Source organism: Euprymna scolopes, chromosome 43 (genome assembly GCF_053919585.1).
Source record: "Euprymna scolopes isolate OS-2025 chromosome 43, ASM5391958v1, whole genome shotgun sequence".
Classification (NCBI taxonomy): domain Eukaryota; kingdom Metazoa; phylum Mollusca; class Cephalopoda; order Sepiida; family Sepiolidae; genus Euprymna; species Euprymna scolopes.
In genome coordinates, this window is record NC_136524.1 from 60,997,306 (window position 1) to 61,069,394 (window position 72,089).

General features: G+C 35.1%; 1 protein-coding gene and 1 long non-coding RNA gene across 2 annotated transcripts in view; both read left to right on the plus strand.

Annotated features, from left to right (window-relative positions):
* The first annotated feature begins 16,717 nt into the window (after positions 1-16,717).
* Positions 16,718-48,142, plus strand: LOC145268359 (uncharacterized). Its single transcript, XM_080123891.1, has 3 exons — positions 16,718-16,872; positions 23,610-23,669; positions 47,122-48,142. Exons 2-3 carry the CDS (start codon positions 23,627-23,629, stop codon positions 47,853-47,855), a joined length of 777 nt encoding a protein of 258 aa, XP_079980017.1. The 5' UTR covers positions 16,718-16,872; positions 23,610-23,626; the 3' UTR covers positions 47,856-48,142.
* Positions 48,143-69,780: 21,638 nt separating this feature from the next.
* The window catches only part of LOC145268360 (uncharacterized), a 3,418-nt gene continuing 1,109 nt past the window's right edge, over positions 69,781-72,089 (plus strand). Inside the window, exon 1 of the long non-coding RNA XR_013864885.1 lies at positions 69,781-69,920. This is a non-coding gene — a long non-coding RNA (uncharacterized LOC145268360). The remainder of the gene's footprint in view (positions 69,921-72,089) is intronic.

Sequence of the window (72,089 nt, forward strand, 5' to 3'; positions counted from 1 at the left end):
TGGTACATATAGATTTATTTGACAATGTATTTATTATCTCTACTCATTTATTCCTGAAATGGGTAGATACAATTACATCATAATACAAAGTATCTGTGATTTTCTTTTCTTTATTTGCCTCCTCAGGAGGGCAGAGTACGACATGAGCTCGGTTTTTAACATGGTGTGGGGGGGGGGAGACCAGCTCCCCTAAAAAGGCACTCTAGTTAATAACAAAAATAAAAAATTTATCAGTTGTGAAGGATATCTCCTCCATTAACCGAGATGAAAAAAGTGTAGTGCAGCATCTGAAGAACAGATACTACACTTTGAGAATCCATGCAATTATTATTGAGTTCTGAGTGATGAGTGTAGAAAGGGAACCCTGTGTTTACTTTGTATAGCCTCCTAATCTCACCCCTCCTCAATTTCTTTCTTTTAGTCTCACTCGGACAACTGTTTATATGGAAACAGCTTTCTATTATGACAAAATAAATAAATAAATAAAAAAAATAAGCAAGGGGGATAACTCTTTTTTTTTTAAATTGGAGAACACAAAAATAACTGTCTCCTTACAATTAAAATTTTGTTTCTATTTTTGAATAAGTTTTAAAAAAATAAAAAAAAATAAAATGAATAAATAAATAATAAAATAAAAATCAAATAAAAAAAAGTCAAATGATTTTGTTGGATCCAGTGAAATGTTCGCAATATGGAGAACAAAAAGTGAACATTGGGTTTACTTTGATCAGTTTTGTAACTATCGCCTTCCCCTATTTTTTTCTTTTAGTCCTCATATTTCACATGTGATGTTTCTGGCAAAGGGGTAGTGATTGCTGCTGTCTCAGTCAGTTGTTGTTTTGAGTGGGCTGTACAGGGAAATTTTCAATTCGCACATAGTATTCATCATCATTCGACTAACAATCTATCAATCTCATTAACCCATATCCTCGAATGGTTTGGGGCCTTCATAAGAAAGCACTCATTAGCATAAAAATCCTTCCATGATATTCTTCATCATTCTACTGACAATCTATCAATCCATATCCTTAAATTTTGTAGTTGCACCCAGAATGCTGGTAATATAGAAACAATTTTTTTAATTATGACCAAAACATATCTAAATCAGCAAGGGCAACAATCCATTCTATAAATTAAATAATATACAAAGAGTTGTGTCTCTTACAATTAAAATTTAATTTCTTTTTCAGTATTGTGCAAGGAAATAAAAACTGACCCCCCCCCCAAAAAAAAAAGAAAACTACATCGATTCTGTTGCATCCTGGGCAATGCTCATAGTATAAAAGTGGACCTTTGGCTTACTTTCAGCAATCTCATAATTCTTGCCTGCCACCCCTTATTTTTTTTTTTTTTCTTACCGTTCTCACATTCCAAAATAAGATGTGATTAAAAAATGGACACCGAATCAAAAAAAAAAAATTATTCAAACAAATAAGAAATAGATTTTAAAATTTCAACGACAAAAAAAGAAGAAAGATGTAATTAAAGAAAAACACTTTGTCAGCCACTCTGCAAAAAAAACAAAAAAAAAACAAAAAAAAAGCGCTGAAACTGCAGGAAAAATGTAACACGATAAATCAAGCTAGTTCAGTTTGTAACATCTGCTAAAGAAAGTTTTCAAATTTTACTGTTTTCCAATATATAATTTTATGTTCAGACATGATGCATATCAATTATATCTACATGGATACATAGAAATATAGCTGTCTGCATTGTTTTTGTGCTGCTTTTGTTATTATATGCCTTTCTGTTATTCTGTTGGGAGAAGCAATTTAAAAAGATGCATACCATGTTCAAACACATTTTCTCTATTCTTAAGTAAAATTTGATTAAGAGTATTCAATGCATAAACATAAACAATTATTTTGAAATATAAAACGTATTTTTAGAAGGCTAGAACAATGCCGGAATGTACAGTCGTTGTGAGGAGATAAATAAATAAATATATGAATAATAAATAATTCAATATTTTTATTTATTTCAAATAAAAAAATTTTTTTTTAAATATTCATATATTTATTTATTAATTGTTCTAGCCTTCTGAAAATACCTTTTATTCTCTAACAATGCTTCAAGCAAGCTACGCCATACTTTTTATTTTTAAATATATTTGTGAATATGTACAAAATATGTAGGCTTACAAGTTTCGAAGCCTCAGCTGAATCTAATAACCCACAATGATATCAAGGGGTTCACCATTAATCTACTATAAAATGGAAGGCAAAATCATTAGTGAAAATCAGTTAAATTTTATCAGACAGAAGTGAGTAGGTAAAAAGCAATTAGGAGGAAGTGAATAATAAGGAGTAAGAAGTAAAATGTTAATTTCCAAAGTTTACCCGACAAATTCGTTTGTGGAACAGAACATAACATTTCATTGTAGTTTATTTGTCACAGGTAAATTATTATACTACTACTAACTTCCATTTGTGCATTTAGTATTGTTGAAGTAAATACTGAAGCAAAAGATATATACATAATATATTATTTAATATATATATATATATATGTATATATTGTGGTCACAAAATAAAACTTACTCTAGGATAGTGATACAAAATAGCTTTAAAACTAACAATAACAATAGAAAACAAACAAATAAATAAATTAAATAAACATGAATATACATAAACGATCACACGCATATATGTATGGATATATATATATATATATATATATATATATATATATATATATATATATATATATATATATATATATATGTATATATATGTGCATTATTTGTGTACACATAGGTATATTTATATATATATAAAAAAAAAAAAAAAAGAAGCAGAACGGCCACCTAAAACCACTAACCTAGCTCTAAAACAGATCCTTTGTTTGATAAAATGCATGCCCATTGGCTGGTAGGAAGGGGCGCGGTGGATACTAGAAAGCTGATTGGCCAACTAGTAATCCTCAACATGCATAAAAACAAGAAGCAACGACAGAATTTGCGCATAAGCCTGACGAATCCTATAGTTGGATGAAACGCAGAATATTCAGTGTAGCTTAATCGCCATATATATTTTATAAATTACTATATATATATATATATATATATATATATATATATAAAACAATATATATATAAAACAATATATATATATATAAAACAATATATATATATATATTGTTTTAACAATATATATATTTAAGTTTTAAGTCAAAAAGAAATGACTTAAACTGTAAGCTACATTCATTCATTCATTCATTCATGTGCTGTCCTTCGTGTCCGAAGACGACTTCCTGTGAACCATCATTCTCCACTTGTCAAGGTCGCGACTGAGGGTCTGCCAGCTTCCAGTAGGGATCAACCTGTCCTTTAGATTTCGTTTGACGGTATCATGAAACCTGAGCTTAGGTCTGCCTATTCCTCGTACCCCATCCTCCAGTTGTGAAAACAGTATCTGTTTTGGTAGTCGGGAGTTCTCCATTCTGTTTACGTGCCCGGCCCATCACCGGTTTTTCCGGATGAGCAGGTCATACATGCTTGGGAGGTTGGCTTGTGATAGGATCTCCCTGTTGCTGACAAAGTCATAGCACTTGACATTTAAAATCTGCTGGAGGTGTCTCATCATATAGGTGTTGAGCTTGCAGGCTACCAGTTTATACACTGGCCAAGTTTCTGCACCGTATAAGAGTGACAAGAGGATGATGGCGCGGTACACCAAGCATTTAGTTCTGAAAGTCAGGTCTTTATTTTGCCAGACCTTCTGTTTCAGTTTTCCATAGGATATGGAGGCGTTAGCCATTCTTGTAGAAATCTCCTCGTCCATTTTGTTGTTGTTCACGACCCTGGTCCCTAGGTATTTGAATTTACTGACATTGTAAAGTTCCTGGTCTTGAATCTTAATTGGCTGGCTGGTGATCCAGGAGATCGTTGGTACATCATTTCAGTTGCCTTGATGTTAATCTTCAATCTGAAGACCTTGGCTGATCCTGTGAAGCGAGTTATTATGTCCTGAGCATCCTCGTGATTATACGCTACAAATGTGGTGTCATCAGCAAACAAGAGCTCCCGTACGAATATCTTTGTTGTTCAATTTGCGGATTTGTATGCATTGACATTGAAAAGGTCTGCTCCCGGCCTAGATCATATAAAATCACCCTTATCACAATTTCTAAAGGCATGCCAAAGCACAACTGACAGGTAGAGTGAGAAGAGGGTTGGAGCAAGGACACAGCCCTGTCTGACGCTATTCTGCATGTTGAACGGATCGGAGAGCTCGCCCTTCAGCTTAACTGTGGTTTTCATGCCTGAATGAAGGGCTCTGACAAAGCTGGTAAAGTGTGCAGGAAAGTCAAGCTTCAGCAAGACTTCTCAAAGAGTGCTTCGATCCACCGTGTTAAAAGCCTTTGTAAAATCCACAAAGATCATGTACAGCTCCATATTTTGCTCCACACACTTTTTTAGTAAGGTTTCAGTGTGCGCTGTAAAAAGCGAACACTTTTTTCCCCGGGACCGAGAGCAGTGATATACCCCTGCACTTATTGCACAGCCTGCGATCACCCTTTTTGAATATGCTCACTAGCTGTGCGTCTTTCCAATCTTGAGGGACAGTTGCAGTGGTTTAGGCACTCTGTATGATTGTGCAGAGAGTGCTAAGTAGTTTTTGTCCTCCTCGCTTGATGATCTCAGGGTATATGCCGTCAGACCCAGCTGATTTGCCATCCTGTAACATCAGCACTGCTTTGCAGATTTAATCTGAGGCAGAGCATCTGTCCATCCAGTGCTGTATCAAGAACTGCTCCAGGTTGATTATTGCTTGTTCGTCAATGTCTGGCGTCTCGTTTAGCAATGTTTTGAAATGCTCAATCCATCATTTTAGAAGCTTGCATTTGTCAGTGAGGAGAGTGGAATTGTCGCTTGCAAGTAGTTCAGCAGTTCTTAAGTTCCCTACATCTGCTCTGGAGCTTGTTGTTTGCCTTAGCGTACTTTGCTTTGATGGATCTAGTGTTCGTGAACAACATTGAACTTCTTGCAGCGTTTCTTTGGTTGATGAGTTGCTTGATTTCTTCGCAGTTCTCATCGAACCAGTCCTCATGGCGTTTCCCGACCAGCCCAAGCCACTCTTTGGATGTTTCATAAACAGTTTCTGTGAAGGGCAGCCAATCTGAGTTTACATCTCTGGTTGGTTCAGCAAGTCTCTCATTGAGAGCATTCACCAGCTCTTCTCTTACATTTTGAAGTTTCAAGCCGTTGACATCCAGCTTCTTAGGGGAGTGGTTCTTTATCTTTAAGCTACAAAATTATCATATTTCATAATTGAGCATTCATATATTGTTTTAACAAAATCAAGACATCAAGGAATAGATTGATAGCAACAAATATTGTATTTCATCATTAGTTACAATTGTTTCAAGACTATTCGGACAAATATTTTACCTACATCTCATACTTCCAAAGTTTTCTAAAACTTTGGAAGTATGAGATGTAGGTAAAATATTTTCCAATGTTTTTTTCATATAAGGAAAATGGATTCCATTCTATTCATTGTTAAAGTGTTTTTTATTCAATACGTCTGATGAAAGGCTGTTCTTGTGAAAATTTTAAAACGAAATAAGGTTTGAATTTGTCCGAATAGGCTTGAAAAAAATAGTGTAAATCACACCTGGATGCATTTTTTATATACAAAATGAATGAACTTTCTCTCTTTTTTTTTGGGGGGGGGGCGTTGACTTCTCAATTACACTTTCCGACCGTCTAAGTTCTTGCAGTGGAAGAGAAATACATACAAAATGAATGCACCTTGATTTTCATTTCAATATTGTTTTGTTTCTCGGTCTGATGAGGTGGGGCTCTCTGAATTGAGATTCCACTGAAACATATATGCACATATGTAACCAATAATGTTTTTACAATATATATATATATATGAGCTCGGCAGTGATCTGGTGTTATTATCAGGCTGTGGTAGGAGCAGCGGCGGCAGAAATGTGGCTTTGGTGTTCTGGTGTCTGGAATACAGGTGTGGTGGCACAGCTGTGGCAACGGAGACCAAGAAGTAACCTTAAAGGCTGATGTCTGGTAGCATGAGTGGGGTAGCGGCTGCGGTGACAGCAAGGGAGAAGTAATCTTCTGCTGTTGCTGATGAGGGGTTGATGGCTGCTGGCTGAGGATGGGACGAAGTTCACTGCATGGCACACTGGGCTGCTCTGCTTGCTTGTCAAAAAAGCGGTTATATTTATACCCATGTTGCGGATGTAGTTGTAGACAAAGGTGGCTTTCAGCGCTGGTTGTCTTTTTTGTTATTTTATTTTTGTTTAATACAATTTTCACGTTGGATCACCTTAAAATGATGTCCTTTTCTATGTTCCTTTAAAAATATTTTTAATTTTCAATATATGTGCTAAATTCAAAATGACGTAATTGTAAACATATTATAAGGTATTTACAGCTTCTCTTCCAATTTTCGGATTTTAATCATGTCAAATCACACTTTATTTCCTTTTGACGGATTGATTGTTGTTATTTCTTCTGATGAGTTAAGGGCAAAATAGATTCACTGATTGATATAATAATTATGTGATTGATCTTGTGCTACGAAATAGATACTGTTAAGAATTGTAAATGTCGCCTGAATTAAAGGAATAAATTATAAGATGGGCAACATCATGAACTTTGGAATATAGACTTTTGTCATTCATTCATTATATTGCTTTGTACGAGGGGCGTGCAATAAGTAATGCCCTTGACCCACTTCTCATAGCAGTAGAGCAACGAAAGTTGGCACAGTTATTAGTCTTTCTCTACATAGAAACCACCCAGAGTTATGTATTTCTTCTATCATTCGATGCAGCTCTGGAGATCGTTTTTGTAGAACACCCCAGGTTGGTCCTCCAAACACGATGTGACTTCAGGAATCAAGGCTGCATCATCTGGGAAACGCTTTTTTTTCAAAAACAACTTCATAGCTGAGAAGAGGTGAAAGTCAGAGGGTGCAAGGTCAGGAGAGTAGGGAGGATTGGGAAGGATTTCATGACCACACGCCCGTGCTTCTGATCTGGCGACATGCGAGTTGTGGACCGGAGCGTTGTCCTGCAGGAGGAGGGTACCTTTGCTGATCTTGCCCTGCCTCTTGATTTTGATAGCTTCCCTTAATTTCCTCAAAAGTGAAGCATAATAGGCTCCTGTAATTGTGGTACCTTTTGCCAAGAAATCTGTCATCACTACTCCATCCTGGTCCCAGAAGACTGTGAGCATGACCTTGCCAGCAGAGGAGTCTTCTTTGTCTTCTTTGGAGGTGATGAGTTCAAGTGCTTCCACTGCAATGACTGGGCTTTGCTCTTTCCAAAATGGCAGCCTCAACTTGACGGACAGATGCCTCATCAATGGCAGAAGCGGGGCGACCAGATCTGAGAGCTGCTTCCACAGACTTCCGGCCATGTTTGAATTCATGATGTCAGCGTTTTACACGGTCTAAAACCAAGTTTCTATCTTTACATCATCAACGTTCTGATCCCCATCTAGCATCAATTAAAATGAATGGTTCTCGCCTTGGGGAGGCCTCAAGTTTTGACAAGCTTAAGGGCTTGACCTTTACTCCTGATCCTAAATGGAATACGTACATCAAATCTGTTGCCAAGGCCGCTGGAAAAATAGTTGGATCCTTCTATCGATCCAGTAGATATCTCACTGCTGATGCAATTCTCTATCTATATAAGAGCCAGGTACGTCCAAGGATGGAATACTGTTGCTATATCTGGGCAGGGGTTGCTAGAAAAGACTTGTCCTGCCTTGATAGGGTTCAAAATAGACTTCGTGGCTTCGTGGGAGATGTCCTTTTCTCTTCGCTGCAACCTCTTTCTCACAGAAGAGATATTGCGAGTTTGTCTCTGCTTTATCGTTATTTTCATGGAAAGTGTTCGACTGAGCTTCAATCTATGATCCTCCCTTGCCAAACTTTCACAAGAAACACTCGTCTAGCTGAAAACACTATCAATAATTCCCCCCACTCTTTTCTGTGCCTAAATCTTAGAGTAGATTCCATGATCAAAGCTTCTTTCTTAGAACTGCACGCCTATGGAATTGTCTTCCGTTTTCCTGCTTTCCAGCTGTCTATAATATGGTTGTCTTCAAGTCCAACGTGAACAAGTTTCTGATGAGCCGTTACACTTAAGTTAACAAATTTACCAAACTTCCATTACTATCGATTACTATATTGTCCTTTTGACTACTGTACACTCTTTAACCCTTATCCTTGAGTGGCCTCTCGGCCTTGATAAGTGGTGACGCCTATGTAGAAAAAAAATGGTCATATGATAGGGCATTATCACCATAAGTTTCTTTCATTCCATCAAAAGTCTCCTGTGGTGTGCGTCCTTTCAAATACAAAAGAACGGATCACTGCTCGACATTAAATAGGCTCCATTTCACACCTGACTCAGTTCAAACACCTGTAAAACAGAAACCACAATTAGTTCAGAGCTGTAATTTGCCACATAACCCGTAGAGATATAAATCATTGCACATGCAAAATTTCAGCTAGATCAGACAAGTGGAAGTGGGCCAGGGGCATTACTTATTGCACGCCCCTCGTAATTACATTAAGCTTCTTAAATAAGGATTGGTATATATTATAAGGAAATAAAATATATTTACACACACACACACACACACACACACACACACACACACACACATACACATACATATATATTTCTGAAATTTTTAGATGAGGGTTGATTATTTGTATTATTTGGATGCTTCGAACTACTATTCTCATCTTGGGTGTCATTTTCACAACGTTTTGGCCAATCTAACCTCCGACCTTCTTCAGGTGTATCTTGTCAAACTCGGGATGCTTCTGTTAAACTCAGGAATTTGGACGAATTTTTTAATGGAACACTTTTATTTACTTCATGAGAGTAACATGCTCTTGTTCCATCAGCCATGACTTGATAGAGTTCCTAAGTAATTCACAATTGTATTTTTCGGTTGCCCACACTGAGAATTGAACCTTCAATCTTCAGGAGAATATCACTTTTACTTGAAGAAGCCCGAAGGTCACATCGACTGAAATGTTTGTGAAAATGACACTCAAGATGAGAATAGTTGTCCGAAGCATCCAAATAATATATATATATATATATATATATATATATATATATATATATATATATATATATATATATATTTATATATATATATATATATATATATATATATATATATATATATATATATATATATACATTACTTTTGAAATCACTTACTTTGCACTGGATAAAATATAATAATAGAGAATTTGCTCGATAATAGTAAATACTAAATGTGCATAAATTAAAATATCCTATCCAAGCGTATTTTGCATCCGGGCGACGCTGGGCGGCCTCCTAGTATCATAAAAAGTAAATAGGTATTAAAAAAGAAAAATTCCAATTGAAACGCGTTCAAGCAACGTGCTCCTCCTTATGCTCCTCCTCCTCCTCCGACTACTACTACTACTACTACTACTAGGATTACTACGACGACTACTTCACCTTTTTTAAAGCTTAATAAAATAAAGAAACATGACCATTTTTCCTAAAAACAAATAAACACTGATTGAATAAATTCCTCAGACTAAACAAATATTCCTTTATCAGAAAAATATAAAGAGCAAAATCGTCAAAAAAAAAAAAAAAAAAAAAAAAAAATAGGTAATGGCACCAGCTGACGATAAGTAGAAGGAAATGAAATGTAAGAAAATGAGTCTCTTCCAAAGATTATATATATATACTGGCATGGGTGCCCAGCGTTGCCCGGACCGACATGATGTATCGTTTGGAACACACCTGCTATACTAAGGATATTGATCACTTTCATTGTAGGCAACGTCGATATCCCCCCCCCCCCACAACAATTTCCAAAATAAAAGAACGGATATAAACATGTAAATGTAATCGCCCCAAAAAAGGAAGTACGAGATATTCTCTCCACTATTAATTTCGGCAGAAGGGATACAAAGAAAAGAAGCTATTCTCCAAATACTGAGCATTTTTTGTTGCCTGTATGCTGCCTTCCCCCACCCCTCACATAACATAATAAATGAATCAAAACTTTTCTTTCAATCGAAATAGCAGGGAGTGACCATGTGACCAAAACGAGAGAAAAAAAAAATGAACCGCAGTGTCCGGGCTTGAACGTGAAAGAGGGGAAAAAGACAAAAACTTAAGGACACACTATTTTGTCCATACAGCCATGAATGCTTATGACGTCATGACATAGCTTTTTAAACGCATGCGTGACTTGTGGAAAGTTTAAGTACAAAATGGAATTCCTTTCACTGGCTGGTTGGGGTTATTTTGTAAAGGCACTTTTTCACTGGCTTTTTTTTTCGTAAATAAAGGAAATTTTCGATTTTTTTTTTGTTGCTCTTTTTATTTCTAAGAATGTGGCTTAAGTTTCAATTTTATTTGGAGAAGAGTTTTCTTTTATTAATTATTTTTTCAAAACAAAATTGAAAATGTAAAAAATGCTGCATGATTTTTCATATGTAAAATAGAATAGTTCCTGGAACGGTCAAATATTCTGTATAACAGTTTCAAGAATAATAAAAACAAACAAATGAAATCCTTTCAGTTTATTCATAAATGCTTTTATTTTTCAATATTAAAAAAAAAAAACATTTTTATGTCCACTCGGAATTATTTTTTCATGCTAGAAACTTATTGAGATTACCAAATTATTTTATTTAATGAAGATTTTTTTTCAGTTATTTTTTCTAAACGAATAGAAATGTAAAAAATGTTTCATATACATATATATATATATATATATATATATATATATATATATATATATATATATATATATATATGTATATATATATATATAGTAATTTATAAAATATATATGGCGATTAAGCTACACTGAATATTCTGCGTTTCATCCAACTATAGGATTCGTCAGGCTTATGCGCGAATTCTGTCGTTGCTTCTTGTTTTTATACATGTTGAGGATTACTAGTTGGCCACTCAGCTTTCTAGTATCCATCGCGCCCCTTCCTATCAGCCAATGGGCATGCATTTTATCAAACAAAGGATCTGTTTTAGAGCTAGGTTAGTGGTTTTAGGTGGCCGTTCTACTTCTTTTTTTTTTTTTTTATATACATATAAATATACCTATGTGTACACAATAATGCACATATATATACACACATATATATATATATATATATATATATATATATATATATATATATACATATATGCGTGTGATCGTTTATGTATATTCATGTTTATTTAATTTATTTATTTGTTTGTTTTCTATTGTTATTGTTAGTTTTAAAGCTATTTTGTATCGCTATCCTAGAGTAAGTTTTATTTTGTGAACACAGTTGTTTGCTATTTCCCGCCTACAGTTTAATAGATTTTGAGGTTCTTTAAAGTACAGGATAGAAAATTTTTCATGGAGGCATAATTTACATGGGTCGTCTAAATGTCTGCATGTGGTAGCTTGTCTTATTATTTTCCATTCGACTACCGGCGAATGTCCGCTTTCTTTGAGTTCCCAGTATTTATTCGCTAGTGTTGTTTTTATACGGTGTTTTTTATTTTTGAATGTGTTTTTGTGGTCATAGTATCGGGTTTTGAAATCCAAGGAAGTCATGCCTATGTAATATTTTTTGTTATTCGGGTTTTCTTTTGCAAATATTGTTACTTGATAGACTACGCTTTTTGTTAGACATTTGTTTTGGACTGGGCAAAGTGTGCGGTGTCTACAATTGCATTTATCTTGTTCGTTATTAGTATTTTTATTTATGGTATGGTTGTACTTGTCCGGGGTTGGTTTGTTATTATTATGTTTATTATTATTATTATTATTATTATTATTATTATTATTATTATTATTATTGTTGTTATTATTATTATTATTATTATTATTATTATTATTATTATTATTATTATTATTATTATTATTATTTCTGCTAGTGTTGTTTTTATTTCTGTCCTGGTGTCTACTTTTTTTATTGTTTATTTTGTTGTTGTTTACATTGTTTTCATTTAGTATTTTGTTATTATGTGCCTTAATTATCATCTCTAAATTTTCGCAACAACTGTAAGATAACTTCAAGGTATTTTTGGTTGCGGGAAAGTGTTTTTCAATAAGATCTAGAAATTTCTTGCCAAGTTTTGTTTTAACATTTGATTGTATGGGGCCGTATACCAAATTATAGTTCTTTTTCTTCTGTTTTTAATTTTATTATAGTTGTTGGTGTTTTGTTGTTTATATTTGATATCTATATTTTTGTATCCACTGTTTTTTAGGGCTGTTTCGTAAATATTGGATGACCTGCTAAATGCATTTTCATCGCTTGAGTTATTACTGAGTCTACTTACGATCGAGTTAGGAATATGTTTTATAATTGATGGTGGGTGGTTGGACTTAGGGTTTACGTATTGAGCACTTTTGAACGTATTGTTAAAGGCCCCCTTGGATATGTTTAAAGTGTTAAATGCATTTTCATCGCTTGAGTTATTACTGAGTCTACTTACGATCGAGTTAGGAATATGTTTTATAATTGATGGTGGGTGGTTGGACTTAGGGTTTACGTATTGAGCACTTTTGAAGTAAATACTTAAAGTTTACGCATAAATCTATACTTTCGTATAGTAAATTTATGTGAATAAATGAAATAGTTATATATATATATATATATATATATATATATATATATATAAATTTGACTTTTGTATAAAGAACTTAATAAATCTTATAAAATAGTCCCTCGTATGACTTTAGATTCCATTAATTCTGAGGCTAAACATTTACTGACTTCTATGAATATTCATAACTTCACTGAAATAATTAATTTCTCCGAGTACACCTAGATTCGCCCTCAAGGATCATAAACCTAATTTCTATGACAACTCCTCCATCAGATTGATCTGCCCATCTAACTCTGACTTAGGTGCTGTAAGCAAAAACATCTTAGATGGAACCATCCCTTCTATTAAAGAAAAAGTAAGTTTCCCTCTTTGGCTAAATTCAGATCCTGTAATTAATTGGTTTGTGTCCCTTAAAGATAAACACCTCCTTAACTTCATAACCTTTGACATCCAAAATTATTATCAATCAATTTCTCCGATCTTTTTAAATAAGGCTCTAATCTTTGCTAAAAGAAATTCTGACTTAACTAATTTAGAAATTAAATTAATTCTCCTAGCGAGAAAGTCCCTTATACAATTTAACAATAAGTTTTGGACTAGAAAGGACACTCCTAATAATTTTGACATCTTGATGGGTCTTTCTGACTCTGCTGAGGTTACCGATTTAGTGGGACTCTTCTTATTGAAAGAACTTAAATACCACTTTAAACATATCGAAGGGGGCCTTTATAGAGATGATACCCTTTTTACTACAACAGCCAGGCCAAGAGAGTACAACAAAACAATTAAAAAATTACATAACTTCTTTAATAACTTTGGCCTTTCTATAATTATCAAACCAAACAAAAAACTTCAAATTTTCTAGACTTAACCTTAACACCGAAACTTATAGTCTGTATCATAAACCCAACCTTACGCTTTTATACGTCCATAAATCTTCTAACCAGCCCAACTCAATTATAAAATCTATAGTACCATCTGTCTCTAGAAGAATGTCTGTCCTTTCTGCTGATAAAAAACTTTTAATCAAAATGCTACTTTCTTCAATAATGCCTTAAGGAACTCAGGACACAATGAAAAGATTAAATACAACCATTATGCTCTTCCTGCTGGCCGCCTAAAATCTGTAATCACACACAATATGACTCACAAGAAACCAGTTCAAATAACAAGATCTGTCGCTATCCATTGCAATGAACCAGTCTACATATATAATCCAAACCAAAATACTAATCGTAATACCTCTAACCCATCCAGTCACATCAGGAGAAAGAAAAATATTTGGTTTAACACTCCATTTAGCGTAAATGTCAAAACTAATATACCTAAGGACTCTTCAACATTGTACAAACTATTTCCCTAATACAAAAATTTAATTAAAAAACTTAATTCTAATAATACCCCCTTCTCAATCAAATGGACTATCATAAAAAAGTTAAGTCTTATACTCCAGGCTTTAAGTCATGTCGTCTCTACACAACCGAAGCTATAACTATAATTACTTCCTCTCAAAGTAACAATATAATAAATTCTAAAAACGAACTGATAAGTCCAAATTTAATTATGGTAATTTTGAAATTACAGAGCTATTACTTTAACCTTTCAGATAGATATATAATTTTTCTATAATATTATCGTTTTTTCTACACGCTTTCTTAATACTTTATTACTTAATAATCCTTTATTTTAATTCTTTATTTCTTCTTTGCGTGGTCGGTTTTTATCTGCAATTTCCGTTTTAGTCTTTAAATATTCCTATCTATGAAATATATCAATCCACCTACACATTCATATCCTGTATGTATATTTACTTATATTTTTCTATATACATTTACTTACATACTTACTTGCTTTATATGAAATTTGCAGATACCGGCCATCCTCTCTCCTTAAATTTTTTAAATAATCTCTGCTGGTATTTTCTTAAGTAATATCTTGTACATTTCAGTTGACCTCTTTTTTTGCCCTATATTTTTGGCGCCTTTTAACGTCATCTTGTATGGGTCATTTTGACATTTGCTTTTCTATTTTATATTTAATTCTATCACCATTCAACCCTTTTTTTTCTCTCTCTTTTTTTTCTTCATTCATTTTTCTTAATTATGCCTTGTCTCGGCAGCCGAGTCTAACGCATATCTTATTTTTCTTTTAATAATATTATTGGAATTCTTTCCTCTTTTCCTTGTACCTATTTGTGTATTGCTGTCACATTTGGGCTGGTGCATCTGCTGCTTGTCTCTCACTCCTGGAAAGAGTTCAAAAGAGAGTCGCCAGCCTGATAGGTCCTGAACTGTCATCTAGGCTTCAGCTTCTGTCCCATCGACGAGATATTGCAACCCTCTGCCTGTTCTACAAATACTTTAATAGTGGCCGGTCTGACGAACTGCAAGCACTTGTACCTCCTCGATGTGACTACCCCCGACAAACCCGACAAGCAACTAAGTCCCACTCCTTTACAGTAGAAATCCCTAGGTGTAAGAAAGCCTTTTACTCCAATAGTTTCTTCCCAAGAACTGCAAGTCTTTGGAACTCCCTTCCGGGATACTGCTTTCCCAACTGTACTGATATGCAGAAGTTCAAGTGTAATGTGAACAAACATCTTTCTACTCATCTCCCTTCGTAACGCCCCCGCTAATTGCCCCGATAGTAGCCCCCTACTTCAAAGTGGCACTTGCCTTGTTTGGGGTGAAGATTGAATAAAAAAATTTTAAAAAATATTTAATAATTTTAGTTAAAGCTTTTTTTCCTTTCATTCTTATAGTTGAATTCGCTTTTGTAATTATAAATTTTTAGAAGTTGGATTATGTAGGTGCTAAGTCTGTGATAGGTTCAATTTAATTTCTTTTTTTTTCCGTGAATTTAAACTGCATTCTTATTATTTTTTACATTTTCTTTTTTACTTAAAGTTTCTTTAGACTACATACATATACATACATATACATACATATACATACTATACATATATATATATATACATACGGCACAATCAAGTTAACACATCAGGTGCCGCCAGATCACCGAAGTTAAGCAACGTTTACTATTTGGGAAGGCTAGACGCTGTATATACCGTGCAGAGTCGTAGTAATTTTCAGGTTGGTATCTGGCGGTGCATTAATTCACTGGGAGAACTACACCCCCAGTCTTCATTAAGGCATGCATCTAGGAGTAGGAAACTTTGATGCTGTCCTGTGGCAATCATCTGCACCAAAAAAGGTTAGCAGTAATACCAAAAAGTGTGGTTAGTTCTACACAAAGCCTTCACCACTATAAACAAATCATCTGTGCAGATTTTCGAGCAACTTAGTTGTTGTGGCGGAACCTCATGCATCGAAATCAACGAGAGAGTTCATATATATATATATATATATATATATATATATATATATATATATATATATATATATATATCAAGGTTGTAAATTAAAATTTATTGTTCGACAGAATACTCCCCAAAACTTTTTTCATTATTTTATTATTTTTTTATTATTTTATTATTGTTTTTTTTAATATTATAAATTTTTATTTTTATTTACAGTCATGATTTCTTTTCCTTATGACAAGCTCTACTTCCTATTGTGGGTGCATTGAGCTTTTTTTTATTTGGTTTGGATTAATATATAAATATTATTATTTATATTTGCTTTGTGTTTATACTTGCCTTTATTGGGTAAACTTTTCATTCCTATTACCTGAATTAAAATTAATATACAAACATACATATATATATATATATATATATATATATATATATATATATATATATATATATATATATATATATATATATATATATATATATATATATAATGGACAGACAGAGAAAGAGAGAGCAAACAAAAGAAGATGTAGAGAGAGGAGGGTGGGAGAAAAAGAGAAAGGAGAGTGATATAAGAAAGACTAAGATGGAGAATTCATGAAGTGAGAAGAGAAGAGAGAAAGAGAGAGAGATAGAGAGAAAGAGAGAGAGAGAGTAGATAAAAGGTAATGATAATGGTGAGAAAAAGAGAAAGGAAAGGTGATATAAGAAAGAGAAAGTAAAAAATGGATAATTATTACGGGGGGGGGGAGAAGGCGGAGTTAAGGCACAGAAAAGAAGAATAGTAAGGGAGAAAGAGAAAAAGGGGGGAATGATGGATGGAGAGAGAGGAATATCTGCGGGACGAGGAAGAGCAGTCTCTTTAAAAGTGAATGGTATAAATAAACAAGCGGCATTCGGTAATTTTATAAGATTTGCAGATTAACCAAAGCATATTCGAAAAACACAGAACATAGGTAAGATTTTCATAATATATTCATTTGCATTTGGTAGGAAACCGCAAACATTTTGGCTAATATCAGAGTGTAGTATCGTTTTCTATAACATTTTGGGGATATTTTTAGTAGCATAGCTCCTTAGAGTAAATGTGGTATTCTGGTGACTGCAATGACTTTAGACGAGTAGATTAGTCTACCCTTTTCAAATTTTGGAACTCAAATTTCATCTATCGCCATTCATGGCGAATTCTCTCTCTTCAAAATTTGAAAAGGTGTTAAACCTTTTCAGTTTTTGCATCTTAATTTTTCTTGCCTGATGATATCTAATATGATTGAAACGGTCTGCACATCGTAGCAAGATATGACTGTATTTACATAAAAAAATAAAAAAATATATAACTTGCTCTCTTACGATTGAGCACTATCAACGACCCTTGTTGAAATTCAATTATTTTCAATTTTTGGAACATTCCCACCGAAAAACTATATATATATATATATATATATATATATATATATATATATATATATATATATATCAAATACTAAAAACTATATATATATATATATATATATATATATATATATATATATATATATCAAATACTAAAAACTATATATATATATATATATATATATATATATATATATATATATATATATATATATATATATATATATATATCAAATAAATAATGCAGTGTAATACCTGATATTATACTATACTTCAACTTTTCTGTACTCAATAAATGAAACAAAAGTCCTTCTAGCCTGGGGGAAATTTTTTTCTTTGTTCAAATCCAAAGTGCCCCTTTTGATTGTCCTCACATTAAAACCCAACTTTTATTTAACTTTGCACTTATGATGAGGCAAATAAATAATGATAAATATGTCTATGTTCAGAAAAAAAAAGAAAAAAGAAAAAGAAAACATGATATAAACAACCGTGGAACTTTCAGAGCGTTTTGTTAGTAAGCTTTCTTTTTTGTTGTTTTTTCTTTTTAATATTTTAGTGGCAGTTAAAAGCGACGCTACATTATTTTTCTGGTAACCTGTTAAGGGATGAAAAAATAAATCCTTTTAGATTGTGACATTTTTTTTTTTTTTTATGTTCCAATCCAAAGTTCTTAGGTCCTGGATATGACCTTAAACTATATCCGATGGTGAGGCCCCACCTCGCGGGCTTTGGGGAGTGTGGAGCCGCCCTTTAATTGCCATTGCTCCCAGGTCCACTCTGACCCGGAGTGGCAGCACCTGTTAGGGTCCCAACTATGGGTTAAATAGAATACGCCTTAAAAAACAAATATACCATATTAAAAAATCATTCTTCAAAATCACCAGATTCGGCATTAAATAACCTGAAAAGGGTTGATATGCCGTAAAACAAAACAACCAACCAATCAACCAATCAAAGTTCTTATTTTTAGGGAACTGGAACTTCTTCACATTTAACAGTCAACTTTGGGGCAAATTCTGCCCTCGTTGGTTGGCGAAAAAATACCAGTGGAGGATATGCCCCAGATGATCAGTCACACCTCCCTGCAAGAACTGCAAAAACATAACGTTGTCATCTCCCATAAAACTTACTCCTTTTAAGAAAGTCAGTTCAACCCGTCTAGGGTGAGTGCTGCTTCAATACAAGAGAGTACAGTTGGAGATATGTCCTCGACAATCAGTCTGACAAAGGGTGGATTGTTGTGGCATTTTCTGTCCCTGCTCTGTTAGACTGAAGTATTTGTGTTCCGGAGGAAGTAAACTTTCCAGGAGGGGGAATGTTGTTAGCGATAAAACAGCACTTCACGAACTGAATGAGCAAGTCTTAAATTCCGTAGATATATGTGCATAATCTTAGTAGAGTGCATTCTATGTCCTGACATAGATTTACCAGTGAAGGATACGTCCTTGACAATCAGTCACATGAATATTGATACCTGTTATGTAGAAAATTCTTTACATAGAGTTACCAGCCAAAAATTCGTTTTCAACGATCAGCTGTAGTATCTCCTAGCCTTGTTCTGTTGGGCTGAAGTTTGGTACAATGGTTCTATTTGGTCTAAGTAGGTTCACACTCCTGCATTTACCTTCTCTTTTGAGAAGGGGTTAGTCTATTGCTAATCGCCTGAGGTGCCCCTATGCCGATGGGGCTGCTCAAGTATTTATTTGTAGGCCAGAGCATGCTAATCCGAGTGCACTGACTTTTCAAAACCACACCTGACGTTGTGTCTCACTATTCCTAGAGGGGAGGTAAATAAAATGCACAAATAACCTACCTTTAGACATCCTGGACTAGAATATGCAGAGGAGGTGAAAGCTGAAAACGAAACTCTGGATGATTCCTCAGTATTTTAATTTTTACCCCTTATCTAAAAAGTTGTCAGAAAAATGTTGCTTTTAATAGTAAGACCAGCATATCTATAAATCTCACCTGACTGTATAAATGTATGTATGTATGTATGTATGTATGTATGTATGTATCTATGTATCTATGTTCATGTCAGGTCATGTCATATGCTACTGGTACCATGTAACCTAGTACTACCTGCCCCATGGTCAGTTCACTGGCGACTAAACTGGTTCCCCCACCAAACTTGTTTGGTGAGGAGGGTGGCTAATCTCCCTGAAGGATTAAAAAAAAAAGACCTTCCAAAGGGCGAATGGACCCTTTTTCGGGGTCAACGGCCAACTAGCACCGTGTCTGTTTGTGCGTATGTATGTGTGTGTTGGGGTGGAGAGGGCTCCCGTAAGCCATGGTGAAGGCAAGCTTTCTAGGAGAAGCAAATCTCTGATTTAAAAAACCATAAAGTGGAAGACCAGTACCCGCATTAAGCTGTTCTGCAGTTTAACTTGTTGCTGGCTATCTTGCTCTTGCTTGTTGCTGGATCTCAACATTTTGAACCAAGAGAAAGACTTAGCTGTCGTACAAAGCTAAGACTCTGTAACATCATCTGTGTAAAATAAAAATGGTCCTGTTGCGATGGAAGTCATTTTTGGGCTCATGAGCCCAAAAATGACTTCCATCGCAACAGGACCATATCTATGGTTATTGTTTTGAACAGGAAATTTTTATGGTTATCGTTTTGAAGCTCGACCCTTCGGACGACAAATATCGAAAAATTAGCTAAAAACATTAATTCCTTCACCCTCAAATGGGCATTTTTCTACAGGGAGGGATCGCTCTTTTTTGCCGATATTTTCGAAAATCATTACCTCTTTTCGATTGACTAGCCTTAATTTAAACCTTCGTCACTACAGGTTTGGCGATGGGCGCAACGGCAAAGACATCACTTTTTTTTTCACTTTCTTTTCCTCCTTCACGGTACGGGTTCCAGCCTGCTTGCCTACTATCACTTTTTTTTTTTTTGCTCAACACCCACCTCCAAACAACCGGGCAACGCCGGGCAACGCCGGGCAACGCCGGGCAACGCCGGGCAACGCCAGGCACCCAAGCTAGTTTTAAGTAAAAGACTAATATATACATCAAAAGCATTATCAGGGGTGGGCAAAGGAATTCATGTGACCTGCGAAATGTTAGTAAATTTTTATGCATAATCTGAGTTTTGTTTCATATAAATGCATTTCATGTGAATATTCCACAGTAAAAATAATGGCATATTTTCATTAAAAGGCTTTTATAGTGTTTATTTTTTAATATTAATTGTTTTTGGTCACTATATGCAGCAACTCTATAAAATTGTGAATTTTTTAATATACCTCAAGAAGATTGTTTGGTCATATAAAATTGCAAATTTTTAATATATCCCTCTAAAATTGTTTAGTCATATGAAACTGTGCATTTTTAATATACCCCTATAAAATCGTTTGATCATATAAAATTCAGAATTTTTTTTTTTTTTAATATAGTCCTATAAAATTGTGAATTTTTAAATATACCCTTATAAGATCGTTTGTTCATATAAAATTCTGAATTTTTTTTTTTTTTAATATAGTCCTATAAAATTGTGAATTTTTTAAATATACCCTTATAAGATCGTTTGTTCATATAAAATTCTGAATTTTTTTTTTTTTTAATATAGTCCTATAAAATTGTGAATTTTTTAAATATACCCTTATAAGATCGTTTGTTCATATAAAATTCTGAATTTTTTTTTTTTTTAATATAGTCCTATAAAATTGTGAATTTTTAAATATACCCTTATAAGATCGTTTGTTCATATAAAATTCTGAATTTTTTTTATTTTTAATATAGTCCTATAAAATTGTGAATTTTTTAAATATACCCTTATAAGATCGTTTGTTCATATAAAATTCTGAATTTTTTTTTTTTTAATATAGTCCTATAAAATTGTGAATTTTTAAATATACCCTTATAAGATCGTTTGTTCATATAAAATTCTGAATTTTTTTTATTTTTAATATAGTCCTATAAAATTGTGAATTTTTTAAATATGGTCCTATAAACTAGTATGGTTGTATAAAATATAGCTAAATATAGCCTGCTGAACTAAACCTGTCTAAGCCTGGTGTTCCTGTGTATATGAAACTTTTTTTTTACTCATATTTATTCCACACAAGGCAAATTGTCATTGAGACATAAGAGGGGTATTGTGAATTATGAATATCGGGACACTTTAAGTAGGGAGTTGAGCAGCAAGATGTCTGTTCACATTGCACTTCCAGCAAGTTAGTACAGTCGGGAAAGCATGAAACAGGGAGGGAATTCCAAAGTCTAACAGTCCAAGTGATGAAGCTTTTAGAATTGAAGGGTCTGAGGCATCGGAAGACATCTAAAGTGAATGGGTGTGATTTGGCTGCTTGTGACGACGTAGTGCTTTCCCAAACTAATTTCCAACTCTTTGCTCATGGTCACCGACATTTTATTGATTTCATAATTATCAGACCATTTGAAAGTAGTCACAAATTCAAGGGATAATTTTTTTTTTTTTTTAAATTTCTACTCACCATTCATAGCCGTGCTGCTGATTACCCATCTTGCTTTTTTACATCTGAAAATTTTTTTTTTGATTTGTCGTCTCTTTGTTTTTCTGATGAAAGAAAAGTTACCTTATTTGATTCTGACTTCTACAGAAACATGTGTAAAATAAAATGTCATGAAATTAATGAAGTGAGTATCACACAAACACGCCATGCATACACACACACATACACACCATACACACATACACACACAAACACACACACACACACACACACACACACCACACCACACAAACACCACACGCACACCACAAACACCACACACACACACACGCGCGCACACACACACACGCGCGCAAGCACACATACACACACACGCAAACACACACACACCACACACACCGGACACACCACACACACCGGACACATATTCATCATCATCATCATGACGGCCTCCTTGTCCGGACCAATGTGACTCTTCCTCTCCAGAGTTTCCTGTCTTCCATCAGCTGCCTGAGATATTCAGGTTCACAGTTGGCGTCGTGTGCTATTTGCTGGATGCATGTGGATCTAGGTCGTCCTTTGCTTGCGCATCCATGTCATGGAGTCCATAGCAATACATCACTCACCAATTCATGCTTGCTCCTCAGACAATGACCAGCAAATCGTAGGCGTCTTTCCCTGATGGTATTAGATATGGCAGGTAGGTTGTCATAAAGTTGCTGTTTCATGGGATGATTTTGCCAAGATATACTGTTCGTAACATATGGGTGTATGTGCTGTCTAGTTTTTTTTTCCAATCTTTTGGTGAGCACCATAAACAAGGACAGACTCTACCACTGCCCTGAAGAAATACTTTTGAGATACAAATTTCGATATCTCTCTGTGTGGAAACTATGTTGTTGCCCAGATACTTAAACAGCAACTTCTTTCAGTGTTGATCCAACCAGAGCCCTGATCTCTCCTTTCATGCTGAAAGTCATAAACATTGTCTTATCCGCATTTATGTGGAGACCAATGTCATTTGCAGACTTTTCTAGTTTGTGTAACTTGTGTAACAGTGTTTGCGTATCAGCAGTGTTGTTCGTGAACAAAGCAATATTGTCTGCGTAATCTGAATCAGTTACGTATGCTGATTGATCACGCCTGTTTCTGGATTCATCCAGGGTGAAGCCACACACACACACACACACACACACACACACACACACACACACACACACACACACACACACACACACACACACACACACGTACACACACAAAAACGCACATGTACACACACATACACACACACACGCAAGCACACACACATGCAAGCACACACACACGCACACACATGCATACACGCACGCACACTCACACACACACACGCACGCAGGCAGGTACGCACACACACACACACACACATGCACGCGGGCAGGTACACACACACACACGCAGGCACACACACACACACATACACATACACGCACACACACATAAAGCAATATTGTCTGTGTAATCTGAATCAGTTACGTATGCTGATTGATCACGCCTGTTTCTGGATTCATCCAGGGTGAAGCCACACACACACATACACACACACACACACAAAAACGCACACGTACACACACACACACATAACACACACATGCACGCACACAGGCACGCACACAAACGCACGCAGGCACGTACAAACACACACACACACACACACACACACGCACACACACTGTTCCTTGAGGTATAGAGTTGTAAAACAATTTTTTTTCCAGACACTATAAAAGCACAACAGTGAAAAAAGTTGTAAACAAAAAGAAAATCAAATACACAACCTATTCTTCCATTTTACAAGAATTTTGTTCTTTATTTTACAGAACAAAAACGACAAAAGATGGCGGTTTTGATGGTGTTTGTTGTTTACCTGACCATAACAGGTAAGGAAAATAGTTTCATCCATTTAATGGAAAAGATTTTTTTTTCAAGAAAAAACTTTTAAATTATAAATCAGTGCTAGAATGCAATGCATTTAGGAACTGCTTCTCTCATAATTTTATTTCATTTTATTTTATTTTTTATTCAATTTTCACCCCAAACAAGGCACAGTGCCACTTTCATGTAGGGAACTACTATCGGGGACATAATTTGCAGGGATACTATGTAGGGAGTTGAGCAGAAAGATGTTTGTTCACATTACACTTGAACTTCTGCATGTTAGTACAGTTGGGAAAGCAGGAACCCGGAAGGGAGTTCCAAAGTCTAGCAGTTCTAGGAAGAAACTATTAGAGTAGAAGGCTTTCTTACATCTAGTGATCTCTACTGTGTAGGGGTGAGATTTTGCTGCTTGTCGGGTTTGTTGGGGGTATTTACGTCGAGGGGGTACAAGGGCTTGTAGTTTGTCAGAGCATCCATCATTAAAATACTTATAGAACAGGCAGAGAGATGCAACATTTCGTCGATGGACCAGAGGCCGAAGGTTAGATGACAGTTTAGGACCTATCAGGTTGTCAACCATTTCTAAACCCTGTCCAGGAGTGAGAGACAAGTAGCAGATGCACCAGCCCAAATGTGACAACAATACTCCATACATGGGCGAATGGTGGCCTTGTAGAAGTACAGGATACTTTCAGGCCTAATTAACTTTCTAGCACGGTAGAGAGAGCCCAGCTTCCTTGCAGCATCCCTGGCAATGCTCTCAATGTATCTGTTCCCACTCATGTTTCCTGTGAACGTTAAGCCGAGTTTAAACGAAGTACTTTCAGGTAATGTATCTTTAGCCATAGTTATTGGTAGTAGAGAAGGTTTCTTGTAGTTATTGAAGGAAACAAGTTTAGTCTTGGCAGCATTGAATGTGACCATCCATTTTTGTCCTCATTCCACTACAGATTGAAGGTCTTCATCTAGTGTTTCTGTCATTTCCTTAGATATGTGTTCATTTGTTTTCCCTTTGTGCCTGTTACAGAGCATGGTGTCATCAGCAAATATACCCATCTCAGAACAATTTTATCAGGGAGGTCATTTATGAATATCAAGAATAATAAAGGTCCAAGGATAGACCCTTGAGGTACACCCGTATTTATATCATATTGTTTAGATGTACGACCGTCGAGGACAACCTGGATTCTTCTCTTATTTAAGAAGGATTTTATTATGTTAAGTATTCGTCCAGTGATACCGTATAATTTAATTTTCCATTTGTAAGAACGAATTCGATTACAACACACACACACACACACACACACACACACACACACACACACACACACACACACACATTAATATATGGCAATAACAAGAACAAAAATGACAATCATAATAAATAAACAAATAAATAAACAAATACAATAAAATAGAATGTAAGAGAAAAAATATTCAGATTAGTCACTTTCCAATATAAAGAAAAGAGAAACCCGATCCCCACCAAAAATGAACAAAGAAACAGGTGAATTAGAGGTCACATGAACCTTTACCTGATAAACCTGTGCCCATTGGCTACAATGCATAGGTGTGTGAATAACAAAGAATCTGATTGGCTGACTAGGAAACCCAGTATCATGGGAATATCTGTTTATCATGGCTCATATCGTTTAGGGGATGTGGGTGCGTGTATGCGTGGCAATGTTCATCAAGCAGTGTGCATGTGTGTGTTTACACATATGAAATCGAACAGTTCACAACAGGACAATAAAACATTTAACGGGATGAATTAACACCTTTGTCTGCTTGGCACCAGATAAAGAGAGACCTTCATAATCGCAACATCAGAAAAAGGCATATATCTTCTTCTGAGTCGCAACTTTTCAATGTGCTCTGAATATGCAAACCATTTCTTTTTTGAAAACTCATGAAAACCAAATTATATTTTATACACAACATTTATTTTCATGGTTGCAACTTTTGCTCTTAGAGTATACATTGTTTGTTTTTGGTGATTATATCTCTCTAAGTTGTTCCTCCAGCCACCCTTTTATCAGGGGTCCCTTTTGCCTCTCTGCACAACTCAACGACTTCTCATCTGATGATTTCTCATCACCTTCTCTACTCTTCCATGGGTGTTATTAACAATTGAGCCCTTTGTATTTTCTAGCCATCATCCATCATTAACGATTCATTCATGTGCATTACATTTGGGAATCAAAACAGAAAATTCTTGCTTACTATATTTCCAGTGGTTAACCCCCCCACCCCACCCCCCGATCATTACACAAGATACCTGTTCTATTGCAATGATTCACCCAGACTTTCAAGCTCTGGAATCCCAGCACTGATCCTCGGAAAACATTACACATTTCCTAACTATGACCCCTTAGTTTTAAGCATTCATTTGTGCTGATGCAGGAAGCTGTCTACCTAAACCCTTATCATTGCATGGTAGTGTGTGTGATTTTCTCCAATATTCCTGCCGGAGTGCTACAGAATACAAAACCATGGTCATCCCACAAACATACTACTCAGAATTATTTAATATGGTATCTTGTCATCCTATAATTCCAGTTTGGGTCCGCATTTCATGTTTTAAACTCGTTACATATCTCCTCTTTTCTTTTTCCCCTAGAATGATTCCTCACATAATGGCCTTGGTTGCTATTATAACCATCAGCGTCTTATGCTATGCTGGGTGAATATTCCGATGCATCCACTAAAGTCGGTAACCTCAAACAGCCCTTATGCTCACATCTGGATGGAAAAAAAAATATTGCTTGAAGCAATCAAACTACATTTCATTTCAAATTAATCACATAGATCGGAACAATCCCTGAAAACACAAACAAAATATATATATATATATATATTACTTGTTCATTGTTATATAAACATGCTCACATCCCGCTGCTACAAATAGCCACTTGTTTCAATCAAACAACAGATATCATCAGGCAGCGACTTGACTATTCAAAAGTTCAATGAATAAATAGTTTATGAATAAATAGTTTATTCATTGAACTTTTGAATAGTCAAGTCGCTGCCTGATGATATCTGTTGTTTGATTGAAACAAGTGGCTGTTTATAGCAGCGGGATGTAAACATGTTTATATAACTATAAACAAGTATTATCAGCTCTTTTTATTGAGCACTATCTAACAACCTCGTTGAATTCATTAGTCCATTACTTTTGAATATAAAAAAAACCCCGAGTATATATATATATATATATATATATATATATATATATATATATATATATATATATATATATTATTTTGATTGGAATTCATTATTGAGATGAGTATTACTTATTAATTTATTTATTGCAGACTATTATCCTCATCTTTTTTAATTATTGTTGTTTCATGACGTTTCGGCCAATTATTCCTCTGGCCTTCATCAGGTGGTAACGTGGTGAGACGACAACAACTATGGAAGGTAGTAATTGCTGAGAATGCAGTTAGGAGATTCAGAGTTCCTATCCCGTCGCGGTTACCACCTGACGAAAGCCAGAGGAATAGTTGGCCGAAACATTGTGAAACAATAGCTAAGAAGGATGAGGATGGGGAAGAGGTGGGGTCAGATTACTCCAACAACCAATGTAATCTAAAAAAATACATGCCGAAACATTGTGAAACAACAGCTAAGAAAGATGAGGATAATAGTTCGCAATAAAAAAATTAAAAACTTATATATACAATTTATTTATTGCGGACTATTATCCTCATCTTTCTTAGTTGTTGCTTCATGATGCTTTGGCCAACTATTTCTCTGGTCTTCGTCAGAGGCTTAGTTGGCCAAAACGTGGTGAGACGAAAACAACTATGGAAGGCAGTAATTGCTGAGATTGCAGTTAGGAGATTTGACAAAAACAAAAAAACATGATGAAAAAATCAGGTTATGAACCAAACTTGTTTGTTTATCTCTTTTGTTTTAAATATAAACGAAGATCTTGTTGGGAATGTTGCTCGATTCTGATATTACCCATAATTTTACAAACAAAATATATATTATGGAAGATTTGCATATTTGGCTAAGTAAAAGTGACAGTAACAAAATTTATCAAATAACGGACAGAATATTTTAAGCCTTATATTATAAGCCTCCCAAGGCCCCAATTCTCTTTGCACTCATCCAGTGGAGGTTTTGTTGGTGCTATCTCTGTTTAGGTATCCTTTCTGTAGGTATATCCAAGTGTTTTCATGAGTCTCATCTTTTGTGATCCACAGCGGCAGTAGCAGCAACACTTTCGACGTAGTCAGTCGTCAAGAATGTCAAGAAACATATTTTAGATTAAAAGTAACTGGATAGTTTGAATTTGTTGCTGCTAGTGTGATGGAGTGATGCAGTATTTTATATTTTATATTTTAGTGATGGAAGACTTTCATACAGACTGTTTAGAATATTTGTTGGGCTTGTATATCATGTATATTAGTCTCTGCATTCAAGGGGTTCTCTTAATATTTTAGCCGTTTCTCATTATTGTTATCAGTCATATCTTCTTAGCCATACATATTAGAGGAGAGGGTGATATGAGGCACAATTCTTAACACAGAGGAGAGGAGATACATAATCTTCGAATGGTTACACAATGTTCATTATAAGATGATAAACACAATTATCCTTTCGTTTGTGATGAAGGATGACACAAGACAACAGTTACACCGTAATGATGACTTCTTTATTTATCTGATCGGCCGGGTCGATGACGTCATGAATTCAAATTTGGATCTACATAATCTAAATGTTCTCCCTTCGCTTCTGAGGGATTAATTGACCAACTCTCTGGCTCTCTTGCTGACTGACTTCCTTTTGCTCACTGACTAAAATCCGAACCCATAATATGGAGAAATGTCCTTTGTCTATGACGTCAAAAGTGTGTTTTTCAAACGTAACCAATTTCACGTGGCTTTACACATGTTTGTCCAAAACACACTTTTGACAACAAAAGAATCCCCAATTCTAATCTCACCTATTTTAAATAATATAATTTAATTTGCATTGTTAATTCTTTTAGCTGAGATTTTTAATATTCCGATTTCTAAAAGAATGGACAATCAACTCTTTTTTTTCTGATATAAACAATATTTAACTATTCTAATAGAATTTAACAATAGACTAAATTTCTAACATTCCATTTCTTAACTCTGCCTACAGGGTTCGATTCTAGGCTTATCCTAATCTCATTTTCACTTATTTAATATTCTTCTTATTTACATGGAAAGGGGACAGCCCTTTTCTGTGTAACATCTATTGTGGTGGTAAGGATTCGTTTGTTCCAATACTTTTACATTAAACAAAAGGAAATAAACCGATTTTGTAAACTAAAACTAAAATGTAGTTTAGGGTTAGGCTAGGATTAGTCTCAGGGTCTGCTCAGGTTAGTTTAATTTTTGGTTATTTTACGTTAAAAAATATTTGTAAAAGGTACATTGTGTAATAAATTTTGTTATTGTTACTTTTACTTAGTCAAAAGAGGAAATTTTCCATAATACATTTTTTTGTAGATTAAGTATCAATAGCAGATACCAACATTTCAACTAGGGTTGGGACGATTAATCAGAATTGAAAATGAGAATTAAAAAATTGGAACTTTTTGGGGTATCAGAATCGGTATCACAATCAGAAAAAAATTGTGCCAATATCTGATATCAAAAACGTTCTTTTCATTGTGTTTTTTATTTTCTTTATTTTTGTTTAAAATTTAATTTTCCACAGCTCGTATTAATGATAAAATGATAATTTTTTTACTGATTTTAAGCTATCGGTAAAACTAAAACCTGTAGGTCACACCCATAAGTGTATTTTTTTAGATTACGTTGGTTGTTGGAGTAATCTGACCCCACCTCTTCCCCATAAATAACTCTATATTTAGAAATTTTAAAAGAATTGAAATCGGAATCGGTAATTGTATTGGAACTGGGAATTTAAAGCAGAATCAATATTTGTATCACAATTGGGAAAAGTATTGGAATCGTCCCATCACTAATTTCACCGTTTATTATATAAAATAAAAGAAACATTAAACCGTATGGATTTGTAGAGCATCAATGTCTTGTAGGATCACTTAAATGGCCAGTAGTGATGATGACAATATCCCTATGGCCTATTGTGTTACTCTCAGATGCTGATCCAACAGTACAGATTGTGAAATCAAAAATGCCCCACCCTGTTCCATACTTCTTATCAGTGGCTAACTCGAAAATATAATGCCCAACTTGAAGCCATGGTGGTAGTGCAGGTGAAATTTGTGGCTGCATAGTTTTAAAGATGGAAGTTCAGATTCTTTGTGCCTTCTCTCTCTAGCTCAATTTCATGGTTCATTGTTTAATTGACATCTTGGTGATTTGGTCACATGGATTCATAACTGGCTAACAAAGGAGTTTCTCCATTGCAATTAGTGTGGAGATCCTTGCTGTCATTGGTCCAAGGCAAGTTCTGGCCTATATAGCTTCTGCTGGGGGTGTTTTTTTTTGTGTTGCCTGTAATTGCTCTTCCTGCAAAGAGCTGATTGTTTTAGTCTAAATTATCTGCTCTTTTAGGCATTGTGTTTATGCTGTCCATTTGGCTGGATAATTGACATGGTTAAACGGACAAGAAAGCCACACTTAACATGGAGAAAGAGGGGAGGACTTTCACATTATCTGAGAGGAAAATAACCATTAATTAGAAGGGACATATCTTCTTATCACTGTCGTCCTGTCTGCAGAGTAGAAACCGAGTGCCAAAAAGAGCAGACACTCTTCACTATGATAGGGACGTATGAAGTTTCTAAGTATTCTGCAACAGTTCCCACGGTAGCAATATATATTGCCTATGATAATCGAATTCTGTTGAGGTGAGGTACTTCATAGCTCCAGTCATTCTCCTGATTTTCTTCTGACTACTACTGAATATGGACAAAAGTGAGCTTGCAACCGAAAGTAACTCTAAAGAACTTTGGTAAATTTAATAGTCAGGATGTTGAGCTGTAAGGATGGGCGCCATTTTGCCTCATTGTGAAACAAAACATTGCGAATTCTACGCTAAAAGTTCCATCTTTTATTTCTGCCTTCACTCATCAATTTGGAATCACCTTTCTACCTTATTAAGGTTGTTGCTGTGTACCTATACTGTTATATCATCAGCAAAAAAAGGTTAAAGTTGATCTCATTGAGTAGATAAGGGTTAGAATTAGGGTTAGGGATCTTATCGATATAAAACAAAAACAATAGAAGTGAGACAATGGATCCCTGCAAAACACTATGTTTAAACGTAACTACTTTGCCTTTCACATCGTTGAAAATAACTCTATTGAGATGGTTTAACAGAAACCAATTATTCATGACATAATAATGTGATGAATATCATATGATTCTTTACATCACTTCTCTTTCTCACAGCACATGCCCTCAACTCTCACTCTGGCTAGGTTTCACTTCCATACGGCATCATCTTCTTTCTCTGCAATAAAAATACCAACACCATCAGTTCTTGTTTTATTTCTATAATTAAATAACTCAAGTGTTATTTATTTTGCACTTCAAATCACCAATTTCTCAGTTAAAGTCGACACTGTTGTCAAAACTTCCGCCTTCCAAACGCAACAATCTTTCCATCTAACTTCCACACATCTGCATAAGTAACATGCCTTCTCTCAACTCGCCTCGTGCTCGCTTCACGTCCGCTTTTATAGACCAGTTTCATTTGCATAAACATTCACAGTCACATGATTATTCACCATAAAATAAACTGTCTCGCCATGTTAGTTTTTCCTTTCTTTCTGTTTCATTTTGAGCGGTGGCCCTTGATATATCTAAGGCTTTTTACAGGGTATGGCACGATGGTCTTCTAAGGAAAATTAGATCATATGGAATCACTGGAAGAATTCATAATGTAATTAAATCCTTCTTAAGTAATAGAAAAATCAAAGTTGTCCTCGACGGTCGTACATCCAAACAATATGACATAAATGTGGGAGTACCTCAGGGGTCTATCCTTGGACCTCTATTATTCCTGATATTCATAAACGACCTCCCTGATAAAATTGTTTTGGAGATGGGTATATTTGCCGATGACACCACTCTCTATAACAGATATGAGGGGAAAACAAATGAACACATATCCAAGGAAATGGCAGAAACACTAGAGGATGACCTCCAATCCGTAGTGGAATGGGGACAAAAATGGTTGGTCACATTCAATGCTGCTAAGACTAAGCTTGTTTCCTTCAATAACTACAAGAAACCTTCTCTACCACCAATAGCAATGGCCAAGAACACATTGCCTGAAAGTACTTCTTTTAAACTCCTCGGCCTAACGTTTACAGGGAATATGAACTGGAATAGATACATTGAGAGCATTGCCAAGGCTGCTGCAAGGAAGGTTGGCTTCCTCTACCGTGCTAGAAAACTACTTACGCCTGACAGTATCCTATACCTCTATAAGGCAACCATTCGCCCATGTATGGAGTACTGTTGTCACATCTGGGCTGGTGCATCTGCTGCTTGTCTCTCGCTCCTGGACAGGGTTCAAAAGAGAGTCGCCAACCTGATAGGTCCTGAACTGTCATCTAGGCTTCAGCCTCTGTCCCATTGACGAGATGTTACATCCCTCTGCCTGTTCTACAAATACTTTAATGGTGAATGCTCTGACGAACTGCAAACACGTGTACCTCCCCGACGCAACTACCCCCGACAAACCCGACAAGCTACTAAGTCTCATCCCTTTACAGTAGAGATCCCTAGATGCAAGAAAGCCTTTTACTCCAATAGTTTCTTCCCCAGAACTGCGGGTCTTTGGAACTCCATTCCCAACTGCAATGATATGCAGAAGTTCAAGTGTAATGTTAACAAACATCTTTCTACTCTTCTCCCTTCATAATGACCCCGCTAATTAAGTCCCTGATAGTAGCCCCCTGCTTCAAAGTGGCACTGTGCCTTGTTTGGGGTGAAAATTGAATTAAAAAAAAAGAAAAAAAAAGTAAGTCACGCATTTCCCTACAATTTCAAATGCAAAAAGTTTTATATTTTGTACATGGAAAGTACCCCCTTTTCGCCAACCTTACTAGTTACTTTAAGTCTTATATTGTACATAGACACTATTGTTACTAGTTACTTTAAGTCTTATATTGTACATAGACACTATTGTTACTAGTTACTTTAAAGTCTTATATTGTACATAGACACTATTGTTACTAGTTACTTTAAAGTCTTATATTGTACATAGACACTATTGTTACTAGTTACTGTAATAAGTCTGTAATAAAATTCATCTTCCACATTTAAAGAAGAGTAAGAAATGGATCTTTAGTTTACTTTCAGTAGCCTCATAACCCACGCTTTACTTATTTTTGTCCTTTAGTTCTCTCATTCCATGAGAGTTGAAATCTAGCCACCTATTGTTGGCTAACTTTTTGTTAACTGATATATATTTTTTTATTTAGCTTCTTATTGATTTGCATAAGAAATTGCTTTTCACTCGAACCACATTGCGGTGCATAAACAGATGTTGATGTACAAATTTTCTCAGCAGCTTCAATTACCCAATTACAGTCAATCATTTTATTTATTTTTCAATTTCTTTACAATAAAAAAGAAAAATACTATCACCATCTGTTGACTTTTCATTTCCAATCTAAAACAAGTTAAAAAAAACTATAAGGACTAAATTAGTAACTAGAGCTATCATGCTAAGGTTGCAATTTGATAACACACACACACACACACACACACACACACACACACACAATGGAATCGGCACTAACTCTATGTCGGTTTAACTGGCTTCTTCCAAAGGAGGAAGTTCCATGAGAGTATGAAATTCATAAGCAGTTCTCAGTCGCATGTATATATCCCTGTTAGGGGAGATGACGATGTTAGGTTTTTGCAACTCTTGCAGGGAGGTGTCGACGTCCTCCTACATACAGCGCCTGGTATTCCCAAATCGGTCACTCATTTTAGTAATGACCAGGCTCAATGTTGCTTAATTTGATAACAATGTAATATGACGACTTGGTGAGTCATCAACGATTGCATATGCAGCAGAATCAGAGAAATGGCAGGGGTGTCTTACAATAATATCATATTGATATACAAAACTGGTTACACTTGAAAATGAATAGAAAGCTATCAAGGAGTATGCTAGGAGACATTTCCGCTTAATCCTTTTTTAAGGCAAGCATCTAGGTAAAAAAAACCCAAAAAACATCCAAATACTTGACAAACTTTTTCATCAACACACAAACAACTATAATATAGCGTTATATGTTTTAGATTTTAAAATAAGTATGACATTTCAGAAATCCAAAAATCGTTTCTAGAAACACCAGTAAAACAAACAAACAAACAATAACATTAATACTTTTAGCTTTTCAGAAGTTCAAAAATTGTGTCTAGAAACATTAGTAAAACAAACAAACAAACAAACAAACAAACAAACAAACAAAAACAATAACATTAATATTGTTAGCTTATCAGTGGTCAAAAAATTGTGTCTAGAAATATTAGTAAACAAACAAACAAACAAACAAACAAACAAACAATAACATTAATATTGTTAGCTTATCAGTGGTCAAAAAATTGTGTCTAGAAACATCAGTAAAACCAGCAAACAAACAAACAAACAAACAAACAAACAAAAACAATAACATTAATATTGTTAGCTTATCAGTGGTCAAAAAAATTGTGTCTAGAAACATTAGTAAAACAAACAAACAAACAAACAAACAAAAAAACAATAACATTAATATTGTTAGCTTATCAGTGGTCAAAAAATTTTGTTTGGAAATATCAGTAAACAAACAAACAAACAAACAAACAAACAAACAAACGATAACATTAATATTGTTAGCTTTTCAGAAGTTCAAAAATTGTGTCTAGAAACATTAGTAAAACAAACAAACAAACAAACAATAACATTAATATTGTTAGCTTATCAGTGGTCAAAAAAATTTGTTTGGAAATATCAGTAAACAAACAAACAAACAAACAAGCAAAAACCAATAACATTAATATTATTAGCTTCAGTGGTCAAACAATTTTGTCTATAAACATCCGTAACACAAACAAACAAACAAACAAACAAACAAACAAACAAACAATAACATTAACATTATTAGCTTTTCAGAAGTCCAAAAATCGCTTCTAGAAATATCAGTAAAACAAACAAACGAACAAACAATAATATTGTTAGCTTGTAGTTTCCAAAAAACATAACGCCATCTTTAATTCGAACAGAGCTAGAAGATACATACATTCTATTTAACCCTTTATGACCTGAATTATGATGCAGATACGATTGTCTTTAAACTGGAAAATTATGAAATTCAATAGTTAAACTACCATTGATAATTTTAGCATTTCATAAACTTACCTTTATTATGCATAGTGCCCGAAAAAGTGCTTATGACAACAAACGAAATTTTTCCACTCTCTGAGACAGATGGCGGCATATTGAATGTAAGCAATGGACAGTTGCAATCTGGAGATATCTGGCATCTACCCAGATACTGAAATAATCCGTACAAGGTGTGCTTGAATCAATTCCCACTTTATTTATGCTATTATACTCATTTATTTACGACTGAATGAATTAGGTCAACCGGGTCATAAAGAGTTAATGGATCAAGCCATCAAGTTGTTGTATTACAAATTGTTGTATTACAAGTTGCTGTATTACATGTTGTATTACAGGTTTTTATATTACAAAGTGTTGTATGACAAGTTGTCATATTACAAGTAGTAGTATTACAAGTTGTTGTATTACAAGTTGTTGTATTACAAGTTGTCGTATTACAAGTTTTAGTATTAAATGTTGTTATATTAAAAGTTGTCGTATTACAAGTTATTGTACTACATATTTTTGTATTACAGGTTTTTATATTACAAGTCATTATATTACAAGTTGTTGTATTACAAAGTGTTGTATTAAAAGTTGTTTATTACAAGTTGTTGTATTACAAGTTGTTGTATTACAAGTTGTTGTATTAAAAGTTGTTGTATTACAAGTTGTTGTATTACAAGTTATTGTATTACAAGTTGTATTACAGGTTGTTATATTACAAATTGTTGTATTAAAAGTTGTTATATTACAAGTTGTATTAAAAGTTGTTATATTACAAGTTGTTATATTACAAGTTGTTATATTACAAGTTGTATTACAAATTGTTGTATCACAAATTGTTGTATTACAAGTTGTTATATTATGAGTTGGATTAAAAGTTGTTATATTACAAGTTGTATTACAAATTGTTGTATCACAAATTGTTGTATTACAAGTTGTTGTATTACAAATTGTTATATTAGAAGTTGTTATATTACAAGTTGTATTAAAAGTTGTTATATTACAAGTTGTTATATTACAAGTTGTATTACAAATTGTTGTATCACAAATTGTTGTATTACAAGTTGTTATATTAGATGTTGATGCATTAAAGTTGTTATATTACAAGTTGTTGTATTCATGGCAATTTTCCATTCATCACAATGTTCTGAATTAATTGCTTTGTTAAAGCTTTTTGATGCATTTTCCATTGAATAGTAATAGTTGATTTGATAATCTTTTATATTGTCGACCACAAAAAAATCGGGTCGCATTCTATTTCTTTTGGGATATCTTTCGCCTTTATCATCATCATTTTTATTGTCTTTTCTCCATCATTTTTATTGTCTTCGTTTGTTTTAATTATTTGAGGAAATATAATTTCATTTTTCTTCATATGACGGGATTTCGTCTGTAGAATTAAACATGTCTGTGAATTTTACACATCGGATTCTTTTTATTTTATTTTTCTCTGGAAAAAATACTAAATTGGCTGGACTGTTTTTATCGTATCCAAGAAATATACCTCTGTCGGCTTTAATATTTAATTTACTCTTTTATCTATATATGTAAGTTGAACCAAATATATGCATTCTGCTTAAATTTAGTTTTTTACCACAGAAAGATTCATATGGAGTTTTAGATAGTGTTTTGTTAAAACACCTGCTATGTATATAGGCTGCCACCATATGTGCGTACGTCCAGAGGTGTTTGGGGAGTTTTGATTCAATGAGTAGGCATCTTGCCATTTCAAAAAATGTCCGCCACACTCTTTCAGCAGTCCCGTTTTGGTGTTGATTTTTCATGCTTGATATTGTCAAGCTGTGTTAGCTCGTGCTGTGTGGTTGGTTAATAGAGAGAAACGAAAAGACGCGTGTTGTTAGTTTTAAATATAAAACATGGAGGACTTTATTTCCAGTGCGCATGCGTGGTTGTTACAAAACAAGGATTGTCATGAAACGAAATGATAACGTTGTTACAAAACTAGGATTGTAACGAAATGAAACGATAACATCGTTACATCCCCCCTTTACCAATATGAAGATTATGATATTGAGCATATTCAATATATGATAAAAGGTAAGGGCTAATTCAGGGTAGACTGCCTGAATAGCTACAGCGAAGCAGGGGATTATTCTGCCCCATGAATTGCTTGCTATACTTCTCTAGAAAATGTTCACAAGTTCATTTTTGATGGTGGTCGTACCATCCTGCCACTGTGAGTGTATTGTTGGGAGTCTCTTTGTGGAGACTGAGTTGTACATGCAGGTGGTTCTGCAAATGTTACATGCTTTGGCGTTTGTGGTGGTGTTGGCCTTATTGGAGCACTCCTAATATGCTGCCGGTTTCTCCGTATCATATATCCGTTTGCAGTTTGTAGGAGATATGATCGGGGACCATCTGCTTGAGAAGCTACGGTTGCTAAGTCCCAGTTTCCGTGTGTAGGGTTTTGTGCTCTTACCCTCTGGCCAGGATATAAAGGTGGTAGGTCTTCCTTGAGCGCATGCTGGTCAAAATATTTCTTTTGCTTGTGTTGCCTTTGTTTAAAAGCATCATATATTTGATCCTGATCTTGGTGGTTGTTTTCTATTTTTGTTGCAATTGGGGATTGGATTCGTCTACCCATGAGTAGCTGTGCGGGGCTGGGTATGGCGTTTGAGATAGGTGTGCAGTGCCAGTGCAATAATGCAATTTCAGGTGTTGTCCTAGATTGCTTGGCCTTTTTGAGGATGGTCTTGATGGTCCTTATCTGGCGCTCTATGAAACCATTTCCCTGTGGTCGTCGAGGTGAGGTGGTCTGATGGTTGAAACCCCATTCTGTGGCAAATTCATGGTAAAGGGCGCTTGAGAAGTGCGGCCCGTTGTCACTAACCACTTTTGACAGTATGCCAAACTCCGCGAAGGTTTGTTGCATTATTTTTATGACAACACTGCTTGGTGAGTGGGCAGGTAACTGTTTGATAACAGGGTACTTGGAGTAGTAGTCTGCTATGATCAGCCATTGATGTCCATGGAGCTCGAAAAGGTCTGTTCCAACTACGTCCCATGGCTTTGTCGGAATGTCGTGCTGCAGAAGAGGCTCTGACATTTGTGATGGCTGATGTTGTTGACAGATGCTACATGAGCTTGTGAATTGTTCGATGCCTCTGTTTATATTTTTCCAATAGACAGTGTCTTTGGCTTGGAGTTTGGTTTTCTCCTGTCCTAAGTGAGCGGTGTGGAGTTGCTTTAGGATATCTTCTTGGAGGGTCTGAGGAATGACAATTTGTTGTCCTTTAAGGATAAGGCCGTCATCAATTGATAGCTGATCTCTTAGGCTCCAGAATTCTCTGATATCGGTAGGCAGTTGCTTGATTGTCTCAGGCCATCCCATGAGAATGGTATCTCTTAGCTGGTTAAGCAGAGGGTCAGCTGTTGTGCAGTCTCTCAGTTTTTCAATGCGGTCAGCAGAGAAACGAATGGTGTCAACTCGAACATCCAGATTGATAAGGTCCGAATTACCAGGTGATGGCAGGCGTGATAACCCATCAGCCACCATGTTTTCGGATCCCTTGTTGTAGGATAATCTGAAATTATATCCCTATAGTTGGATGAGCATTCGTTGTAGGTGAGCTGGAGCTGAGGTGAGAGGTTTGTCAATGATCATGACAAGAGGTTTGTGGTCAGTGACAATTTGGAAACCATGACCGTATAAATATGTGTGGAATCTATGTGTGCCAAACACGATTGCCAGTAGTTCCCGCTCGATACATGCGTATCGTTGTTCTGTTTGTGTCAGACTCTTGCTTGCGTATAAGACAGGCATTAAATTGCCAGCTGAGTCTGGTTGTAGAAGCGCTGCTCCTATTCCATGAAGACTTGCGTCACAGTGTAAGTAGATTGGGCGCTTGGGGTCAAAGTAGTGAAGCAGGGACGTTTCAGACACTTCACTCTTCAGGTTTTTGAAAACCGTCTGGTGGTGTGGCTCCCATTGGAATTCTGACTCTTTGTGAAGTAAGTCACGTAATACAGTGGTTTTTGAGCTGAAATCCTTAATAAAGCGGGATAGGTATGTCATTACACCTAGAAACTGTTGCAGTTCTGCTTTATTGCGTGGTTCTGGCATTTCCTGTAGGTCTCGTACCTTTGCTGGGTCATTCCAGAATGGGTGCATATATTTCCGAAGAAGGAGATTTCCTGGCGTTTTATCTCGCATTTCTTGGAATTCATTGTGAGGCCCTCTTGTGTGGCGACTTCCATGAGGTGCCTTAGGTTGTTGTCATGTTCACGTTCTGTTGAGCCATATACAACAATATCATCCGCTATACCGCATGTTCCTGTGCACTTCTCAAGTATTCTGTCCATCTCGAGCTGGTAGATGTCTTGGCTCACGTTTAAACCAAATGGAAGTCGTTGGAAGCAGTACCTTCCAAATGGTGTTTGAAAAGTGGTCAGGATCTGGCTTTCCTGATCAAGCTTTATAGACCAGTATCCTGTCTTAGCATCCAGTTTTGAGAAGTATTTTGCACCTGCGAACCGGTGATTGAGTTCCTCAACTGTTGGGATTTGATGATACGGCCACATTAGGGTTTTGTTTAGTGCCCTTGGGTCTAAGCAGACCCTTATTGTGTTGTCGCGTTTGGTTGCATATGTAAGGGAGCTTACCCAGTCAGTTGGCTCCTCAATACGACGAATGACATTCTGTGACTCCATCTTGTCTAGTTCAGCCTTGATCTTCTCCCGCATGGCTATTGGCGTTCTTCTTGGTGCGTCTATGTGGCATGGAGTGTTAGGGTTGACAGTGAGCTTGTGTGTTTTCTTGAACTCGCCAATGCGGTCGAATCTGTTGGGGTATAAACGCATCAGATCATCTATGCTGTTGATAGGTTGTTGCTGAACGGATATGGCACAGTTCATTGTCACAACGTTGAAGGCTACAGATGTTGGCAGGCCCAGTATAGCTGGTCCTGGAGTGTTGACCACATAAAATTGAGTGTTGAGCCATGAAGAGTCCTTGTATTTGCACCTGATGTTTGTGGTGCCATGGCATTTTATTTCAGTGTTGTTGTATGCTGTCAGTACGCATTTCATTGGGTTTAGTGATCCAGGTATTGGGTTTCCGTCTTCGTTTATGGCGGAGGGGCACATACTGCGGAATATGCGTAAAGGTAGTGTGTTTTACGAAGTTTTGGTTCGAAAAGAAAAGAGAAAAAAAAATAATAATGTCTTACTTTTATCGTTGTTTTATTTTATTTTTCCCTTTATCTCACCGCTGTCACCATGTCAAGCTGTGTTAGCTCGTGTTGTGTGGTTGATTAATAGAGAGAAACGAAAAGACGCATGTTATTAGTTTTAAATATAAAAAATGGAGGACTTTATTTCCAGTGCGCATGCGTGGTTGTTACAAAACAAGGATTGTCATGAAACGAAATGATAACGTTGTTACAAAACTAGGATTGTAACGAAACGAAACGATAACATCGTTACAGATATGATGGTTAATTAGTAAAAGTTCAAAGTCTTTATTGGTGAATTCCATATCGTTGTCAGAGCGAATACACTTGACTTCACCGTAGGGAGCCATGTCGGCTAGATATTTTTTAGTTGCTAGCAAGGTATCATATTTGTTCTTTAAAAAATAAACCATTATTAAACCTGAATGGTCATCTACGAAATGCAACATATCTATAATATTCTCTGGCCATCGGTTCCACAGGACCATTCAAGTCACAATGCACCATTGATAGGATATTTTTGGCCTTCTTGTCTGGTATCTTGCTTTGATAGTTTGTCATTTCCCCTTGCGTACAGATGTTGCAGTTGAAGGTTTTTGATGTTTGTATTTTCATTCCATCAACTACAGTCGGCAACTTTTTGATATCAGGAATATTGCAATGTCCAAGAATTTTATGCTATGTCTGTAGATCATGGCAGGCGGTTTTCGATGGGACTAGGTTATTTAAATAATATAGTCTTCCATTTTCTTTAATGTCGAATACAGTTCCATTCGGGTATACAAGTTTTGATTTATTGAGGCTAAAGTTTATATTTGCACCTTGTTTAGTGGTAATTTGTACAGAAAATATATTTTCTTTAAATTTTGGGATTAGAAGAGCAGTTTCTAGAATACAGAAACATAATTCACCTTAATTGTTCCTTAGCGAGATTTTAGCATCGCCTCTTTTCAAAACAATATCATTTAATCGACTCCCGTCAGCTAGTTCTACAAAATGATTTTGTGGCTTAAAGTTGGGGTCAAAATTGATAAAATCAGATTCCTTTGTAATCACATGTGCCGCGGACCCACAATCGACAAGAAAATTATTATTGTTTATTGAAGCATTGAACGTACACGAAAATAAAAATGTATGTTCGCTAACAGAGCTCTCCACATTTTTAATGGAGTCGGCATTTTGAGTCCTGGAAACTCTTGTGATTGGGTCGTCCACAATTATAGCAAATAATTTTTGTACTTTTCTTAGGAGAAAAATTGTTTTTGGCAAAGTTGTGGTTTTTATTCCTGGCATGGGTATAATTTAATTTTGGTGTTTTTATGCGTGTATTTTTAAATTTCATGATATTTGTAGATTCGTTTTTTACTGTGATCATTTTTTCAGTTTCCTCGTACCTTCTGAGTGCTACCTTGAATTGGCTAAAAGTCATGGGGTTTTCTTTCTGGGTTATCACGGTAGTAAATGGCTTGAAATCACTCGGTAATCCCCTAAGGACTATGGAAATTAAGAGACTGTCACTTATAACTTCACCAGACATTTTTAAAGAATTTGCAGTCGTTTCGACTCTTATAATATAATCAGTAATAGTTTCGGCTTCCATTCGTTTTAGAGAGGTCAGTTCAGTGTATAAAGAAATAATTTTGGGTTTTCCTTTCGATAAATAATGCTCTCTCAATATGTTCAATGCTTTTCAGCCATTGTCCAGGACTTCTCTCATTTCGGTCATCCAAACACTGTATTAATTCCGCAAAGACAGTTGCGTTCTTTTCAATGAAGTCGGGGTCGTTTCTGTTTTCAGGTTGTGTTTCTAGTACTTTGTGTAGCTTTTGGATTCGTAGATATCCTAGAAATTTAACTTGCCACAATTCGAATTTTGATTCGGATCCATCGAAATAAAGACGCACGCTGGGCGCATAACTTCTAGAAGTGTAAGCCATGTTTAGTTACAGAACAGTTTCTGATGGTTAGTTGTTCTAAACAAGTCTTGAGAGGTGACTGGTTTGCAGTAGACAGAACAGTTTCCGATGGTTCGTTGTTCTAAACAAGTCTTGAGAGGTGACTGGTTTGCAGTAGACAAAACAGTATTTCAGGTTGTTATATTACAAGTTATTATATTACAAGATGTTATATTACAAGAAGTTGTATTACAAGTTGTTATATTACAAGTTGTATTACAAGTTGTTGTATTACAACTTGTTATATTACAAGTTATTATATACAAGTTGTTGTATTACAAGTTGTTATATTACAAGTTGTTGTATTACAAGTTATTATATTACAAGATGTTGCATTACAATTTGTTGTATTACAAGATGTTGTATTACAAGTTGTTGTATTACAAGTTGTTATTTTACAAGTTGTTGTATAACAAGATGTTGTATTACAAGTTGTTGTATTACAAGTTGTTGTATTACAAGATGTTGTATTACAAGTTGTTATATTACAAGTTGTTTTATTACAAGATGTTTTATTACAAGATGTTATATTACAAGTTGTTATATTACAAGTTGTTATATTACAAGTTGTTATATTACAAGTTGTTTTATTACAAGTTGTTGTATTACAAGTTTTTATATTACAAGTTGTTGCATTACAAGTTGTTGTATTACAAGATGTTGTATTACAAGTTGTTGTATTACAAGATGTTATATTACAAGATGTTATATTACAAGAAGTTGTATTACAAGTTGTTATTTTACAAGAAGTTGTATTACAGGTTGTTGTATTACAAGTTTTTATATTACAAGATGTTGTATTACAAGTTGTTGTATTACAAGTTGTTGTATTACAACTTGTTGTATTACAAGTTGTTTTATTACAAGTTATTATATTACAAGATGTTGTATTACAAGTTGTTATATTACAAGTTGTTTTATTACAAGTTGTTATATTACAAGATGTTATATTACAAATTGTTTTATTACAAGATGTTGTATTACAAGTTATTATATTACAAGTTATTATATTACAAGATGTTGTATTACAAGATGTTATATTACAAGTTGTTATATTACAAGCTATTATATTACAAGTTGTTGTATTACAAGATGTTATATTACAAGTTGTTATATTACAAGTTGTTATATTACAAGTTTTTGTATTACAAGTTATTATATTACAAGATGTTATATTACAAGTTGTTGTATTACAAGTTGTTTTATTACAAGATGTTGTATTACAGGTTGTTGTATTACAAGTTGTTGTATTTCAAGTTGTATCTCAAACCTTGGTATAAGTTATTATAAATAAATGAGCATATGGAAGCAAGAAGGACAGAAGAAGAAGTTTAAATTAAAACTTTTATTTTGAATTGGGCTAGTGAGCTTTATTTTGTCTTCTGTTAATAATTAGGGTGTGTTACTGTCCACTGAGTCGAAAGAGCCGGTTTGATGTAGATATCAGTCCTTGTTGATCGTATTGTTGATTGCTGGCAATAACAGCGGCGTTGCTACTTGATTGTTGTGAAGATGGTGACTACGGTGGCAGCTGTGCTGCTGATTGTTGAAGGATGGTGTCGGTGATGATGATGCGGATTATTGCAGAGATGTTAACGATGACGACTGCACTCCTTGAAGCCTGGGCATACACTGCTACGGTTGTCGGTACTGGGTAGAATTTATACTTCACATGCGGACGTAGTTTAAAACTGGACAACCTTGGGAGTTAGTTTTCTTTTTTTTTTTTTTATCTCAGGTTGTTTTACTTTCTGTTTATTGATTCACGGTAAGGAGTTATTTTTTTAGGGAGTATGTTTAATTATCCATTTCAGATTAATGTGTTTAAATCTGAGGATTAAATATGATATTTTGATTAATGCAGATTTCGTCTTAATTATTATATTATTAGACCTTATATATAGTTATGATTTAAAAAGTTAAAACAAAAATGACTTGTGTGCCACCCCCAAGAATTGAAACCGAAACGTTCAGCTTACAATTTATTTATTTTTTTTTGACATTAATGCTTGAACTATGAAGACACGTTTGCTGCAAGGCTAAAAATTAAAACATGAACCAATAGCTATTACGTTATGCATGCATATTCATAATGCTGTCATTCGACCTTCATCTGGCAAATTCCATTTTTTTAATTTTCACACTTTTGCACCGATTTCCCCAGCTAAAGCCCAAATATAAAGTTTTGCATGGATTTAAATACCACATATATTAAGTTTTATGTCTGTAGACTAAAAACTGACAAAGGAGTTTGCTAGGCAAAATTTTTTAAACAAATATATATATATATATATATATATATATATATATATATATATATATATATATAAGTGAATTTAGTTTACAAATAAATGGCTACACATAAGCATACATGTTTCAGCGAAAACCCAGTACGGGAATCGCTTTGTCAGGCCAAGGACATCTCTGGCTGGTTTCAACTCAAACATTGCCCTTTCTTTTCATAACCTATCATACTTTCAAAAATCACTTATTTTGGCTCTGTCTAAACATTGAGCACTCTTTTGGTGGACACACTTACAAATAATTACTACCAATACAATATATATATATATATATATATATATATATATATATATATATATATATATATATATATAACATTTTTACACAAATATTACGCAAGTATAAATCATCTAGAATATCTTCATGAATAAAAAAAAAATTATTTAAAAGAATACGCAAATTAGCTAGATCTTTTGCAGCTGAATGCAATTCCACGGCTCATATATAACAGAATTGTATTTTCTTTTTACATAAGTAGAAAAAAAAGGGAGTTTTAATATAAATATCAATATCACAAAAAAAACTCAAATTTATAGGAGCATAGATTCATATATAAGTTATGATAACAAAGAAAACGTACTTGATTATCTCTTCCGGATTTTAAGACAGAAACTGACAAGTGGTTTTTATCAAAAAATAGTTACTCATTACATTTGAGGTCGGGTGTCTTTACCTGGAGAGAGGAGGGATTAATTATTTGTTTTCACTATTTTATTTTATTAACATGTAAGAAATTCAAATTTACTTTTTATAATTGAAAGTTTTCATTTTTAATTTTTTATTACAAATAATCAAATTATTATTATTATTATTTTTTTTTTTTAATTAGAACTTTTTACTTGAAATAATTTAATCAGGCTTTTTATTGGGGGCGGGCATTTTATTTTCAGGCGATTACATGTTGCTTTACGATATTGTTACTCAGTTGTTATAGTTTTAAATTACCCATGCACCCCCCCCCTTTGCTGCTCTAGTATTATCTTTTCCAAAGACCCCTAGCGGTAATAGAATGCTATCGGTTATTCCCCCTGGCCGGAAGAAGCCATTCCACCATTACGAGAACTACAGCATATATATACCTGCCTCTTCTCCCTGTTTAGATATCATTTCACTTACTACATTAGTGATAAAAGAAATTTGGTTAACGAAAGAATTCTGCCAAAATCTAAGAGGTATAAAACAGGAGTTCCCAACCTGTGGTACTCGCACTCCTAGGGGTGCGAGACGTTATTTCGTGGGGGGGGGGGGTAGAAAGTACCTATTTACAATGGCTCCCCACGGGACAGAGTTAGACACCAGGGTCGTTTTTTAACGTGGAGAAAAGGTACAAAAATAAAAATTGTCTCAGTCGTGAAGGATTTCTCCTCCACTGAAAGAGAACGAGAAATGGAAGTGCCGCAAAGTAGGTTAATCTTTTATGTTTTTGTTTCTTTTTACGATGTACTAACTTTTTGCTTTCATTATAGGGTCAAGTATTGTTGTTAAGTGGAAGAATACCATAGAAGAATACCATATAATATAGATATTAACTGTAGCGTCTCTAAATCAAAATACGCTAACGGAAACAATTTACTGCACGAGCGTCGCCCTTTTAAAATTCATCATTCAATAAAATAAAAAGCTATAGCAAACATCTAAATGACTACTTTAAATACAGTTCCTGATTTCAAAAAAAGAAAAACCAAAAGGTAATTATATATCTATATATTTTTAAATCAAATTTATTATGTAAATTCAAAAATATATATATTTTTTCTACTCATTTCTATCTCTAACCTATACAAGTTTTCTTATTAATTTTCTTATAAATTTTATATCCAAACCTTTTACTTCAATTTTTCAGATTCATCTGCCTTACTTTTAATGCTAGGTTTATTTTTGGTGTCTTTTAAATTCAATAAAAATCCTCCTAAATTTGCTGATGAGGAGACCGTGCTTACCAAAAAAACTATGTATAATTATTCTACGTGACTTCATGTATACCACAAATAAAAAGCACGGATTTCCGAAACGATCGTACAGATAATTGACTTTGTTGTTGTTCCTTCTTATGAAACTGATTTTTAATTTAATTAAATTTTGATTGTTAAATTTAAAAAAAAAAAAAAAAAAATTTAAAACTTTTAAATTATAAATCACATTACTTAATATTGAATTAGCTCTAGGACATTTAACTATCGAGCTTATTATATATCTAAATTACAACGAGCATTTCCTGTATTTTAATTAAACTAGTAATTTCACTATTACATTAAAATACACTTAGCTCTTTAGACTATTATTCTAATCTCCTTTAAATTATATATATATATATATATATATATATATATATATATATATATATATATATATATATATATATATATACTAACATGGGTACCCGGCGTTGCTTGGGTTGATATCAAAAACATGATTGAATTTTTGGGCTGCAAGGTTTGAGAAAAATTTCTGGAAGGGTGCGGACCAAAAAAAAAAAAGGTTGGGAAGCATTGGTATAAAACTATGATGGACAGTTTTTTTGATAAACACTGCTTGTCATTTATCTGATTTCGAAATCGGAAGACGTCACCGCATAGATTTTTTTTTCTATTTAACCTAAAATATAAATTGTAATTTACATGAAGATTCACTCCCCGTGTTAATGAATCTCAAAAAATCTTTTTTTAATTCCTTTTTTTTTTTTTTTTAAGGGTACATAAGTGGTCAAGAAAATCAAGGAAAGGGATTACAGGCTGCCTTAACAAACATTGTCAAAGACGACATTCAAAACCTCGCTGACCTTGACAAAGATGAAAAACCACTCGAAACGAAACCTCAAGGTTTGGATGAAAATACAAAATTATTTAAAGAGGACAAATCTGCCAGTGATCTGAGTTCCAAGAAAATAAGCAAAGAAGGCCATCGTGAAGGAGAACAGAAAAATGAAGCTGGTATATTTAAGCCAATAGTTCCGAAAAGCCATTCAAACCGAATTCAGATAAAACACAATCCAAATAAACCTGCCGTTCACAATGCAAATGATCAGGTTTTTCCAAAGAAACATTTGCTTGCAAAGAAAACTCTGTCGAAAGCCGTTGCCAGAACTGACGATAAAAACGATGGTATTCTTCCAAATGGAGGAAAGATGGTCCATGCTAAACTGCCGGATAGTCTTCTATTGAAACAAGTTCCTAAACCTTTAGGCCACTTTGCACATGCACAGTTGAAGACAGGCAAGGTACACAGGAAAAGACCAAGGAAAAACATGAAGACAAGTAAGAACAAGTCGAAAAAAGGCAGAGGTCACGGGAAAAAAGGCGGAGGTCACGGGAAAAAAGGTAGAGGTCACGGGAAAAAAGTTGCAGTCCACGCGGAAAAACAATTGAAAGTATCTAAAAAAAGCAGGAAGCAGATAACAAAAAAGAAAATGCCCCATAAAGCATAATAACGTAGATGAGAGCAAGAAAGTATTGGAAATCGTTAAATAATAGCAATATGAGGACAAGTACGGGGATATTGATGGAACTCACCATATTTATCATAATATGATGATTAAAATGATTAAAGATGGCGATAATAAAAGTTGTGAATAGAACAGTGAAACTTTTGACATAAAATTTGGGGGAAAAAAATGAATGTTTCAATTTTTATTGTTTTGTTTCCAAACGTTTTTATTCAAAACAAAGAAAGAAAATGCAAATACAAGAAAAATAAAGGTTGTCATTAATTTATTGTTGTTGTTGTTGTTTGGTTTTTAGAGCCTACTTTCTTTGCAGCAGATTTGGCAACATCTTCTACGTACTTACTTCTACTTGTGTTGGCTGAGAATGTCAGTCCAAAAAGTTTGAATTTTGGACTTGTATCAAATGGCTCAAAATAATTATCCTCTTTTCTTTTTTCCGGTTCGTTTCGATACACTCTCTTCCTCACTTCCTAAAGCTAGTAAGTTTTAACATGAGCCTATTACCTCAAAGAATTTTCAACTAATGGAAATCTTTCCAAACTGCCAAAATGTAACACATACACGTTAAAGTAGTAAGCCAGTGCGAACTTAGTGCACCTATTTACAATGCCTCCCCACGGGACAGAGTTAGACACCAGGGTCGTTTTTTAACGTGGAGAAAAGGTACAAAAATAAAAATTGTCTCAGTCGTGAAGGATTGAAGGATTTCTCCTCCACCGAAAGAGAACAAGAAATAGAAGTACAGCATCTGAAGAACAGATGGTATTTATTTGCTCCCCCACCGAGCAAATTAGGCACAAGGCCGATTTTTAATGTGAGGAGTGAAGGGAGGGGGAAGGGAAAAAGGGGACCAGCTCCCGAGAGGTGGGAAATGGGAGCTGGTTAAAGGTCAGGAATGTGGGGTTGCCCCCACATCTGGTCTTTGCTAGTCATAGCTAGTCATAGCTTGCAGCATCTGCCGGAACAGATGGTATTTATTTGCTCCCCCACCGAGCAAATTAGGCACAAGGCCGATTTTTAAAGTGAGGAGTGAAGGGGAAATGGGGACCAACTCCCCGGTGAGTAGGGGAGCTGGATAGTGACAATTGGTATGAAGGGTTGCCCCTACATTGACCAAGGTCTTATATGTGGAGTTGCCCCCACATATGGTCTTTGCTTGCAGTATCTGCCGGAACAGATGGTATTTATTTGCTCCCCCACCGAGCAAATTAGGCACAAGGCCGATTTTTAAAGTGAGGAGTGAAGGGGAAATGGGGACCAACTCCCCGGGGAGTAGGGGAGCTGGATAGTGACAATTGGTATGAAGGGTTGCCCCTACATTGACCAAGGTCTTATATGTGGAGTTGCCCCCACATATGGTCTTTGCTTGCAGTATCTGCCGGAACAGATGGTATTTATTTGCTCCCCCACCGAGCAAATTAGGCACAAGGCCGATTTTTAAAGTGAGGAGTGAAGGGGAAATGGGGACCAACTCCCCGGGGAGTAGGGGAGCTGGATAGTGACAATTGGTATGAAGGGTTGCCCCTACATTGACCAAGGTCTTATATGTGGAGTTGCCCCCACATATGGTCTTTGCTTGCAGTATCTGCCGGAACAGATGGTATTTATTTGCTCCCCCACCGAGCAAATTAGGCACAAGGCCGATTTTTAAAGTGAGGAGTGAAGGGGAAATGGAGACCAACTCCCCGGGGAGTAGGGGAGCTGGATAGTGACAATTGGTATGAAGGGTTGCCCCTACATTGACCAAGGTCTTATATGTGGAGTTGCCCCCACATATGGTCTTTGCTTGCAGTATCTGCCGGAACAGGTACTACACTTTGATTTTGTCCCGAAGGCCAACAGAATCCTTATCAAGCTACAGACTCTCAGAAGAGTTATGATAATCAGAGATTGGAATAGTTTCATCTGTTGTATGCTGTGTTTAAAAGAATAATGACACACTAATATATAAAAATATAACAACATATCTTTACTAGCTGGCTGCTCAGCATTGCCCGGTCGTACAATACGCTTAAACATGATATTTTAATTTATGCAGATTTCATATGAATTATTACAGAATCAATCCTCTATGGAAAATTTTATATTAAGAGGAATAATTTGCCTGGTGGACTAATTTGCAAAGAAAAACAAAAATAATAATCAAATTCGTCTGTGTTCATTTACAATATCATGTCAGCTGATATTTCAGCTTGATGATGAATGCCCTGGAAAAGTCACTTCTGATTAATGTTTAGTTTTAAAATATGCAAACGAAGAAATGATTTGCGGCAATTTTAAATGGTGCCTCTTCTTTTTACTATAAATAGAACTCATTAATAAGAAAAAATTCAAATAAAATAGTGAGGTACATTGGGCTTGAACAGAGGATCATTTGATCTGTAGTCGAATGCTCTACTACCACTGAGCTATATATATCCAGATGACAATAAATCTAAAGAAGAAATGATTTGCTGAGATTTTATTATTTCTCTTAACATGAGGCCTCCCCAAGACGAGAACCATTCATTTCAATTGATGCCAGATGGGGATCAGAGCGTTGATGATGTAAAGATAAAAGCTTGGTTTTAGATGCATTAAAAGTAACAAGCCACCTCTTTCCCCATTGTACCACTTGCTCAAGATCAGAGGAGAGAGAATCAGAGAGAACTTGGTCGTTTAGGGTCTTAGATGTGCTACCATAGATAGTAGTGTCATCAGCATAGATGTCTACGAATGATGTAAGGATGTGATTTGGAAGATCATTAATATAAATCAGGAAGAGAGTTGGACCCAGGATTGAACCCCTGAGGGCATTAATACTAAGAGCTTCTGATTTTTGCCCCTCAACCACTACTCTTATGAACCTATCAGAGAGAAATGATTTAAAAATTGAGAAGACATTTCCAGCTATACCGTAGCTGGAGATCTTGTGAAGTAAACCTTTATGTCATACTCTATCAAAGGCCTTTGATATGTCAAGAGCAATTGCCCTAGAAAGGTAGCCTCGATCGAGAGATTCGCTAATCCTATAAGATATAACTGTAAGCACATCTGCTGTAGATCTAGCAGAACGGAAACCATATTGAGTGTCACGAAGAAGGTTATTTTTGATGAGATGGTTGATTACTTCTCTATTTAACACAGATTCCGGCAACTTACTCATGATGCACAGGAGATTTATTGGCCTGTACTGTGAGGGAGATGAGCGATCATCTGAATTCTTAAATACAGGGCATACTGATGAGATTTTCCATCCAGGGTAACAGGAAGCAATTCTCCTTAAGACAACGTTTAAACAGTTTTGTAAGGATAGGCGCATGTTCTGGTTGGTCTTTTGAGTACTATAATTGGAATACCGCCAGGGCCGGTTGCTTTACTGGAATCAAGGTTTTTGATTTGCTTGCCAACATCATGTACAGATATTTGTATATCACATAGCATGTTTCTGATACAGGAGGAAATATTGGAGGTTGGCAGCCCTGGTCGCAACGGTTAGAATTAGCTGCAAAGTTCTTGGCAAAGAGTTTGGCTTTGTCTGATGCTGATGAGATTACCTCAGGTCCATTGATGATAGTTGGGATAGAGCACATGCTTCTGTTCAGGATTCTGGTTGCTATTTGCCAAAACTGGTGGGAACCAAGCTGCTGCTCAGCTACTTTGAACTTGACGGACTGAGCATACAACTCTCTTGCTTTCTTTATTACTTTTTTATAGTGGTTGCTGGCAATTCTGAAAGCGGCTTTAGTCTCAGTACATCTATTACGTTGGAAGCAATGGAAAAAGTGATTTCTGTGTGCAATGGCAGCAGCACACTACGGAGAGAACCACAGCTGGCTGTTAGGTTTTTGCTGGAATTTTTCGAGGGTATGAAACGGTCTATACTGACAATTAACCATTCGGTCAGGTCTGATACTATAGAGGACACATCCTTTTTAAACATGGAACACAGAGGTAGATCTGATATAAATGTATGGAAGCTATTCTAGTCAACCATAGAGTATCGATATACTGTACGATGGAGAGGTACATCTGGGAACTTATTACATTTCATTTTTATCTTAACTGATACAACTGAGTGGTTGGAAGTTCCAAGTGGAGACAGAACAGAAGCTGAACACAGGTCAGGGCAAGTTGTGAGAAAAAGTTGTGAGAAAAAGGTCTAGGAGACTTGCATACTGGCCGTCAGTATCATGAACACGGGTGGGTTCGTGAACAATCTGAGTGAGGTCATAAGACTACTCGACTTGTCTGCCCAAGGTTCTTAGCAACTTTAACTCTAGATTTACCTTTACCAGCTCTCTTACGTACCTATGTAGGGTCCTTAATAAAGTTCTTCACAGTTTGATGGTACCTTCCTATCATTTTCGATATTTCGAGGGTAGTTTTACCTTTTGCTAGCTGTTCTGTAATAGTACTCTTTTCAGAACTACTCAAACCACCTTTACAACCCATTTTATTGATGGAACAAACTGCCTTGTTAATAATTTTACACACCTTAAATACTGTGGATTCAGCAATTTCAATGGCAAGTTGTTTACATTGCGTGGAACCGTATGAAAATTTCACAGTACGTGCAGCTCAGCATTGCTAACGTTTCCGAAGCTTTTGATACAAAACTACCGGTAAGTTTTTGAAACTGGTAAAAAAATGTTATCTCGTTAATAATTTGACACGCAGTGTATATCAACAGATGGTTAGTTGATTTTCTGGGCATCTCTTGGAAACATAGTTTGTTCGTATTTAGTTTGACTTGTGCTTTGCTTTGATTGGGCTAAGAGTTCTTGTTTTTTAAGTCTGTTGTTCATTAGAAGAAAACGAGTGCCATTGTAATCTCCCAAAGAAAATAGAACTTTCTTATTTGTTTTAAACACTGGAGTTGAAATTTTATTTGTATGAAAGAGAATTCTGTTGCAGTTCTGACTGAAACCATACAACAGAACCGAGCAATGAATTTGGACCAGCCTCACAAACAAGTCACATGCAAGTCACACACAAGTCACACACAAGTCACACACAAGTCACGCACGTTCCAGCTTATTATTATATATTTTCTTTGAACGCTTGTTTGCTCTTATTTTTGATAATCTGTATAAAGAAGTTTTAGAATTGTTAGCGTCATTTTAGTTGGTTCTTTTGCAAGTTTATCAACTCTTTTGCTTTTCTATGATGCTTACATGAATGGGCAGCCAGGCTAGATCTACCACACTTCCAATGCCCATTAAACAGTGACTTTTTCCCAATGTTCCAAACAGAGGAAGAGTAAGCAACAGCAGAAGAGAGAGAAAGAGGGGGAGAAAGCAGAAGAGAGGGTGGTTTCCCATTGTGATTATAACCCATTTATTTAATAGCCGTCCAGATACGGAACCCCTAGGTAGTCGGTTTTTTTTAATTTATGTTCATAGATAAGGCTGGTTATCATTATTTTCAACTTGATAACTAGGTGGTCTGCCATAAAGGACACAAAATTCTATATATATTTCAGCAGATCAGCAAAGGAGTATCTCACAGATAATTGAGGTTCTTGTGCATTACACAATAGATAGGCTTTGGGCTCTTAGTTAATAGATTGTGTTCAGTTTGATTTGTTTTAAACTGGAGTTGAAATTTTATTTGGATGGAGGAGAACTCTGTTGCAGCTGAGACTATACAATGGACACTGCAATTGATGTCGGAATCAAGCAATGAATTTGGACCAGCACAACCAAGTGGACGACCATGGCCTGTGCAATGAATGCACACAGACACTCGTTCATACATGATATAAATGTTTAAACTTAGCTTTCTATTTCCGGTACAACCTATAAATCATGAATACCAGTATAAGTAAAATTTATAGATCATAATAACGAATTTTAGGTTTTAAAAAAAATGGCACTGAAAAAAAAATGGCTCGATAAATGAAACTATCTGTTTCATTTATCGAGCCATTTTTTTTTTCATTATTATCGTTATTACTCATGTGCCATTTTTTCCTATTCAGTTGTGCCATTTATCTAATGGCACAACTGATTAGGAAAAAATGGCACATGAGTAAAAATAAGGATGAGAATCTCACAAGTTTATCATGAGGAGAAAACACTAAGAAATTTGTCAAATTAATAAGAAAATTATATTTACACTTAAAAGTAGATGAAGACTCATGATTTTTTTACTTGATCTAAGGAGCTAACAGACACACAAAAAAAGAAGTCACTACACATTTTGTGGTGGATAATATTGGATTCCAATCCTTTCCTGGACATGGATATTGAGTAGGAGGAGACTGTATTCAAGGTATTCAATTTATTTATTCTTAGTGCTTTTTATAATTCTATCTAGTATCCTGTACCTCAATAAGGCCACCATTCGCCCATGTATGGAGTATTGTTGTCACATTTGGGCTGGTGCATCTGCTGCTAGTCTCTTGCTCCTAGACAAGGTTCAATAGAGAGTCGCCAATCTGATAGGCCCTGAACTGGCATCTAAGCTGTCCCATCGACGAAACGTTGCATCCCTCTGCCTGTTCTACAAGTATTTTAATGGTGAATGCTCTGACGAACTGCAGGCACTTGTGCCCCCACGACGTAGACACCCTCAACAAACCCGACAGGCAGCTAAATCCCACCCCAACACAGTAGAGATCCCTAGATGTAAAAGATCTTTCTACTCCAGTAGTTTCTTCCCCAGAACCGCTAGACTCTGGAATTCCATTCCAGGTCCCTGCTTCCCTAACTGTACTGACATGCAGAAGTTCAAGTGTAACGTGAACCGACATCTTGCTGCCCAAATCCCAACATAATGCCCCAGTAGTTGCTTCCCCTGATAGTAGCCCCCTACACCAAAGTGGCAATGTGCCTTGTTTGGGGTGAAAATATAATAAAAAAAAAAAAAAGAAGGGAGGGGTAAAAGGTATTGATAGATAAGCATATTGAGAACTAACAATTATATGTTGATAAACGCGAAGAGGTAAAGGTAAAAAGCAAATTAACTATGGCAGGTAGATATATATTTTTTTCTATGAAATCGATGATTGCCTGCTCTAGTTAGGGACCCAGCAGAGTGCACTGGAAGTAAGCTTCCTTCACATGCCTTCCTGAAGTAACTTAGTTCACAATACATTGTAGTCTAAATTGCACTGTAGAGAACCTACTGTTGATTTTATAAAATTATTTTTGTATAATGGCGTGAAATAAAGTTTAAAATGAAAAAGTTAAGTATCATGGTTTAGTTGCACTCTAAACAGAGTTGGCCTTCGGGTCAAGATGAAAGTGTAGTATCTGTTCTTCAGATGCTGCACTTCAATTTCTTGTTCTCTGTCAGTGGGGGAGAAATCCTTCACGACTGAGACAATTTTTATTTTTGTTCCTTTTCTCCACATTAAAAAACGACCCTGGTGTCTAACTCTGTCCCGTGGGGAGACATTGTAAATAGGAACAGATACATTCATTTCGAACGTGCCCTTGTCTTATCAAAGAATCTACTGTTGATTTTATACGCCAGGCCCTTCTGCTTGTGCAGTGATAAAACTTCTCAAATGCACTTGTGATATTAGGCTGTATGCGGGTGTTAACTTTGATCAAAATTGGACTGTTGCTTCTCTATTCAGAATTCTTTGATAATCGATTTTCGATATTTATCAGAGATATTCTGATACAATAAACCTATCTAAGAATAATCCCAGACACATAAAGTACATTTACTTGAAATTTCAAAAAGATCGGCCCAGCCATTTCAGAGTTCCTAAGGAACGAACTCACACATATTCGTGGACAGACAGACAGACACACACACACACACACACACACACACACACACACACACACACACACACACACATCAACAAAGTGGCTTTTATATCTAACTAGATAGATATATATTGTTTACTCATATTTATTCCAAATGAAGCAAATTCCTATTGAACGTAAGAGGCTTATGTGAATCAGGGATCATACCTACAGGAACATTCTAAGTAGGGAGTTGAGCAGCGAGATGTCTGTTCACATTGCATTTAAATTTCTGCATGTTAGTACAATCAGAGAGGCAGGATACAGAGAGGTAATTTCAAAGTCTAGCAGTTTGAGGGAAGAAACTTTCAGTGCAGAAAGTTCATTTGGTAACCTCTACAGCGAAGTAATCATGGGTATTTAGATCAAGGGTGCATCAGTGGTATGAGTTTATTGGGACACATACTTGTAAAACAAGCACAGGTGTGTAACGTTTTTGTGATGGGACAGATGTTGAAGCTTGGTCGACAGTACAGGTTGGTTATTATTATTATTAGATTGGTGATCCTTTTTTTTACTATGTTCAATAGAGAGTGGGAGATGCACTGACCCAGATGGGCGAAGGGTGGCTTTGTAAAGATATAGGATGCTGTCAGGTGGGAGTGTTTGCTGTGGTCTTTAAATATTGGATTCCTAAGCAGCAGCAGGTTGCCGAAACGAAATCCGAGAGATGACACAGCGATCATTCAATGTTTTAAGATATGAAATAGAGAAATCGGAATTGAGCAGAGAGTTAGTCAGAAGTTTTACCTGGGATCACCTCCACGATCAGTTTTCTCATTTGCGTCCATGGAAACATATTCAAGCATCCATAGCAAGATGTAAAATACAGAGAAGTGTTGCAATTCTGAGGGAAGCCATCAGCCATAAGAAACAAAGTTTTTATGTAAAACATGACTTGTCGACTGATGTTTATTTGGAGGAAATCTTCATGACAGCATTTCATGGAACCGAGTGAACACAAGGTGTGTGCCTTATCTCATTCCCCCCGCAACAAGAATGTATATATTTACGTTCTCTTAAAAAAAACTGTGTTTGTTAACATAGAATGAATGTTTTCTTTATACACACGTTTTGTTAACTGTTTGCATAAATGTCACCACCAATACACATCCACTAGACGACACGAGCTGCTACATGACATTACATATTTATATACACACTATATAGCACATATTGTTAGTTTTATACATGCTCTCTATATAACATGTACCGATGTAGATACATCACAAAGACACAAATATATACCCATTATATAGACGATTATATCATATGTTGACTATCACTTTTCTCTTTGAAAGACACAACCGTGGCTTTCCATGCCATTTTTCTAAACTCACTTTCTCAGTCAATTGTATCTGCCATGATTACCAGGTCGTTTGCATATAACAATTTGCATGGGTTAGGGTTAAGGTTGGTGTTAGGATTATGGGTATGCTGTACAACGATTGAGCGCTGGTAGACATTGATTTTTACACTGAAATCATCTGCACGTGTATTATCTATTCATAAACTGCTTTCCAGCTGACTACAATATGTTGACATTATTTAATTAAGTGCAATTCTTATTGAGATGAGTAATTTGTATTATTTATTCTTTTATTGCCAACTATTATCCTCATCTTCTAGTTGTTGGTTAACGACGTTTCGGCCAACCTTATTATCCTCATCTTTTTTTTTTTTTTTATTTTTTTTATTACATTTTCACCCCAAACAAGGCACATTGCCACTTTAATGTAGGGGGCTACTATCAGGGGAAACATCTACTGGGGTACTATGTAGGGATTAGGGCAGCGAGATGTTGGTTCACGTTGCACTTGAACTTATGCATGTCAGTACAGTTGGGGAAGCAGTGACCTGGAATGGAATTCCAAAGTCTAGCAGTTCTGGGGAAGAAACTACTGGAGTAGAAAGATCTTTTACATCTAGGGATCTCTACAGTGTGGGGGTGGGATTTTGTAGCTTGTCGGGTCTGTCGAGGGTGTTCACGTTGTGGGGGCACAAGTGCTTGCAGTTCTTCAGAGTATTCGCCATTATAATACTTGTAGAACAGGCAGAGGGATGCAACGTTTCGACGATGGGACAGAGGCTGAAGTTTTGATGCCAGTTTAGGGCCTATCAGATTTGCGACTCTCTTTTGAACCCTGTCAAGGAGCGAGAGACTAGTAGCCGATGCACCGGCCCAAATGTGACAGCAATACTCCATACATGGGCGAATAGTGGCCTTATAGAGGTACAGGATACTTTCGGGTGTTAGAAGTTTTCTAGCACGGTAGAGAGAGCCCACCTTCCTCGCAGCGGCCCTGGCAATGCCCTCGATGTAATTGTTCCAGCTCATGTTTCCTGTGAACGTTAGGCCAAGGAGCTTGAAAGACGTACTCTCAGCTAAAGAGTTGTTGGCCATTGCTATAGGTGGTAGAGAAGGTTTCTTGTAATTATTGAATGAAACCAGTTTTGTCTTGGTGGCATTGAACGTTACCATCCATTTTTGTCCCCATTCCACTACTGATTTGAGGTCATCCTCTAGTGTTTCTGCCATTACTTTAGATATATGTTCATTTGTTTTCCTGTCGTGCCTGCTATAGAGTGTGGTGTCATCAGCATATATACCCATCTCAGAGGCAATTTTGTCGGGGAGGTCATTTATGAATATCAGTAACAGCAGAGGACCAAGGATAGATCCCTGGGGCACTCCCGCATTTATATTATATTGTTTAGACGTACGACCGTCGAGGACAACCTGGATTTTTCTCTTATCTAAGAAGGATTTAATTATGTTAAGTATTCTACCAGTGATACCGTAAGATCTAATCTTCCTGAGGAGACCCTCATGCCATACCCTGTCAAAAGCCTTAGATATATCTAGAGCTACCGCTCTGCCCTCTCCCGCTTTGTCCAGTGAATGGTATATGCGTTCAGAGATTACAGTGAGGATGTCTGCCGTGGAACGGGCTTGTCTAAATCCATATTGATGGTCGGTCAGAAGTTTAGCATCTGTAAGGTGCTGGACTAGAGCATGGTTAATTAAGGTCTCAAATATTTTGGCAAAAAGTGGGAGGAGGCTAATAGGGCGATAATTTAATGGGTCAGTTCTTTCGCCAGAATTCTTGAATACTGGTACTACAGAAGCAGTTTTCCAACAGCTCGGAAAGCAAGATTCATTAAGGCATTTGTTGTAGAGTTTGGAGAGAACTGGAGCTACTTCGGCTGAGCACTTTTTTAATAGCACAGCTGGGATGAGGTCGGGTCCACATGCTTTGGAAGTGTCAAGGTTTTTTATGATAGCATGCACCTGAGCAGGGGTGATTTCCAGATCGTCTAGCGTGGCGTCTGTCCGCATAGGAAAGTCAGGTAGGGGGTGGTTTAGAGGGTCCAGTGTAGAGTTGGAGGCAAACCGACTGGCAAGCATGTTAGCCTTCTCGGTTGCTGAGCAAAGAACCTCGTGATCTTCTAGTTGTTGGTTAACGACGTTTCGGCCAACCATTCCTTTGGCCTTCATCAGGTGGTTAACCATCATGGGATAGGAATACCGAATCTCCTAACTGCATCCTCAGTAACTACTGCCTTCCATAGTTGTTGTCGTCTCATGTTTTGGCCAACTAAGCCTCTGCCCATCTTTGGGTAGTATTCAAATTGCTATCTTCAGACAATGCTCACCTGAAACCATAGAAATCCAACATCTTTATCCACTATAGTCTGCAATAGACAAATAGATAAATAATTTGGTCATCTTCAAGTCCAACATAAACAATTTCTTGATGAGCCATCCCCTTAAATAATCCAATTTACCAAATTTCCAGTACTAATGATTACTACTATATTGCCCTTAACTATCGTACACTCATAGACCTTTATCCTTGAGTGGCCTCTGACCCTTGATAAGTGGTGACTTAAACGACTGCTCCTAACAGTTGAAGCATTATGAGAATAACATCCAATGATGAGAATGATACAAATGATATAAAATAGCAATCCTATTCTCGAAATATAATATCACTGCTTTTTGTTCAGTTTTTGTTCATGTGTTCACAAAGATTAATGGTAGTGTTGTTGTGACCAGAGTTATCCCCCTTCGAGATATTTGGTTTCAGCAAAAGATGGTATTATGGTCGTGTGATTTGTCAGTCTTCTTTTTTATGTTTCAATTTTGAATTGAAAACATAATGTAACATAGCGCGAGCATGCACATGCCAATGCATGCGAAATAACGTCACCGGTAGGGAAAAAATAAAGACTTTAAAAAGGAGATAACATTAGAGATGGGAATAACGTTCGCGATCACCTGAGAGGCATGGATGACATTCGAGAAGACGATTAGTCCCAGTAGTAACGTATAGCTTGTTTGTGTATTACAATATAAAAGTGTATGAAATAGAAACTCTGTTTAATACAAAGCAAACTATGGAAATTTAAGGTTTTGAATAACTTTTATCATCAACAAAAGACTAGATTAAATGTATGTGTTCAAAAAATGTTCATTTTCATGTGTCATCACCTTTCAAAATAATACAAAGTAAGCCGTTGGAATAAATGGAAAAAAAAGGGGGGGAATATTCATAAAGAGTACTTATTTCTTGTTTCTGTTTGTGGTTGAGTAGCGGTCATATAAAGAAGTGTTTGCCAACTTCAAGAGTGATTTCTCGTTTACAAAAATTCTGGGTTGTTGTCTCTTCTACCAGCTCTCACAGACACGTTGGTTGTTAAATTTTATTTTTATTTTGCATCACTCCGATTGGTTAATTAATTTTTATTATTTTCTCTTTTTGACCAGATGGTTGTGTTGAGCCTCTGTTATTTTTCTTTGCTTACAAAGGAGTCACTACTTATCAAGACTTGGAGGCCACTAAAGGATAAGGGTTAATGAATGTAGTCAATAGGAAAATATCATAGTAATCGTTAGTAGTGGAAATTTGGTGAATTGGATTACTAAAGAATTTGTTCGCGTTGGACTTGAAGACGACCAAATTGTAGTCAGCTGGAAAGTAGGAAAACAGAACAGAGTTCCACAGGTATGCAGTTCTAAGAAAGAAACTTTGTCCATGGAATCTACGTTTAGGGTTAGACAAGTGTTTTTTCGTGAAAGTCAGGCAAGGGGGGACCATAGATTGGAGCTCAGATGAGCACTTGCCATGAAAATAATGATAAGGCAGAGACAGGCTCACTACGTCTCTTCTGTGGGAAAGAGGTTACAGGGAGGAGAAAAGAGCATCCCCCACTAGGATATAAAATCTATTTTAAACTCTGTCAAGGAAGGATAACGTGCTTCTAGCAGCTCCTGCCCAGATGCGGCAACAATACTTCATCCCAGGACATACATATGTACTGGAGCAGTAGAACGATCCAACCATTTTTCCAACGACCTTGGCAACAGATTTGATGTACGTGTTCCATTTCAGATCAGGAGTAAAGGTTAAACCAAAAGCTTGTCAAAACGTGGAGCCTCCTCAAAACGAGAGCCATTCATTTTAATTGATTACAGATGGGGATCAGAGCATTGATGATGTCAAGATAGAAACTTGGGTTTTGATGCATTAAAATTAACCAGCCACTTTTTCCCCCATTGCAACATGTTCTCAAGATCAGAGGAGAAAGAATCAGAGAGAACTTGGTTTTTTACGGCCTTTGATGTGCTACCATAAATGATAGTGTCATCAGCATAAATGTCTACGAATGATCTAAGGATGTGATTTAGGAGATTATTGATGTAGATCAGGAAGAGAGTTAGGCCCAGGATGGACCCCTGAGGGACTCCAGCATTAATATTAAGAGCTTCTGATTTCTGCCCATCAACCACTACTCTTATGAACCTATCAAAGAGAAATGATTTAAAATTGAGAATACATTTCCAACTATACCATAGCTGAAGATTTTGTGGAGTAGACCTTTATGCCATACATTATCAGAGGCCTTTGATATGTCAAGAGCAATTGCCTTAGAAAGGAAGACTTGATCAAGAGATTTGTTAATACTATGGTATAACAGTTAGCACATCTAGTGTAGATCTAGCAGAACGGAAATCATATTGCATGTCGGGTTAGAGTTAGGATTAGGGTTAGAGTCAAATGTCACTGAGGAAGTTATTTTTGCTGAGGTGGCTGACTATTTCTCTATTTGACGCAGATTCCAGCAATTTACTTATGACACACAGGAGACTAATTGGTCTGTATTGTGAAGGAGATGAACGACCACCTGATAATTGATCAATTTCGTTAATTTATCTACACGCTTATTTAAAAAAGGCTGAACTATATATGAACTGAAATAAATTAATATAAAAAAAAAAATTTCATATTTTGGCCTTTTCAGATATTTTTTTTATAGAGTGAGGATTCACATCTTTGTTTTTTTACGTATTAAAATATACTGAAACGATGAAATAAAATATATTTAATTTTAGGCTACAGACGTTACCGATTTATATAATTTTTATTGATTTCCAGAAAAAAGTTGGAAAATGCGTTACAATTATTTAAATTTTACAAATTTAAAAAAAAAAATCATTATTACTTACATTTGAAAGTTTTTATCTTTTTGCAATTTCAAACGATTTCCTAAATTATTTTTCATTTTTTTTTTTAATGATTGAATTTTCCAAGGTTTATGATTTGTGATAAAAAAAATGTGGAAGATTTGGTCTTAAAACTTATTAAGAATAAACAGTAATCTTACTGTTAATAATTAAAAAAATTTTAAGCAATGCCGTTTTTGAATGGAGAATAATTAAAAAATATATCTAGAAACCAAACATGAATAATTTTTTTTTTTTTTTACAGAAGGCCGATGATGCAGTAATCTGATAAAAATCATAGCATTACTTGTTTCTTTTGTCAGAACAAAAATACAATTTCTAAACCAAGTAGCTGAAACTATTATGATTTAAAAGTTAATTAAATTTCTTTGTGCATGGCATGTTTTATAATGTTAATATTAAAAATGTGACTTTTAGTTTATGTCCATACAAAAGTTTTTTATGAAAAATAAGTTTCCGATAAAGTTAATTGAAGGATGTAATAAAGATTAAAAAAAAGCTTAGTTTTAGGAATTAAAATGGATATTTCCTAGAATAAAGCGGAATTTAATAAAAAATAATTTAAATATTACTTTTTTCAGACTACAAATTAATTTTAAAGGAAATTTTTTCAGTTAACGGGTTCAATATCAAACCGAAAGTTAATTGTTTTAGGTGTTGTCTGCTTAAAATATGAATTTTTTCTGAATAACATATCTATATATGTCTTTTTCATAATATTCTAAGCCAAAAGTAAGACTTTTACTGTTATTAATGTATTCCGCTTTAATAATGATTGAAAAAAAAACTTTAAAAAGATATATATATATATATATATATATATATATATATATATATATATATATATATATATATATATATATATATATATATATATATAATATTCAGTAATGTGATTGATAATTTAAAATTCAAATCAGAATTAAATTAAAAATCCGTTTCACAAGAAGGAACAACAACAAAATCAATAATTTGTACGATCGTTTCGGAAAACAATGTTTTTATTGTGGTAGACATTAAGCCACGGACAATAGTTTTTACATATAGTATTTTTAACAAACAAAGTTTCCTCATCAGCAAAGTATTGGGAAGGGTTTTTAATATATGTAAAAGACACCATATATAAAGCTAGCATTAAAAGTATAGGCAGATGTATCTTTTAATTCTTCGCCTTTTGAAATCAGCAATTAAGGTCAAAGCGTTCATATGGATGTTTATTGTAGCTTTCCAACTTATGAAAAATTGCTTACAACGAGCACTTTTTATTTCCCTAGATTTTAATTAAATTAGTAATTTTGCTATTACATTAAAATACACTCTGCTCTTTAGACTATTGTTCTAATCTCCTTTAAATTATATATATATATATATATATATATATATATATATATATATATATATATATATATATATATATATATATATATATATATATATATATAATGAAACAAAGGGATGTAGTGTTTACCTAATATACTCTATGGTAAACTTCAATCTAATGTAAATAACAGTATTTATATATAGAAAATTTAATCCCAACCGAATAAAAAAGCTCAATATGCAATAGAGAGTAGAGCTTATTATAAGAGAAAGAAAATTAAAACTGTAAGTTGAACTTTACAATTAAAATTTATTGTTCGAGTGAATACTCCAAAAAATAATTTACAAAGTCCTTATTCCGCGAAGTTTCAAAGAATGCTATTCTTATTATTCTTCTCATCAGAGGGCATAAAGAAATCAGCAAATTATATTTGTAGCAATGCTAGAATTTTCTAGTTAAGGCATTAAGTGAAACCGCAATTTATTGTAGCAATAAATTGCCAAATAAAAAAATGAAAAAATATTGGATATGTAAAAAACTAAAAAAAAAAAAAAAATGCGCATAATATTTCAGCTTGAATGAAACTCCTCTCAAGTTGGTCCAAAATGCAAAATAGTTCTTTAGATAGAATGGATTCCAAAATAACTCCAGCGTGACAATACATATAATCCGATTGGAAAGTTTTCAAAACAGCTGAAATAATGAAAATTATTTTTTTCTGGACAGTGCAGTAGTCCAAAGAGAAGTCTGTCCCTAGTCAAATCGGACTTAATAGTAAAAAGTGAGAAATTCAATATGACAACCTTCATCATCGGCTTACTTAGAAACTATATATTTATATATTTATACTAAGTTTTTTGTCTATATTTTTAACTAGCCTGGGTGCCCGGCGTTGCCCAGTTGTTTGGTGTGTGTTGAGCAAAAAAAAAAAAAAGTAGTAGGCAGGCAGGCTCGAACACGTGACGCAAATGTGGAAAAGAAAGTGAAAGAAAATCTGACATCTTAGCTGATGTCTTCATGATGTGTCTGGAAGTCAAAAGTGTTGAAATTAACTGAACAACAGTGACGATGACTTGATGCCAAAAAATCCTAATGTACAGTCAGATGGATGAAGGGAAAAGGAATGTGGGGCGAGCCTTACTGAGGTATAAAAACAAATTAAAGAGCAATTTCTCTTCAATTGGTATCGCACTCAGCAGTCTTGAGAATGAGATCTTGGACTGTAAAGAGTGGAAATCACTTTCTTTTGAGGATCTTCGCTGTTTTCATTCTAGCAGTTTAAATCATCTGTGTAAAAAAGGAAAGAGTTAAATGGTCAGCAGCCATCGACTGCATCATTGAATCTACACACTTCTACTATGTGTGGACTTGTTTGTAAGTCTTTTGCTGGACTTAAATGTCATCTGAAGCTGTATATCTATATTGAATTCTCTTGTCGATTTTGCAGTTCCAACAACTTATTGTTTATATATATATATATATATATATATATATATATATATATATATATATGTATATATATATGGTGGATGACTATAATGCTCCCTATCTTGGGTTGAGCATATTGGGAAGTGATATACAAATTACCATTAGCATATTAAGCGATGCTCTTTGTGTAAACAAATTGAGCTTAGGTATTTCGGACAAGATCAAAACATTGTTGATTCACTGCCCACATAGCAGTGGTGGAATAGCACAATGGTTAGAAGCTCCGACTGTCATTTGGGTGGTCGGGTTTCGATCTTGACTTGAGGTAGTTGCTTGTCTAGCCACACTGATGAGCTGTGAAACTGTGAAACAGTACTGTATGTGGATAACTATATATATATATATATATATATATATAAAGTAACCAAAGAAGTGTAACGAGGTTAATGCAAGAGTGCTCAATACCGATGTAGAGCAGGGTATACTCTTTATTTGTTTTTATATAAACAGCCCTATTGAATATTATTTACATACAAGCAAATCTTATTTTTCACATCTGACGGAACCATCCTGATATTAACACACTGTGATGAAGAAGACCTACTATTGTCATTGCAAACTTTGTTTTCGTATAAGCTGTATCGCCTGAAGAGGTCTCTAGCTGACCGAAACAGGCTCATGACTGTGTAGCAATATATTATTGCTTATGTAAAAACAAATAAACAGTATATATATATATATATATATATATATATATATATATATATATATATATATATATATATATATATATATATATATATATATATATATATATATATATATTACTAAAGTAATATATATATATATATATATATATATATATATATATATATATATATATATATATATATATATATATATATATATATTACTAAAGTAATATATATATATATATATAGACATGAATTAGTAGCCATTAGTAGCCAGGGACATCTTAATTAGCGAGTTGAGCAGTGAAATGTTATTGTTCAGATTAGATTTAAATTTCTACATGTTAATACATCAGAGAAGTAGGAAACAGAGAGGGAATTCCAAAACCTAGCAGCTTGAGGATAGAAGCTGTTAGAATAGAAAGCTTTCCAGCATCTGGATATATTCACAGTGAAGGTGTGTAATTTTCCTGCTTGTTGGGGTAGTCGGGGTATTTAGATTGAGGGGGCACCAATGCCACGAGTTCATCAGAGCACATTCCATTTTTATCATTTCCTTTGCAAAGAGATGATTAATCTAATAAGTGATTATCTAATGTTATTCTTTGCAAATATTTATTTCCATAAAAAAAATGAGAGTCCGTATTATAAAGTATTAGAGCCATTAAAAATGGAAAATATTGTAACGTAGCCGTTACACTCACTCTATATTGTTACATTTCAACCACTTGAGCTGCGTGTTGTCTGGTGTTGTTGCAGGAACAAGCAAGCAAGGAAGGGCATTAAAAAAATACGACTCAGCATTTTTTAGGTGAATGCAAAAAGCATTTATTCCAGTAATTTCCAACAACACACTTAACTTTGTTTTAAAATATCACTCATGCATAGAACATGTCTATTGAGACACTTTATCAAACACGTGTCTTTGGTTGTCGCTTGCTTTTCGACTTTTTCAACCACGCAGCACATTTTCTCTCTCGTCACATATGAGTCAAAACACATTTGATTATTTCCTTTGCTTACCCACTTGCTGACCTTTTTCTCCTTCTTCTCATGACGTCAGCATATGCACACTTGCTTAATTTGCATATGTGTTGAGGCGGCTGCTCTAATATTTTCGCTAGTCAGCTATCATAGGCTGCTGCTGCTGCTTTTCTTACACATGCCCATACATGCTATGTTGCAATAAGTTTTTTTTTTTTTTACTCACATTCACCCCTAACAAGGCATATCAGCACTTGGACGTAAGGGGCTACTATTTGGAATCATGCCTAGGAAAGATTAACAAGATGTTGATTTTTAAACTTCTGCATATCAGTACAGTCAGGAAAGCAGGTAGTAGGAAGGGAATTTCAAAGTCTAGCTGTTTGAGGGAAGAAACTGTTAGAGTAGAAAACTTTCTGGCATTTAGGGACCTCAACAGTGAAGGGGTGTGATTTTGTTGCTAAGTGGGTTTGTCAGGAATATGTACATCGAGGGGCACAAGTGCAATGAGTTCATCAGAGCATATTCCATTAAAATACTTGTAAAATAGGCACAGAGATGCAACAGTGCGGCGATGGGACAGGGGTTTGAGCATAATTGATTAATTAAGACCTATTAGATTGGAGACCATTTTTGGACCCTATCCAAGAGGGAGAGACTAGTGGGAGATGCATCAGCCCAGATGTGGCAACAATACTCCATGCATAGGCAAATAGTGGTCTTGTAGAGGTACAAAAAAAATAAAGACATAAGCTATAAAAAAATTCAGATGTAGGACCTTTAATCACAGTAATTCAATAAGTCTCAGTGGGCCCCAAAAATTGTAAATTAGAAAATAATTTTTTTTTAAATAAGACTATATAACAGAAAATTAGAATTTTATAATAACTTTAGCCAGTTTAGTAGCCATTTACAAATCTCCGCTCCCTCAAACAAAATGAATATTTGAAAATTTTTTTTATTAAAAAGAAAATACAAAGCTATGTGTTTGCTTTCATTAAAACTTGAAGGATGACTTTTTTACATGATAAAAAAAGATTTTGTAACAGAACATTAGAATTGGATTTACTAAAGTCAATTGGTACAGTGTAAAAAAATTCCCTTTATTGCTTTTTAAAAAAAAAAAAAAATACAATTCACGTTTCAAACATGCTATTTTATGCGACATGCTAGTGAGCACTAACGGATCATAAATGGATGGTTGAAGCGAGCTTTGTTCAAAGTTGTAAATGTCTGGGGGGGGGGGTTCTCAAAAGTTTCATATTCGATCATTGTACCCGATCGTGGCTGATAGAACGAGAACATGCTGCCCCCGTTTGTTCAATGATGGATGGAGGAGGAGGAGGATGAGGAGGAGGAGGAGGAGGAGGAGGAGGAGGAGGAGGAGGAAAGTGGAATTTATGAGTCAATGTGATTTTGCCATAATTTATTATAGTCACGGAGGATTATTATCCCAAAGATAACAACAGAAAGTGTAATTAACTCTGCCGATATTTTGTGGTGCCAAGTAAATTATTTTAATAGCCTATCCATTAGTGATAAGGAGGTAATGGCTAATTACTCTTGGAGCATCAGACAACATTTATCATCTGAATTGCTATTAACCTTTAAATGATCTTTTATGCTTTCTTGACAGCTGTTCAGAGAATACTAGATAAAGATTTACAACTAATTTTGGTGACATCTGTTTATTGCAAGGGAAGCTTAAAGAAAAGTATATATAAAAACTTATTAATATTCAATTATTTATACGAAAGTGTATTTTATCTTAATGATAGTTGGAAATAACTTTCCCTTCATTCATGTTATTCCTCCAGATAAAGAGCAAGATATACATATATTTTTGAATCAATTATCCACAGACATGTTTTGCTGTTCATGATTAATCAGTGTGGTTGAACCTAGCAACATTTGAAACTAGGATCCTAGAGTCTAAAGCCTAAAGTTCTATCAGCGCGATAATTCCCTCTAGTGCTAGAATATATTGCTTTCTTACATTTAGAGGTTCAGCCAGACTGATTAATCATGAAAGTCGAAATACCTGTCTGTATATATAATTAATTTTTTTTCATGTCGCACTATATCTAGGCACATAAATGTGGTGAAAAGAAAATTTATCTTCAACTAGCATTTAGGTAAAAATGCACTTTTGTATAAATAATTTATCTGACATTTGAGTTGCAATAAGCCTTTTCAAATTATGAGTGCTCTCTGCACCTTTCTGGTGAATGCCATTAGCACTCTCTCCTCGATCTTTCCATCCTCCTTGACCCTTCAAGACTGTTTTGAGGGCTAGTAACATCACTTTATTAGGATGAGGAGTGATGTGATAGCGTTTTTCTGTTCTTTGTTTTACTTCTATTGCAACTTCCATGCAATTGGTTAACATTTGCAGTTTATATCGGCTGGTTTCTGCATTTAAGGATTTTTCTCAAGATTCAAGCTGTTGCTGTCTGTTATATAGTCTCAATCTTTCTTTTGATTCTAATTTCTCCCAATCTTATTCCAAGTTCTTCAGAGCTGTTCCTAGTGTTTCTTCGATTATTGGTGTTATCTTGACTTTCTTCTGGCATTTGACCTTCACCCTGTGATCTGCAGGGACAGAAAAAAATTATGATTTGGCAGGATTTTTTCTTGTTTTTGACATCTGCTCTCCTTGTTTGGATGATTTTGTCTGTTAACGCTTCCATTTCACAATTCGTTTTCCAGTATAGTGTGTAGGTTTTAAAAAATGGAGTTGTTTGCATTGTCCCCAGTATACTTCCCCACACAGTTGTCTCTGTTCTTGTATTCTTTTTGGGCTATTTTGCTGCATTCACTTATTATGTGGTTTTATTGTTCTGACTCTTGGTCTGCAAAATCTACATTTATTGTTATCATGAGTTTTGTTTATCTTAGCTTTCTTTTTGTCTTTTCCTTTAGAAAATGGATTGTAAGTTCTTTTGTAACAGTGTAATCTGTGAATCAGCTTTGCCCTTTTTCCTCAAGCTAATTCCTGTGAGACGATTTGGGCACACAGTAGTTAGAGTTGATACGCTGTGGATTCACATTATAGTGTGGTTGATAAGTCACAAGGCTTTGTAGATCCTTTCTGTATGCTGCCTACATCTCGAATGTCTTTTTTTTTTTAAGCAACTTCTGTGCACATGTTTTGTTTTTTTGTGCCAAACTGTCCTTGTTACAATTTCTTCATTTCTTTTCTTTTTAGGGATGGCACAAATAATGAGAGAGAAAGAGAGAGATACTGTGACTGGGATGTGGCGGAGGGTCATACATCTGGATCATTTCCCTTAAGACTCAGGTCATGGGCGTTCAGAGGATGGAAGGGAAAGTCTCACTGCCTGTCTGGTAATTTTGATTATAAAAGAAAAGGTTACCTGTGTGGTTTTGGTGAATTATAGTCCAGTTAAAAGTTTATGTCACAATATATATATATATATATATATATATATATATATATATATATATATATATATATATATATATATATATATATAAAATCTCTTAAAATTCTCAATTGTAGGGTAGCACGACATGGTTAAAGTTCTCAGGGAAGTAGAACTCGACAGCCCAATAATTTCCTTAATCGAGTCTGAACGAGATAAAAGTTAAGAAAAGTTTAAACTGCACAAACGTGCATGAATGCACCAATTCCAAAGTCATTATAGTTCGAGCTGGCAGCCATTAAGCAAAAGGATAACAAAACTACATAAGATATTTAGGAGAGAAATCATATCAGAAAATGAACTTGCCACCGACCTTTCCATTGGGGTTAAAGCCATACGAGGAACATTAATCCGCATCCATGATGCTCTCTTTTTCTCTTTCTTATATTTTCATTTTTTTTATCTTATTAATTCTTTCTTTTTTTAATTTTTCCTCATTTTCTTCAATAAAAAAGGATATCCACGGCTTACAAAACTTAATCCAGTAAAATTCACAGCTCGCAAAAACATGACGACCTTGTGTTGCAGGGTGCCCTTCTGGGGAAACATATACTTCAGACTCGAACTGCACCGAATTCATTATTTTATCTCTGTCTGAGATAAAATATCTTTCCATTTATCCTCATTACCTCTGCAAGATAGCACTCCAAAGTTGAGGCCTTGTGCTGCCTGCCTTGAGGTTAGGAAGGTTCATATATGCATAAATTCTTGTCTAGACGGTTGATTTATTTCACAACTCGCTTATAGACATTGCAAGTTTTCAGTAGGAAACAATCTTGCATCTTGTTTTCCCTCAATGGTGCAAACTGCAGGGGACTTCTTTCATCTTTGTTACCGCTTTCAGAAGTAAGGATTTCTCTTTCCTCTATTTTGCAAGTGAGTTTCTCACTCATGCACACCTATATGTTGCACGAAAAGGGTTAAATTGATTGGCCAATTTCAATCATCTGACTTAAAGTTTTCTGAAGGCTCCACCTGATTATGTGACACCATAATGGTAGTATCTGATGGCAAGGTGATCTTGTGACGCCCAGTACCAGGAACATCACAATATATATATATATGAAATACATTGTATACTCCATAAACAATTCAAACTTGAAGGAGGGCTATATAGAGATGATGCACTTTTCATAACTAATTCTACTAATAAAAATTATGAAAAAGCAATTAAAGCTCTACATAAATTATTTAAAAATTATGGACTTAGTATAAAAATCGACTCTAATAAAAAAATTGTTAATTTCTTAGACATAACCTTAAATCTTGAAAATTCTACCTTTGAACCATACCATAAACCTAACCAATCACTTCTATATGTCCACAATCAATCAAACCACCCTAAATCAATATTAAAATCAATAGTTCCCAATATCGCTCTAAGAATTTCTAGACTGTCTTCTACTAAATCAATATTTACCAAAAATGAAAAATACTATAATGAAGCCCTTAAAAACTCTGGATATAATTCACAAATTAAATTCATAAATGAAAATGATAGAAACATAAACTGCATTAAAAATAAACCTATTAAGAGCGTAATAACATATAATATAGCAATGTCTTCCCGTATACGAGTTAAGAAAAATAACCAGGAGACAAAAAAAGATAAAACCAAACTATAAATATTAGATAATAATATAAATAAACAACAAACTAAAACCCGCAAATGTAAGAATAGACACAAGGAGATCCTATGGTTCAACCCCCCGTATTCCAAAAACCTAGAAACAAACATAGCTAGAGAATTTTTTAAAATATTAGATAAGAACTTTAAAGCCCCCCATAGATATAATAAGATTTTCAATAAGAACACAATTAAAGTCTCTTACTCTACTATGCCTAACCTTCATCAGAAAATAATTAGCTCTAATAATAAGAAAATTAATAAACTACAAAATACAACTATACAAAATACATCGGACTGTAACTGTAGAAGAAAAAATAAATGTCCCCTACAAGGCTCATGTAAAATTAAAAATGCTATCTATAGCTGCACAGTATCAAAAACTCCAAATATACAAGAACCTATCAACAGCCATAACTCAACTACCAGATTAAATAATAACAC

Bases quoted from the DNA above. Each gene is read 5' to 3' on its own strand.
- LOC145268359 (XM_080123891.1), top strand. From the start codon at position 23,627: ATGGCGGTTTTGATGGTGTTTGTTGTTTACCTGACCATAACAG. The intron at 23,670-47,121 runs GTAAGGAAAATA...TTTTTTTTTAAG, and splicing joins TGTTTACCTGACCATAACAG to GGTACATAAGTGGTCAAGAA.